At 37.1% G+C, this 72,089-nt stretch overlaps 2 protein-coding genes across 5 annotated transcripts in view; one reads left to right on the top strand and one right to left on the bottom strand.

The window, feature by feature from the left end:
- LOC113056340 (angiotensin-converting enzyme-like) overlaps nt 1-29,838 on the top strand; it is a 32,739-nt gene extending 2,901 nt beyond the window's left edge. The window contains exons 2-26 of one of the 4 annotated variants that reach the window (XM_026223070.1): nt 5,171-5,341; nt 5,423-5,510; nt 7,682-7,825; nt 7,910-8,101; nt 8,948-9,045; nt 9,127-9,299; nt 9,667-9,890; nt 9,963-10,107; nt 10,750-10,848; nt 10,959-11,081; nt 11,173-11,384; nt 12,494-12,630; nt 12,706-12,864; nt 13,128-13,215; nt 13,756-13,899; nt 14,107-14,298; nt 14,575-14,672; nt 15,108-15,280; nt 15,675-15,898; nt 15,971-16,115; nt 17,954-18,052; nt 18,141-18,263; nt 18,394-18,581; nt 23,510-23,573; nt 29,533-29,838. In XM_026223070.1, coding sequence (XP_026078855.1) covers nt 5,171-5,341; nt 5,423-5,510; nt 7,682-7,825; nt 7,910-8,101; nt 8,948-9,045; nt 9,127-9,299; nt 9,667-9,890; nt 9,963-10,107; nt 10,750-10,848; nt 10,959-11,081; nt 11,173-11,384; nt 12,494-12,630; nt 12,706-12,864; nt 13,128-13,215; nt 13,756-13,899; nt 14,107-14,298; nt 14,575-14,672; nt 15,108-15,280; nt 15,675-15,898; nt 15,971-16,115; nt 17,954-18,052; nt 18,141-18,263; nt 18,394-18,581; nt 23,510-23,573; nt 29,533-29,650 — 3,621 coding nt within the window. In that variant the 3' untranslated portion in view covers nt 29,651-29,838. Of the gene's footprint in view, nt 1-5,170; nt 5,342-5,422; nt 5,511-7,681; nt 7,826-7,909; nt 8,102-8,947; nt 9,046-9,126; nt 9,300-9,666; nt 9,891-9,962; nt 10,108-10,749; nt 10,849-10,958; nt 11,082-11,172; nt 11,385-12,493; nt 12,631-12,705; nt 12,865-13,127; nt 13,216-13,755; nt 13,900-14,106; nt 14,299-14,574; nt 14,673-15,107; nt 15,281-15,674; nt 15,899-15,970; nt 16,116-17,953; nt 18,053-18,140; nt 18,264-18,393; nt 18,582-21,369; nt 21,848-23,509; nt 23,574-29,532 lie in introns of those variants that run through there. The other 3 variants (XM_026223071.1, XM_026223072.1, XM_026223069.1) reach the window with 3 other exon arrangements.
- A 14,281-nt stretch (nt 29,839-44,119) lies between these two features.
- On the bottom strand, nt 44,120-64,194 carry LOC113056361 (integrin alpha-3-like). The gene is made up of 3 exons (XM_026223107.1): nt 63,729-64,194; nt 44,658-44,794; nt 44,120-44,327 (listed from the first exon to the last, which is right to left on the bottom strand). Exons 1-3 carry the CDS (start codon nt 63,899-63,901, stop codon nt 44,137-44,139), a joined length of 501 nt encoding a protein of 166 aa, XP_026078892.1. The 5' UTR covers nt 63,902-64,194; the 3' UTR covers nt 44,120-44,136.
- Nucleotides 64,195-72,089: the final 7,895 nt, after the last annotated feature.

The raw sequence follows: 72,089 nt of genomic DNA, 5'->3' as shown, positions 1-72,089 counted from the left end.
TTAACAAGTGCAGTTTCTGTGCTATGGTGGGGCCTGAAACTTGACAACATTAGGGTTAGAAGTAAACTATCTAACCACTAAGCCACAGCTTCCCAAAAATGTCAAAACATCACAAAACATCAAGATTATAAGTCTTCCACTGGGTTTTATTGTGTGTATCATGATCAGCAGTAGATAGTTTTAGGACTCCTGTCAAGTTTCACTAAAGGGAGGGTGCAAAAATGGTGAGATTACTGAGTAACGTTAAGCAGAAGTGTAACACTTGTGTTAAAGGATTTGAAAAATCATTCCATGTGTCATCATTTCCTTTTTCTTTCACAGCTTTTGAGACATAATTCTCAGAAGTAAAAATTAAGCAACTTCGTCTCAGACAAAATTAAATAGAATCGTTGACTTACTGCAACAGCTACAGACAAGGGGAAGTTGAGTGAAAGAGGTGATTGCAGCAGGTCTTCATTAATTAACAAAATTAATGCAATGATAATGCAAAAGATAAAGGTAGATGCACATGTTACAGCTTTGCACATAAAGACAACTGACAACTCAGTGAACAAACCGAGTGCTTTAGATACGCACACTAGAATAACGCAGCTTTAACTAATCAGAAACCACCAAGGACACACCTACTGTAAAAAAAAAAAAAAAAAAAACAGGAACTAAACCAAATGGTGACGTGACAAATGCCTATGAGTAACACTAATAATGAAGAGGGAAGGGGGAGGAAGGCCAGGGAACACATCAGAGCTACAGTAGAGACCCTCATGGAGGAGCCATTGAAAGAGCCAAAAAAAAAAAGCCCGTGGTGGAACCGAGCCAGATGGATGGAGATCTACGATGGAGCCCAAGGAATTGTTCACCATAGCAGATCACTGGAATCGGAAATCTGAAGTAGGAGACGAAGGTGGCCTGGACCAGTGTGATGTCACAGGCTCGGAGGACAGAGGACATAAGACTACAGTGACACCAAGGAGCAGCCTCACTAACCAGACAGGATTGGAAAAGAGGAGCAGCCAGAACCAGGAATTTCACCAAGACAGACAGGACCGGTGGAAGAGGAAGGGAAAACAATTAAGACGTTAAAATCACATTTGGGATTTTCTTTCCTATGGGATGTCTAGTGTTGTGCGCTTCATAGTCCAAAACTTAACTTAATCAAGTCATACAATCAGACCACATTTCCAGTTTCGGTAGTCAAATTTGTGACATTATTTATCACCCCAAAAAATAATTAAATCATAGGTTGATATGCTATATTAAAAAGTAGCAATATTGAAAAAAATCAACTTCTAGTGAATGTCAATGCTGAAGTTATCCAAATGTAAAACTAATGAAATATTAAATATTGACAACACATATAAGTTTAATAAAAAAGGTAACACTTTTTTTTTTTTGTTAATATTGGTTAACAAACTAAAAATGACCATTTTTATTCATTAACATTAACAAAGATAAAAATACAGTAATAAATGTATTCTTCATTGTGAGTTAAAGAGATAGTTCACCTAAAAACAAAAAAAATTCCATAATTTTCTCACCCTCATGTTTTTCCGAGCCTGTATGAATTTATTTCCTCTGTTCAAGAAATGTTGGTAACCAAACAGTTGATGGTAGCCATTGACTTCCATATTTATTTATTGGACTTAAATTGCTTGGTTACTGCTGGTTGGTTACCAACACTCTTCAAACTATGTTCTTTTAGGTTTGGCAAATTTTTGGGTGAACTACTTTAATGCATTAACTTACATAAATGAATGGGACATTATCGTGAAGAGTTACCAAAATATCAGCAAGTAACAGGTATTGAATAATGTGTGTCCCTATCAGATACTGGTAGAAAAAAAAGCGAATAAATCCTCAGCATGGTAAAACAAGACACTTAATAAAACTGCTTCTCCACACGCACATCTCCGTCAGACAGCTGTCTCAACAAGGTTTCACAGCTGTCTCAACACTCACTCACGGCTTTTCAAATGGGTGCTGGCTCCATCAATGGCTCAAACTCAAAAAATTCTGTAAAAGGGTTGATATAGAGCTGGGCAGAACCTGAGCAATGCTTGGTGTGTCTATTATTTCAGAAACATCAAACGAGGTGATCAAAGAGCCTCTGTTTCAGGCTTCTCTATTGGAGGTGGCGGGTGCAAGGCCAGGTTGTTTCTGTGAGGGAGACTCACACTGACTGTGAAGATGAAGCAGCGTTGTATCAAAGCTGTATCTGTCGCACTCATTCCATAGAGGCCGCGGTCACAGGACGCCGCTCATGGTTGCTGGAGCTGGTATTTTTGTTTTCGCAGTCATCATGACTGTAGGCATCTTAGTGGTGTGCATTCAACAGATGGTTGATGGAGGTTATGCTAATGTAGCAGATGTTGATGTGCCTCTCAGACACTGTTGATGACTGCAGTGATTTAGAATAGCATAACTGAAAAGCTGTTTTTGCGTGGGAATAAATTTAGATGAGTACTTTGGAATTTCCAACTTCCAAGCAGCTTGAAAAAGTGTGAGAACTTGAATTGCATTTATGATTTTATAGCATAGTTATTTATTATTGCGATACTTGCAAAGCCACTGAATAATGTTTTAGAGTGTGCAGCAGTAGAACCACATTGAAATTGGCCTAAATCAGGTGCCAAAAATCTAATATGTGCCAGATGTCTGTGAAAAAAAAAAAAACTGAAATGTATATGTAAATGTGTCCCTAGAGTCTGCATTATTCATTCAGCGAATTCCACAGTCCGCTTTACTGCCATGCCACTCATCTCCCATACATCTGACTCCGGTCGCCTTCTTTGGCAGAGTGGCCATCTGTAGCACATCATTTAATTTCTGTAATGAGTGAGACAAGTCAGTACATCAGGTCAGACAGCAGGCTGGAATCAGTCAAGGGATCTTTTAATTAGCCTCTTAAAACAATGTTCTCAGAAGACAGCCACACTTTAAAAGCAGTTTAGAACCTTCAAAAACACAATGAGGTAGAAAACGGGTATAATTTGCTCTGAAATCTCACATTCAATATGCCAATTACATAACTAGATGATTTAGGACTAGATGAGCCCCAGAGACAGATCCCAATGAAGACCTTGTCTCCTACACATCCAGCAGGACAAGACCACAGGAAACAGATGAATCCTCTGCACAATCTGACTTTGCTGCAGCCTGGAATTGAACTGCTGGTTTCGTCTGGTCAGAGGAGAACTGGCCCTCCGACTGAGCCTGGTTTCTCCCAAGGTTTTTCTCCAATCTGTCATGGAGTTTTGGTTCTTTGCCGCCGTCGTCTCTGACTTACTTAGTTGGGGTCACTTCATCTACAGCGATATCATCGACTTGATTGCACAGATACTATTTAAACTGAGCTGGATGATGACAACATTGAATTTAATGATGAACTGCCCTTAACTGAAAACTGAGTGTTTACTATTATGTTATTTTGAATTATTGGCACACTTTTTTCATATTTAATACTATTTAAAAGCGCTATATAAATAAATGTGACTTGATTTGAAAGAGGGAAGCAAAAATGTTTAGGGGGGTTTGCAGGGATGTTTCAGAGCCAAGCGCATGCTTGATTGAGTTCATCCCCTTTTTATGGTGTCAGTCACATGTCATTATGATGTTACTTTTTCATGTCAAGCCTCTGACTTATCATCACATTCTTGCCTAAACATGACAGAACAAATGGGACCTTGGAAGAAGAGGTGAAAAAACAAGAAGCTAGCTGTCTTCATCCGTGAGGAAAACAGAGCGTGGACATTCAAGTGAAGGATGAGAGCTGTCACCAGCTTGTTAATCAGTATTAGAAGCTCATCTCCAGTTAGGCCAACAAAGGCATCACCTCATGAACTAATGAGTGGAAGCGTGTGACAGGGTCAACCCATCCTGTGGTTATCATAACAGAGAAGGGATGCTGGTGTCAGACTATCCACAGCAGAACGCTGCAAAACATCAAGAAAGAGTGACACACCCAAGACTAGGATACAATAAACCTTTAGGAATAATGTACATTAAAGGTTTTAGGAATTTTAACAGAAAAACATTGCAATAATCTAAAAACCATTTCCTGTCAGGAACCAAAGAATAAACTGATGAATGGTGTGAACTCAGTTACCCAATTTCATTCCTTGTTGCTGCAAAAGCAATTCAAGCTAACATAACAAGAATGAAATAAACTCAAATCTGTTCTAGGACTGAGCAAAAGCCAGAAATTATTATTAACAGAGAATGCAGAGAAAAATAATGGGAAGGAGATATGGGAACTTGACACAATTATTAAGATTTAATCACATTAAGAGCACAAAAAATAACTGCAAGTTAAAGACTAATTAAAATATCCACGTTTTGACTTTATTTACGCTGTACTGACTAATTGTTGTATGACAAAGAACCGTGAGAGGTCTAGAGAGCATACGGCTTCTTGTGCTTTTGAATTGCTCTCACGGTACTTTGATGTCATACACCGATCTGCATGATCCATGCTGCTTCAAGTCCAACACTGATATGTACACATATTTGCATCGCTTTGACCATTCTCTGTAGATCCCACCTTCTCATGCACCAGGATTGGTCGATTACCTGGTGCGTGAGAAGGTGGGATCTACAGAGAAGTAAGAAAACAGGAAACCAAAGCCAAAACCTCAATATTTTAGGCAATATAGAAATTCTGGTCAGGACATGTCCTGGGAAAATGGCATGTTTGGTCACCCTATGTTTGAGCATTAGTTATTTGTTCTTTAGTTTGAATCAGCCTGACAATCTCTTACTTAACTGAACCAAACCGATCAAGGGTGCGTTTCCCAAAAGCAACTATGATCATAAGTTCAGTGGTCACTAATAGATTTTTAATGGAACTAACTACCATAGTTAGCTAACGATGGGAAACCCACCCCAGAGCTTACTCACTGTTAGTTAGTGTTGTTTTCAGAAATGAAGGTTTGCATTAGTATTATTACAGTTAATGAAGAAATACACAGGCTATAAAAATAAAATCTGATCAGTTTTCATTAAATAAAATGTAATTAAATCATGAAAGTTAATTCAACTGACTTCCACAAAAATCCACAATAGTTTTATGGATATAATATTATATATATATATATATATATATATTTTTTTTTTTTTTTGAGTCTGTGGATACTTTTGCATGGAATAATCAGACCTTCCTCATTGATTGCTTAAGGTTGCTGCGTCTTTGGAGAAGCAGGCTTTCAAAGAAGCATGGGGTCAAAAAGCAAAGGCTACCTTCAATGATTCTCTCATGGAGACCTTCACTAATCCAGACCTGAAGAAAATCATCAAGGATATCAATGTTCTGGGACCCGCCAATCTCCCTACCTCTGAGAGAGAGAGGGTGTGTTGACCACTGAAGCCTTGAAAGATGATCTTGACATTGCATCCAGATGTGTTTTGATCGCTCTCTTTGTTTTCTTAGTACAATACAATTCTGAGCCAGATGGAGAGCATCTACTCAACTGCAAAGGTGTGTCCCCCCTCAGAGGAATGCTGGTCTTTGGAGCCTGGTGAGAAACGCTCCCGACACTTTGTTGATGTGTGTCAGTAAGGGTCAAAATTAAGGTGAAAATACACACAAGTACGCAAAAAGTGCTTGCAATGCATTAGGATCAAGCTACAATATAAAGAATGCAAAAGTAGCAAAAAACTTTGCAGACAGATTACATTTAAAATAGAGAACATTCAAACATTGTTTACACTCTACAAAGGGTAATTCTGTAGCTTTAAAATAAATTCATTTATAGCTAAAGTTGCTGTTTAGTCCATAATCAAGACAGAAGCCTGATTGTGATGATCATATCACTTTTACACAACAGTTCATAATAAAATAAGTTAATACTAAGCAACGTATTCATTTTTGTTCATCCAACAAAATCTCTGAGAAACATACAGTTGTGAATGATTTAATCACTCGCTCATAAAAAGCCACTGAGATCACATTTGTGTTCACCAGTGTTCAGCTAATTTTTGAGGGTAAAATGCAGTAATCAAAATAAGAATTTAAGCAATCTGGAGTTTCACAAAAGCTTGAAAGATTTCCCAATGCAGATTCCGCAGGTTCACATCATCACCACTTTACAGCGTTGACCAACAGAAAGCTTCTTGGTTTGAATGTGCTTCATACATCACTAGACTATGGACAACCGACAATGAACCTTTTTTGTCTGCGAAATTAGCAATGTTGCTAATGTGAATGCATCTTCAATTATTTAAAGATTCACTCATAAAGACAGTCACTTGTCACATCTACTGGTATACAACTTTGGGTAACAATTTATTTTAAGGATAAATTATCACTGTTAACTAGCATATTACTAACATGTTGGCTTATTATTAGTACTCATAAAGCACATATGCGTCCCTGGACCACAAAACCAGTCATAAGGGTCAATTTCTCAAAATTGAGATTTCTATATCCTCTGAAAGCGGAATTTGATTCATGGTTTGTTAGCATAGGAGAATATTTGGCAGAGAAATAACTATTTGAATATCTGGAATCTGAGGATACAAAAAAAAAAAAAAAGAAAATCAATTTTAAATTTGTCCAAATTAAGATCTTGGCAATGCATATTACTAAACTAAAATTAGGATTTGATATATTTACAGTAGGAAATGTACAAAATATCTTCATGGAACATGATCTTTACTTAATATCCTAATGATTTTTGGCATAATAGAAAAATCTATAATTTTGACCCATACAATATATTTTTTTGGCTATTGCTACAAATATACCCCAGTGACTTTTGTGGTCCGGAGTCACATATTAACGCATGACCATATTTTAGATCCCTCAATCCGACCCTATACCTAAACTTAAAAATGACCTTACTAACTATTAATAAGCAGCAAATTACTGTAAGCAGTTTTATTGAGTTTGAGGCAAAAGTCATAGACTTGGACCTTCAAATAAAGTTTGACCTAACTTTATAACCTGAGAAATAATTCTTGTAAAATCCCCACTACTTGACCTCACTTGTCTTATTCTCAACATTTAACTTCTCTAAATGTTTGTTTAAATAAGCACTGCTAGGTTAATGTTTTTTTTTCCCTAACAGAACATTGCACTTGAAGTGTTCAGCTCATCTTAAAAGGCTGCTTTTATCCTAAGAGTGTATCCGTTGCACAGTTTTTGCTAATAACATCATTTATCCCTCTAAATATTCAAAATCCAAAGCTATCTGTTAACTGCTTCTTTGGGTGAAATCACATGTTAGTTCTAAGAGTGTTTCATTCATGTGGACATGACTTGCTTATAAATGCAATGGATGTGTGCTTTTTCCATCTCCAAATACACATACACCAAGAAGTGGAGAAAGTTAGCATTACATCACTTGCTCACCAATGGATCAGTGAATGGTGCCATCAGAATGAGAGTGCAAAAAGCTAATAAAAACATCACAATAAGCCACAAGTAACCCATACGTCTCCAAATTATCATCTTGTGAAGTGAAAATCTGCGTGTTTGTAATTGAACAAATCCATAATTTAGATGTTTTTAACTTCAAACCATTGCTAAAGCCGTGGCTAAAAATGCAAGCAATCCATCCATAATATTGCTCCAAATCGAAACTAAACAAAACAAACAACTATATCTTGGATGGCCTCAGGGTGAATCAATTTTATGTGAACTATTCCTTTGATTATTATGCATTCATGTTATTTATGTGTTTTTTAGAGCTCACAGAAATCATGGCTAGCTCAAGAAGCTATAAGAGGCTTCTGTATGCCTGGGAGAGTTGGCACAATGTCTCAGGGGTCCCACTCAGATCCCTCTACCCCGAGTTTGTGAAGCTCAGCAACAAGGCATCTCAGATGGATGGTGAGTGAATAACTGGATGATTGGAGAGGGGAGAAACATAAAGAACGAAAGATTCGACAAGTTCTTCTTATCTGTTCTCCTCAGGCTTTGACGATACAGGTGCATACTGGCGTTCCTTGTACGAATCTCCAACCTTTGAGAAAGACCTAGAGAATCTGTTTAAACAGATGGAACCTCTTTACCAAAACCTGCACGCCTTTGTCCGCCGAAAGCTCTACAACTACTACGGTCCTAAATACATTAACCTCAAGGGTCCCATCCCTGCCCACCTCTTGGGTAAGTCGATAGATTGTGAATGATAACCTGTTTGGCAATTATTTGTCATGTTCTGACGAAAAAAAAAGTTCAAACCACACTATAGCCTAAATCACAATTGAATGTCTGGTTTCTACAACTTACACTCAGAAGAAGAAATCTGCCTTTAAACTGAAAGATTCTATATTTTTTATGACAATTATCGATATTGACTTTTTTGATAAAATATTGATTTTGATATATATATATATATATATATATATATATATATATATATATATATATATATATATATATATATATATATATATATATATATATATATATATATACACACACACATACACGCACACACACACATAAAATAATGCATATTTGGTTACAATCGTTTATGAAAATATATAATACATTAACTAATATTAATTAAAGAGACCTCATTGTAAAGTGTTATTATTTAAAGATGTTTTTACAAATAATGTTAAAAATTATATGTATATATTTCCACCTTGGTATTAGACACAGTACATCATTAACACTTTCTTTATATCTCACAATTTTAATACTTTTTTTTTCTTCTCAGAATTCTAAGTTTACACTACATCATTTTGACTTTGAGTTTATATCTCCCAATTATTTTTCTAAGGATTTTTTTTTCTCAGAATTTCAAGTTATCAACAGGCAATTGAAAGGATACAGCACATAATTTTGCACATTATAATTATATACGTATATATATATATATATATATATATATATATATATATATATATATATATATATATATATATATACACACACACACAAACACATCATATAGAACAAGAAGGAAGTTTGGATGTTCTAATTGTGTTTGGTTTCATGTTTCAGGCAACATGTGGTCACAAAGGTGGAACAACATCTACAACATGATGATTCCTTTTCCTGACAAGCCCAATGTAGATGTGACGGACACCATGGTTGCTAAAGTAAGCTAACAGAACTAAATCTTCATGAGTGAATAATATCCCGAGGACACCAGAGATTGATAAAGTGATTTGTACCCATAGGGTTATAATGCCACTCACATGTTCCGGGTTGCCGAGGATTTCTTCACCTCTCTGGGTTTGCTCAAAATGCCTCCTGAGTTTTGGGACAAGGCCATGCTGGAGAAACCCACTGATGGAAGGGAGGTGGTCTGCCATGCCTCAGCCTGGGACTTTTACAACCGCAAAGACTTCAGGTATGTTAATCATACCCCAGTAAAGTAGATCATACCGTATTGTTGCACAGTGGCAAACTGTATTTTAGGTTATCTAATGCTTGAAGATTCCCTGAGGTATTCTATCATTCTCTTTGTGTGTGTGTGTGTGTGTGTGTGTGTGTGTGTGTGTGTTTAAGCTACTGCACTTGATTACCAAAAAACAACAGTTTAAGAGCATGCTTGAGATTGTAGTAATTAGGAAACATGCTTCATGTAAAAAAATAAATAAATGTTTTATTATTTTCAATCAAGCTATAAACTAATTGTGCATTCAGAATGTAAAAATACACAAATCACCATCAAAGAAATTCCTAAGCAATATAGCAATATGTGGGATCCCTGACAGAATCAAACAGTGCACCACTGTGACTATGAAGCAGCTTTTCACCGTGCATCACGAGATGGGCCATGTGGAGTATTACCTGCAGTTCAAAGAGCAGCCGGTCAGCTTCAGGAGAGGAGCCAACCCTGGCTTCCAAGAGGCCATAGGAGATGTGCTGTCTCTGTCTGTCTCCACACCCAAACATCTCCACACCATCGGCCTCCTGGATCCACTGACCGATGATGCTGGTAGGTGAAAGACATTCAGAATGATACTCATCATGTAAACCTAAAATAATGACATCATTTGAAATTCCATAGAGAGTGACATCAACTACCTGTTGAAGATGGCTTTAGATAAGATCGCCTTCCTTCCTTTTGGATATCTGATTGATCAGTGGCGCTGGGGTGTGTTTAGTGGACGAACACCGCCTGAACGTTATAATGCAGAATGGTGGTACCTCAGGTAGGGGACTCATGATGAAACATGGAGTCAGTAATGGATCATGCCTGTCCTTTACTTAAAAATATACTTTTAAGATTTTAAGTACACTACTAGCACACATTTAATACAATTAAGTGTACTTCTTTTTCACAACTGGTGTTTTTCACATTTTGTTTGTAACTATAATGTCAACGACTTTTGATTGTAAAAAGAAAAAAATACATGTAAAAAAAATGCTTATACAATTCAATTGTAAAAAAAAAAAACAACAACATATTTTTGTTTGCTTACTCTACATTCACTACCATTCAAAAGTTTGAGGTCCGTAAGATGTTTTACTTTTTATTTATTTATTTTCAGAAATTAATACTTTTATTCAGCAAGGATGACAGTTAAGACATTTAAAATAATAATACTGTTTCAAACAATTGCTGTACTGTTGAAATTTCTATTATTTATTCAATCCTGAAGGAAATTGTTTAACAACTTTAAAAAAAAAAAATCTCACCAAACCCATCCTTTAGTATAAACACAAGCTAAATCTCATTGCATTTTTGTGGGATTTTTTTCAAGCTATCAGCCAACTAAATTAAGGTAATTGTTCACAACTGGAAATCAACAGTACTTTCTCAAATTGAATATGAATATTTTTTGTATTATTAGTACAAAATACCAAGGCATCTGCCCACCAACCAGACGCACAGAAAAACATTTTGACGCTGGAGCAAAATATCACATTCCTGGAAACACACCGTACATCAGGTGGGCTTCTTACCATGCCCATGCTAAATAAGCAGTCAATAATCAAAACGTATGATGCACAAAGAGAAGACAAATATTTTCTCTCTTACATTATATTTAACCTCTCATAGATACTTTGTGAGCTTCATTCTGCAGTTCCAGTTCCATGAGAAATTATGTCAGGAGTCTGGACATATTGGGCCTCTGCACAAATGTGATATCTACAGATCCAAAGAGGCTGGAGCGGTTTTAGAGTATGTACTGAATATACAGAGCCACTGCATCGTCACGATGAATGGAAAGTCTGTGCATTGGGACTAAGTGTTATTTTATTCTGTTTGGAAGGAAAGTCTTGAAGGCTGGCTCTTCGAGGCCTTGGACAGAGGTGCTAAAAGAGGCTCTTGGCACTGACAAAATGGATGCCAGCCCCCTGATGAGCTATTTTAAGCCAGTTACCACCTGGCTGCAGGAACAGAACGCGAAAATGGGAGAGACGCTGGGCTGGCCTGATTTTAATTGGGTGCCACCAGTACCAGAAGGCTACCCTGAAGACATTGGTAAGAATGCGTGCAAACTATTTTTATTAGGACAGCCGGTTGTTAATTTAGTTAATTACTGTCTAATTAAATATTAATTAAACACATGTCATCATGCCTCAGACCTGCACATAAATGCACCCAGTGGAAGTGTTATTATAGAGTTTCTGTATCCATGTTTTTTAGGCTTTTGGAAACGTGTGCTTAATTGTATTGAATGTGCACTTGTAGTAAACTTGAAACCTTGAAAGTAAAAAGAGAAAAAAAAAGAGAAAAAAAAATTACTTGCACATAATATGGAATTCATGAAATAACAGGCCACTTAAGTGTTCCTAAAGAGTAACACTTTCGGTTTTTGAAAAGTGGTCTTTGTAAACTTAATAGTTTTACTTTAAAGGTGTTGTATGTAAGTCTTTGACTCTACTAAAGCATAAAAATGCCATAATATGTTTGCAGATACTTAAGAAACATGCTAAGTTAAAATAATAATGCTACAGTCGGTGCAAAGGCTTAACCAATTTTATTTCAGCACTCTGGGTTGCCAGTTGGCGGAAAACACAGCGTATTTAATTTCATTCATTATGAAGTGTGCTAGTTTCTGTTGGTGTCATCAATCTGGCAACTTGCATGTGCACCAAGTCTAAGAAACAAAATATCTCTCTAATATTTTTAATTTAGACTGCAATACCTAGTTTAACCACTCGTTTTTTGTTTTAAGTATTTCCCTAATGGTGAAATATGCTGTTTCTGTGCTACTAATTCGTTCATTTAGAATTTTGGCTTGCAGTACTGTAACTGCATCTCAAACCACTTATAGCAGTGAATGAAAAATAAACTGGGTTTAGAGAATGTATCTTGACAAAAAAATCTAAAGCTTCACCTTTGATAAGTACTTTTTTAAAGACTACTTTAGCATACATATGCATATTTTTCACAAGGGATTTTTTTTTTTTAAACCATTGCTGCAATTGATTTTTTCCCTCTTTGTTTTAAAAGTTAGTCATGATTTTGTGTTTGTCAGGCTTGATTTATTTTTTGCAATTGTACAATGCTGCTACCTTATACATTAGGCCTGCAAAGCCTTCTCGGAAATTGAGCAGATCTCATTTTCACGTTACTGAATGCCTCAGGTAAAACAACAGATGAGATGCTGGCCAAACAGTTTTTAGAGGAATACAACAGCACAGCCGAAGAGGTCTTGAACGCTTACTCTGAGGCCTCCTGGACCTACAACACTGACATCACTGAAGCCAACAAAGAGATCATGGTGAGGCTCGGCCGGCTCTCTTTTCTACAAACACCGCACAGTTTCAGAGTCTCATGCTGTAATTTTTGGCTTTAGCTGCAAAAAAACTTGGAGATGGCCAACCACACAAAGATCTATGGTCTAGAGGCCCGTAAGTTTGACACCAGCGACTTCCAGGATGAGTCGGTCAAAAGAATCCTGAACAAACTGAGTGACCTTGAGAGAGCTGTGCTTCCGGAAAAAGATCTCATTGAGGTAAGACAGACAGACGGATAGACAGACACACACACACACACACACACACACACACACACACACTCACACACACACACACACACACATACAGAGACAGACAGACAGACAGACAGACTCACATGCACGCACGCACACAGGCAGGCAGGCAGATTTGATACTGATGCACTGATATTTATTGTATTCTGAAAACAGATTACAGTTCTTTTTGTTAGATCTGAACTTGGGCTTTCTGAAAGACAATGACTTCTAATTCTTGTTCATAGTACAATAATTTGCTAGCCTCCATGGGGGCCTTGTACAGCACAGCCACAGTCTGCAAAGATGAATCAAAGTGTCAACCGCTAGATCCAGGTGAGTTCATTTTCATTCATTTTTCTATATCATTCCAGAGTTTGGCTTCTGTTTTTATTATTATTATTATTATTGTTGTTATTATTAAACAGGGATGCATTAAATTGATCAAAATATGAAAGTAAAGAAATTTATAATGTAAAAATATATATATATAAAATAAATGCTGTTCTTTTAAACTTTCTATTAATCAAGAAAAAAATGTATTACTAATATGTAATAATATTTCACAATGCTATTTTTACAGATTTTTTACTTTTAAAAACATTGAAAAATCTCACAGACTCCAAACATTTTTAACAAGTTTTTAAAGAAATTGTTTTATTAGATGTTTTATAAGTTATGCTCATGCTGCACACAAACTCACTTCAGTGAGCCTTTTTTCTGTCTTGTGTGAGTTACGTTAACTGCAACCTGTTCATTGTAGAACAGTGAAAAATGAAAGTGCTTTCAAAGTTTATTTTTCATATCACAGCCTGCCAAATTGATTACTATAACCCCCTTAAGCTGTTTTTGATGTGTTTGTGTTTTGTTTTCCAGATTTGAATAAGATCATGGCCGAGTCCAGAGATTATGACGAGCTGCTGTTCGTCTGGCAGGGTTGGCGTAACGCCTCGGGCAGAAAGCTCCGCAACAGTTACAAGAGATATGTGGAGCTTGCCAACTTAGCTGCAAAGAGCAATGGTAAGTGCGTGAAAATAAAGCACTTTTTGCATGAGGATCTCTTGCAAAACGGGACAGCTGGAGAAAGATAATATCTTTTAGTGAATTTAGTTTTCAGGCTACATTTTACAACCTTTTTCCAATTGGCAATAAACAATAATTCATATTAACAATCATTCCTGAAAGCGTTTAATGAAGCTCTAATGCTGTTTGGTTGTCCAATATTAGGTCACACGGATAATGGGGCATTCTGGCGTTCCTATTATGAGACCCCCACCTTTGAAGAGGATCTAGAGGCCTTGTGGAAAGATCTAGAGCCGCTCTACCTCAACATTCATGCGTATGTGCGCAGGGCACTGTACAAGAAATATGGACCAGAACACATCAACCTTAAAGGACCAATTCCAGCACATCTGCTCGGTGAGAACTTCCTCAGGATTTAAATTGATATTCTGCACTTGTTTGCGGCAACTCCAAAGCAATCGACAGGATTTAATGTGCTTTCAAAACCATCAAGCGTGACTGTGTGTGTGTGTACATTTTAGTAGCTACATTTGCATGTGTGGGAAACTGTGTGTACTTGTGTATGTGTATACTCAATGGTTCCACATGACTGGAGATTAAATGGCTTGGATTTCCAATCCCAGTCCACCATCTCTCACATCCAGCCTTTCTTCTCTGCTCGGTTTTTCTCAGGAAATATGTGGGCCCAAACGTGGTCTACTATCATGGATCTTGTCATTCCGTATCCTGATGCCACACAAGTGGATGCCACACCAGCCATGATTGCCAAAGTAAGATTACAACTACATTACATTTACTATACATACTACTATACATTTTTTTTAATCTATATCTATTCCCACAATCTGAACTCTTCTGAAAGCATTGGCTGTTAATATTTAGTGTCAAAGAACATGCTGTTTACACTGAGTACAAATAGTGGTAGATACTCTTTGCACCAAGTGTAAATATCAACAAAGCCACCATCCACATACAAACAATCATTGGATTATTTAAATAAAATAAAATAAAAATTGTTTGGAAATGTAAACGGCTATTTCCTAAAATAAAAGCAAAATAAATATATTGTTGAAGAATCATTTGGTAAAGTCTTTTTCTAGTAATGTGCAATGACATATGAAGGACACACATGGCACTCATTGACCAATACCTGTAAATGTCTGTAACCATGTCCTCTGATTGTGAGGTGTTCTTTGGTTCTTCAGGGTTGGGACCCCAAACGGATGTTCGAGGAATCAGACCAGTTCTTCACTTCTCTGGGTCTTTTACCCATGCCTCCTGAGTTCTGGAACAAGTCCATGCTGGAAAAGCCAACGGATGGACGTGAAGTAGTCTGTCATGCATCTGCTTGGGACTTCTACAACCACAAAGACTTCAGGTACATTAATCATATAAGTAAGATGATCCACACCACAGCAGGAGAGGTTTGAGGTTTTAGTTTAACAATGAATGCTGTGATACCACTTCCAGTAAAATCCAACAAAACATTTTGAAATAAAGTTTGTTCTGAACCTTTCCCAAAATCCATCCAAGGTGGTGGACATAAACAATGCAGATTAGTATATTTCCTTTTGAAATATAAGTGTGCTTAATTATATTAAATGTGTATTTGCAGTGTACTTAAAGTGATCAAAGTATATATTTTTTTAAACTCAATTGATGAAGGGAGGATGTTAGAACTGTAAAGACATCAGAAACCAAAACTTTCTAGCCTTTGGCTTCCCACGTGTAAACCTCACTGTTAACTTTTCCCATCCTCGTACCATCTCTAGGATCAAGCAGTGCACAGTGGTGACCATGGATGACCTCATCACAGTGCACCATGAGATGGGCCATGTTCAATACTTCCTGCAGTATAAGGATCAACATGTTTCTTTCCGCGATGGCGCCAACCCTGGATTCCATGAGGCCATTGGTGACGTCATGGCCCTGTCAGTTTCAACACCTAAACATCTTCAGAGCATTGGTCTTCTGGACAAGGTGGAGGACAATAAAGGTACAGCTCATTCATCTATAAAGAAGCACATGAAATGCTAGTTCAAACCCTAAGTATCTTACTGGTCTGTAGAAAGCACCATCAACTTCCTGATGAGTATGGCTTTGGATAAGATTGCCTTCCTTCCTTTTGGCTACCTGATGGACCAGTGGAGGTGGAAGGTATTTGATGGAAGGATCTCAAGCTCAGAGTACAACAAAGAGTGGTGGAACCTGAGGTGATTGTTCTTCTATTAATCCACACTGTTAAAGGGATAGTAGCTAGAGCTAGAGGGAAACGAGGACGGACAAAAGGTGGATAAATAAACCAAACGTAGGACTGCACACTTAATCAAATCACAATATGGACTACTGTCTGTTAATATTAAAGTGCAAAAAGACTACTATTTAAATATGAGATCAGCATGTTAGTGCAAGTGACAGCGTGTCTCTGTGAACGAGCTCTGCAGTTTCTTCTACTTTACATACTGAATCACGCGTGTCGCTTGTGGTGTTTTCAGACTCTGTCGTCTTACTACTGTATATGAGAACGTAAACACATGAACTTCATCTCAAGAGCCTATCTGAGGTTACGTTTACATGACAACGATGTAGTCAAAAACTGAAAAGTTCCTCCCTTTCATTTGTAAAATGTTTTACGCATATACGACAACGTTATCAAAACGATTTGAGTTTACACATCCATGAAAACGGCCAAAAACGCTGTATTATGTGTACCAGGCCAGTAGTTTGCATTTTGGGTGTTTACACGGCAATGATAACAGTGGCGTTTTTAAAAACTTGAACTTTGAAACCCATTTTCAAAAACTATGTGTTTTTCAGTCCCCAAAACGCTGTTGTTATGTAAAGTTTCCAGTTTTTTGGATTAAAACGTTGTCGTGTAAATGGTGCCTGAGGGTCACTTCACCAGGGTCTCACCATAAAACTATTGGCAGCGTAGTGGGCGCTTTTGAAGAACTGCTTCGTGAAACTTCGAAATCTTTGCGAATCATTTATTTCAACCCATTGGTTCGGAGTGCGTATCAAACTGCCAAAATCACATGATTTCAGTAAACGAGGCTTTGAAATGTTTTAAAATTTCATTGATTGGTATTATTTAAAAAAATGTAAATTGGATTTAATATATTATGATTTCAATAAGACGTTTGCAGTGGGTTTGTAAAAGCTGTTTTTATGCATTTTTGGACTAAGTTTTGGTTGTAGTTACACAGGCTGTTTCTCACTTCCAAGAACGCATCTTTGTGAGAATTGTGAAACACTATGATCTTGTTGCTCATCTGACCATCCAAGCACAGTAGTGGCCAATAAATACAACATATTATATTGGTTCAATGGCTCTGATGCATTCAACTGTCACAGCTTTAATTGCATGGAAGGGGGAGGGGCTATCATACTCCATATAATTCATACACTACATGGTTGAGTTCATAGTGAATTATTACATAGTATATAAAAATGTATAGTGTGTCATTTGGGATGTGGCTAATTTCTGGTTTATTTCAAAAGTCTTCTCGAAAACCTGTAAAAAAAAAGTTCAGATTTACTTCAATAAATTATAACAAATATATTAGTATTATACAGCAAAATGTAAAATGTATAATAGTAATAGTTTATTTTAAAAATATGAATATTATATTAATTTTCATCCATGTTATTCAAAAATATAAATGTATACAGAAAATAAATAAATAAATAAATAAATAAAATAAATAAATAAATTACTAATCTAAATTATTTTACAAATAATTATCAAATAATTTCTAAAATAAAGTTGTTAAACATTTCAAATATTTAATGACATCTCAGAGGCAATGCACATGTGGCTTAAATGAGAGTGAAAATAAAGGTGCATCTTAACAAAAATACTGTATAGGCCTATATGATTTTTTTACTTGTTGCTTCGATACATCATATTTTCATTTATTTGATGCTTTGATCTATATAAAGGTATTGTTGTAGTTGTTATTGTTATTTGCTTATCAGTTATATTAACATTAAAGCTGTGCAATATGTAAAGTTTGTTCCAGAGCTAAATTTGTGTACTATACTGTAACAGAATGAAGTACCAGGGATTGTGTCCACCTGTACCGCGCACTGAGGAAGACTTCGACCCTGGTGCAAAGTTCCACATCTCAGCTAATGTGCCCTACGTCAGGTAGACAACAAAAAAATCTTGCATCTATCATGTTACACAACTCAAATAAGCCTTTGGATTAACCGTTCATTTGGTCTGGCTCCAATAGGTACTTTGTGAGTTTTGTAATCCAGTTCCAGTTCCACAAAGCCCTGTGTGAAGCCGCCCGTCAGCCAGCTCCACTCCACAACTGTGACATCTACCAGTCCAAAGAAGCAGGGAAACTCCTGGGGTCAGTAAATCACTGAGAACTCAGACTGGTTCCAGTTTTTACAAGCACTAAGAGCTATAGATTAGTAAGATTTTATATATTCTCATCATTTTTGACTGCGAGTGAAAGAACTCTACTCCCTCCTCCTCAGTGATGTAATGAAGATGGGCTCCAGTAAACCCTGGCCCGAAGCCATGACTTTGATTACTGGCAAGCCAAAAATGTCAGTCCAGCCTCTGATGGAGTACTTCCAACCGCTCACCGAGTGGTTGGTGGAGGAGAACAAAAAGAATGGTGACGTCCTGGGATGGCCAGAGTACGATTGGAGGCCTTACAAAAGTAAGCTTGGAGTTCATAAATTGACATTTAAATGTTAGTTTACCGCTCAATTTTATGTTTTATTGTAAAACAAAAGTGCTTCAGCTGGGAAACTGTGGTGGATTTCAGTTAAAAATAATCGAAAAAGAGTAAAATTTAAATGTTAGTTAGCCAATACCAGCTCCAACTCAAATTTAAACCACTGGTTTTGGGTGATTCTTAAAAGAGAAACTTTTAAAGGTCCCGTTCTTCGTGATCCCATGTTTTAAACTTTAGCTAGTGTGTAATGTTGTTGTTAGAGTATAAATAATATCTGTACAATTCTAAAGCTCAAAGTTCAATGCCAAGCGAGATATTTTATTTAACAGAATTTGCCTACAAAAAACGACCAGTTTGGACTACATCCCTCTAATTCCTGCAGTAATGACATCACTAAAACAGTTTTTTGACTAATCTCCGCCCACATGAATTCACAAAAAGGGGGCGTGGTCTTGTTGCGCTCCGACGGAGAAGAGGAAGAGTTGCGTTTGTGTTTGTCGCCATGTCGTTGAAAACGCTGTTATTTTCATCTCGGAGTCCAATCATCTTTGTTTGGGCTTCCCAGGGACGCTGTACTTGGAGATTATGGTTACAATTTATGTTTAACTCGGTTCCCGAAAATTATAATTCACATGTAAAACTATGTGCAGCACATTTTGCTGAGAACAGCTTGCTGAAGACAAGGCGTTGATTATGGACCATTACCGGTAAGTGTATTTTATTTTTTAAGTTGGTGCGTTTAACAGTTTTCTGTAACTTATTCCACAAAGGGCAATACTGTTTAGCTTTGTTAACTAGATGTTAGGGCTGTGCAAAAAAACCACTGGCACAATCAGAACTCGTTACGTATTTCTGAAGGAGGGACTTTATAGAACAAGGAAGTCATCAGCAGTGTTGCCAGACGAACGAAAATTACATAGACAGTAAAAGAAATGGACACAGCGACCCCATTGGAACTCTATTGAGAAAAGTGAAGCCCGTTTTTAGCTATTTTTAGCACTTCCGTTTCTGACGCGCAGACTCAACTCAAACGAAGCATGACTACGTCAGCAACCTGTCTGACAGATGTAAATCTTCTAGTAGCTGTGCGTGCAAACTGCCATTGTCAATCTTTTAGAGATGGCGAGCTTGAGCGGAGAGTTCTTTGGCGTGAGTGAGCAGGAGTAAGTATTCTGATTAATTATTTTGTATAGTATTTTAAAATGTAACGGAAGTACGCCATATTAAGTTAATTGCCTGCGAGCTTCTCCTCCTGTCTGTACGGTAATGCGACAGAGAGTCGAGTGGTTATGACACAATCGTTAGCCTATTTTTACAAAAACTGTTTCTACGGGGCCATAATGGAACATAGAAGGTAATGGAGCCCTTTATACATTGTCGTGTATCTTTAGAAATAAATAATGGACAAATGGAGTCTTTAAACGCCTCAGATGTAAAGTTATTCACTGTCAAAGTGATGCCAAAATGAATGGGAGTCAATGGGATGCTAACGCAAGTGAAGTTCTGCTACAAGATGGCGGCACCCGGCCGACTTCAACTTCCGGTCGACTTCCTTTCCGCCTGGATAATTATCGTATTTGTATGATAATTTATACCTCTGTATGATGTACGATCAATAATGAAAAAATCCTGTAATGTACGATAATTTCAGAATTTTATGAAAATTTAAATGATGGTAGTTGCAGTCATAGGGCTTCTTTACTCATATAAGAAATCGGCTCATTACAGACACCCTAAATGTGTTTGTGTGCAGCTGAGGGTGTGTTAAGAATGCAGGAGAGTGCCCTGCTTTAAAGCCAACGAGCACTAGTTGCGGTCCATGAGAGCAAGAACCCCTTCAACGTCTGGCAACACGCAGGATTCCGATGACAGCGCCTCAGATGTGGAGTTAACTGTCAGACAGTCACTGAAAATAATGGGATAGTATTTTGTCTCACTGCTTCCGTCCAACAATACGCCTTGTTATGTATTGTGGTAATTTGCAGGTTGTGTCAAAATGTTGTTGGTTAGAATAGATAAATAACTCTTTTGACTCGTGTACGATAATTTTCTTCCAAATACGATAATTTTGAACTTCTGGTACGATACTTGGACATTTTCAATCTGGCAACACTGGTCATGAGCCCGTTTTTATGACAGTGAAAACAGCGGTATACAGATTTGTGAATTGTGTGAAAAAATACTGTGGTTTTTTTTCTATTTTCTATTTTCTATTGCAAACTGTAAACACCATCAAAGTTTCAAAAAAGCGCGAAAACGGGACCTTTAACACTTTTAACAACAACAACAAAAGTTCTATTTTCAAGGATGGAATATTTTTTTCATATTTTTTATTGCATGTGTGCTTTTAAATCTATATTTTTGGAGTGCTGAAAGGTGAAATTTGCCAGAATTTCTACATTTTTTTTATTTATACTTTTTTATAACCATTTTTTTTTTTATTAACTTGGTATTGTATATGAACAATTTGAACCATATTGCTGTCACACCAATGATTTTATAATATGATATAATGCAATATAATATTAGATACAGTTCATAAAACGTATAATTTTTATTAGGTTTAGATTGTTATGATAGAAATGACAAGTTAAAAGTTTTTAAAATCATTTGAGGTTTAATTTTGTTTTATGACCTTGTCGCTAACTAATTTGGCAAGTTAATTCAACTTTTTTCTTCAAAAAGTACACAATGTCATTACCATCAATTTGAAGAAATCCACAACATAGCAGTTTCTTCAGCACTAATAAAATGCTCCTGCTTGTTTCAGTCACTTCGGTGATGGAAGAGAAGCCGAAAGCAGTCCGTTTCCTGGGTCTGAGTGTGGACGAGGCAGGCGCTGTGGCGGGACAGTGGATTCTCCTGCTTCTGAGCATCTTCTTCCTCCTTGGCATCATCTATTTAGCCTACAGATACAGGAAGACTAAACGCTTACAGGACAAATCAATGTCTCAGATAGAGCTCAAGTAAAATCCTTTAAATAGGAATACATTCCATTCTTTCCATGCAGTCATTACTTTTTGACAGAATCCACCTTTTTGAATGTAACGTGTATTTATTTTTTGTGGTCAAATTTGTTTGACTATGCAATGAGAGGTGACTTGTAATTTATTTGTAAAAAAAAAAAAAAAAGTTTTTTAAATGTTTGACTGCTGTTCAATTATTTGTATAGTCTTAACTGTGAGCATTTGTATTGGTAAACCTTTATAGAATATAAAGAATTATACAGACGCCATGGCTTTGCTTTATTTCTGAGTGCAGAAACATTTAATAAAAATTTGCATTTAGTAAAAAAAAAAATATACATTTTAATATCAGTACAATATATATATATATATATATATATATATATATATATATATATATATATATATATATATAAAACCTTACAGATCATGTTTTTTGTGGACATACAGTATATTTTCTCAACTATATACCCAGGTCTGAGGTGTACAAACATTCATTTATGTTGATGTTTAGTAATTTAGTATCCAACTCTAGTCTCCAACAATTCACTCTAATCCACCACTCGATTATATTACATTACACTTAAATATGAACTCATTACTCATCCACCATTTAAGAATCTCATACCATGTTCAAGTTCAACACTGAATTTGTTTTTTGTATTCTCATCACTGAAAGTAGGCTGATATTAGCCAAACTGAGCAACCCTTATGACTTGGCAGTACATGTACATCTTTAATAGAAATTCAAATTTGTTCAAGCATAAAATCACCATTCTTTACATGTATGATAAATTGCACAAAGACAGCAGTTTCCCGTAGCTGTTCCAAGGGTCAATATATACTTTTGAGAAAAGACAAAGACATTCTTAACAGTAAAACAAAAATAAAGACATTAAATGAAAATCTGAACTAAAGAGTGACTCTTACAAACTGACAACAAATCTCAGTCATGTTACAATACAAAATCAAACGAAACAAAATGAATTGCTCAAACAAAAAAAGTGAAGTTTGGGGAGGGCTATATATTTTATTGACCAGTTACACATCATCTTTGATTTTTGCTCATACAATATGTTTATTTTTATTTTTTGCAGTAATTAGAATGTCACTGTGCTTGTTATAAAAATTGCTTCACGATGAAAATTTATTTGCTAAATTGAGCTTTTATTCAAATATTTTATTTAGATTTTTTTTTTTTCAATTTGAAATGACCCAACTTCTAGAGATTCACCCAACTAATGCTGACAGGAACGTGGTCATTTGGGCAAACAGTTTACACACTTAAAAACTGTAGTCTTCCTCCATGGGAGGGAGTAGCTGAAAAAAATAAGTAAAAAAATAAGCATCTAATGAAAATGCAACCAGAACTTGGAAATCAAGTCTATTTCCACAGTGCTGTTTAATCAGAACTGGTCTCAGATCAGATCAGTATGAGTAAAATGGCCCAAGGCTTTGGCAGGTAAACTATTATAGTGATAAAAAAAAATTTATTTGAATGGAAAGTAATTTAAATGCTAAAATGCTATTAAACACTAGAAACTGCAATATATTTACATATTCATGAAAACTAGGAAAATATATCAGTTGCTCTTTACTAAGTCGAGGATGTCCCAGACAATACTCTGGTTTTGTTGAAAGTGGTTTAATGGTCTACAATCACGATATTGCACACAGACCAACAAATATTTCAGAACGTTCTCACTGCATGAGTGTCCAGTGTCTGTTGACTTGAGGTGGGGTTAATAAAAGACATCCTCCAATCATCACGCTCCTCTGGCTCTGGACGGAGAGAGGTGAAGTGGTCAGGAGTAATATTCCTGCATTTCTGTCCAGTTGGTGACCCAGAGTCGCTTGCTCAGTTCTTGCTCAGGCTGAAAGGCCAAGTTATAGCGCTCCTCTTTGCGTACTCTCACACCGTGGTACTTTGGCATTCTCTTGTAGTAAACGGCCCGTTTGAAGAAACCACACTGTTTGAGACGGACAGAGAATCAAAGAAACCTTTCAGGTAAGACTGACGGATATGCTTTGCAATGAAACTTTATAAGTCAAAAACACAAATTTATATGTTATCATTTATTAACCGTGAAGACAACCCTATATTATTTCTTCTTTCGCGTTTTGTGAAACAAGATGTTTTCCATATGAAAGTGGACATATGACTTGTGCACTATATTTCAAGTCTACTGAAGCCATTTTATAAATTTTGCAGCTACATTTTGTGTTCTTTGTTCAAACTTATTGCGTTATGATTGGTCATGTGATGGACAAGAAACGTTGTCTGCCATCTAATTTTATGACACTTCTAGTGATTGTTGGAGTTTGCTGTACTAATCTAAATCCACTTTTCCTGAAAAACAGCAGCATGAAAATTGTGCATCTCATTTTGTGTTTGACAGAAGAATAAATATGACAAGAGGGTAAGTTAAGTGATGACAGAATGTACATTTTTGGGTAAATTAGTTTTGGAAGGAATATCTCACCAAAAATTTAAAATTGGCTAAAATGTACTCAGGCCATCCAAGATGTAGATGAGTTTTTTCTTCATGGGAACAGAAATATAGCATTACAGTACATTACTTACTTACCAATGGATCCTCTGCAGTGAATGGGTGCCGTCACAATGAAACAAATTACGTTTTTAACATCAAACAGTTGTTAATAATCTATAATAAACCTCTAGTGAAAAAGTCCATCCCCTGTTATCCTCTCACATCAAAATATAATAATATATAAAACATATTGAGTTTGGCTTCTAAACGAGGCTTGATCTGTGCATATTTCTCTCCTGATTCAGATAAATTGCCTTTTCACTGCATAAAGCAATTTTAAAAAAATAAAGGATTCATATTTTAGCCGCTTTGACATAAAAAATGTCTTACTAGATTTGTTTCTTGCAAACACACAGCTTTTTACTTCACAAGACATTAATTGATAAACTGAAGTAGTGTGGATTATTTTGACGGCACCCATTTACTGGAGAGGATCTATTAGTTAACACGTAATGCTAAATTTCCAAAAATTTCATTAGTGGAAAAAAGTGCTGGTTGAGCTTAATCTGGGGATATTTGGGGTTAGTGTTCAAGACAGACAGAATGAGAAAGGAAGAGATTGTTATTTGACTCTGACAGTGAAGGGATTATGCCAGAAAACAGGCTTGCGAAGTGAAAAAGTCAGAAAAAGCGTACTGTAACTAGACAGATCTCAAGGGTCTGCTTTACCGAAGGGCCCTAACGTTGCTGCAAAGCGGCTCGAGGCCCCCGCAGGCTCAGAATTCCTCCGTCAGCCTCTCTGTCTCAGAGGGCTGGATCTTTATTTCTGCTTTCTGGGATTTGGCCTCATACATCTCCCTCCTGCTGGCCCGTTGGAAGAAACCGCACTGTGGAGGAGGGGCGGAGCCCAAGGCGGGACATTAATTACTGATTTAAATAACAAGAGCCAGTGACATTTCACATCAAGGGTGCACTTGGTAAAACTGAATTTCATGGACTGCAAGCATGTGCTTTAAAATCTGTCTTGTCATTTGCATTAATGAACCATACCTGGTTAAGTTATAGTTTATAAATAAATGTTTTAGAAAAAAAGTCCCTAAAAGTGGGAGAAATGACCAAAATCTAATTTCATGCTATGAGTAGATTTATGTAATGGTACTATTTGGGGACAGACCCCAAATTTGGGGACAGACTGATTATTTTTTAATTTTCTATTCAGTCAGGACGTGTTAAATTAATCAAAAGTGGCATCATTTCAACATAACTGCTTTTCCTTTGAACATTGCATTCATCAAATAATCCTAAAATCATTTTTTTGGAGCAACATATCAGCATATTAGAATGATTTCTGAATGATCATATGATACGGAAGACTGGAGTAATGATGCTGAAAATTGAGTTTTGGCATCACAGGAATACATTTCATTTTAAAATATATATTTTTATACTGAAAATAGTTACTTAAAACTAACAGTAGTTGACAAAATTACAGTTTTTACAGTATTTTTGATCAAATAAATGCAGCAATGGTAAACAGAAGAGACTGATTTAAAAAAAAAAAAAATTATATACATATATATATATATATATATATATATATATATTTAAATAATGTGATTATTCTAATTTTTTTATATACACAAAAAAAAATAATAATTGGCAAAGCTTAATCCCACATTACACTTGACTTAAAAAAGAAAAACAGTATTTATAAAATATTGACTATAAAATAGCTGATGTATACACACACGACACATTTTTTGCTGAAATTTAGCAAATTTTGATTTGATCTTGGATGGAATGTTGAGCAAATATAAAAGCACAGATACCTTCCACATGATGAGACTGATGATGCCTAATAAGAGAATCCCTGCAACCGCGGAAACAATGATGATCCAGAGAGGAACTTCATACGGCGTCTCCTCTCCCAGCATGGGGTCAATGTTTACTGCAAACTACAGACATTTCAATTAGATGAGCTTTCAGCAATGCATTAGCAGTTACACCTAGAATATTTATAAGGATTGGATGATCCGAACTTTCACATTCTCTCATCGTTTATTCACCTTCATGTCATTTTAAAAATAAAAAATATTCAAAATTAATTGTGACCACATGCTTTCAAGCTCTGAATGGAACACAAAAACACCATAAAAGTAGTCGAGATGTCTTTTGCACTGTATTGCAAGCATCTGAAGTCATTTAATCATTTTTATTTTGTGAGGAACATTCCAATTTATGTAATTATTTACCAAATAATCCCATTGGCTTTTGGATATCTAGCACAGAAATTATTCAAATAATATAAAGCATTAAATAATGACTTATATTTTGCACTGTATTTTAAATAAAGATATCAAAACTGTTTCAGAAGTCGTCATTTTTTATTTATGTAGGACTTGAAAATAACCATTAATGTTGTTATTAAATCCGTTTCAACTGTAAAACCGCTCTGTACAAGACAACAGTCATTACAGCTGAATTTTGTTCAGGGTTGAATCGCTAGTGACAGATTTGATGTTGCAAAATGGATCAATTATGAAACAAATTTGTTTCACAGAAGCTCTACAGAAGACAATAATGTCATAGTTCAGCTCAATTTAATTCAACGTTGATTCAATTTGGTTCAGCAACACTGATGATATTGCTAATTTGATCAATAATGAAACAATCTGATTCACAGCATCTCTACACAGAACAAAAGTGTTATCGTTCAGCTCAGTTTAGTTCACTGTTGATTCAATTTAATTCAGTAACTATATCAATATTGCAAAGTTCAGCAATTATGAAACAACTTCCAATTCAGCTGTGAAGCAGATAATTGTTTCATTATCCAGCTCAAGTTTCGTTCTATTTTGATAGTGTCAGAGCAAAGCGATAATATTTTTCTATATAATATTAGTCTTTTAAGCCCCAGTCCATTTGACTCGTGCACTAAATTACAAGATATATTTCCGAAAACTTACAATTCAGTGCGTTAAAGAGACTACTTCAGACTACTTTTTTTTCAGTTCATGATGAGGTTGAGCAAATAAATCAATATTAGGTGAACTTTAATGCGAACAGCTCTGACCTCTCTGGTCTGGTTGTCCATTCCGATGGCCGGTTTATCAGTCAGCAGTCTCAGCGTGGCCTGGCCCTTCACCTCCACTCGCAGGGCGTTGGAGTAATCCTGCCACAAAACCACAGAGATGTAAAGAGTCATTTAGTGAGCACCATTTAGTGAGTACTTCACAAACATCTACTAATACAAACCTCCAGCAAGGTGCTGTTCCACACGCGTGACCTGACTCTGATCTCCGCCTGAGTCGACATGTTGTGAAGCGGGCAGGAGAAGGTCACACAGCGAGCCGTCTGCTTTGAACACTCCTGAACAGAGACAAAAGCCATTCGGATGATGAAAAAACTGGTGGGACACCACGAAGATCATTCCTCAGAGAGCGAACATCTGCCTCACCAGAAAATGGGGCACTTTACGAGGTGCCAGGACGGTGACGGCCTTGGGATATCCTGAATCCACCGCTCTTTTAGACCGTTTGGTACCTCGATCTGACAGCTGGAAAGAGACGATGTAGGACAACAATTGAATGGGGTGAATTAAATCAGAAATGAGTTCCTGTGGGCTGCTGTATTTCCTCAGACTCACTGTGAGGTTGAGAGGGTTGATAACCTTCCCCGGTGGGACACAGCGTGACTCTGACGCTCCTTTGATCACGATCTCTGTGAGATACAGCAGCCATTTCCCATTGGCTACCTCAAATGGCCATTCAAAGTCAATCATCAGAGTTCCCAAATCTCCCAGAGGTTCTCCCTGCATGTGCACCTGGAAAGTGGAAACAAAGACCATTTTTAATGTTTTGACACTTTAAAATGTTTAAAGGGAGCTTAGAAGAATTGAACATTCGGTCATTATTTATTACACACTTACATGAAACACAAACTCCAGTGGACTGCCCACATCACCGGTGCTGTTCATGGCAGATTCACCAATCACACTGCCACTGAACGTCGCGTCAATCACTTGTTTTTCTCTGAACATGAAATTAAATCACAGAATCAAAAAGATTTTTATCAGCAGGACTGTTTGAGTATGAGGGACATTCAAATGTAAAATGTTTTGCTTCAAATTCGCATTTGATGCACTTTTGTGTTTTAACATGCACAGATGAATCATTTATTCATTGTGAATGTTCGCATTTTTTCCTAATTTTAAAAACATATTAAAGCACATACAGGGAGAAGGAAGTGAGGAGCGTGTTCTTCACGTTGAGTGTGACAGGAACAGGATCCAGATCCTTCTGCTCACTGATACTGAAGACAAACACAATACAACTCAGCTTTAAAGAAAAGGCCCGCAGAAATGCTTTAGTTCAACACTGTGCACTGAGGGGAAACTATACTATATTAACAAGAAACCATTTTAGTCCAGACTTACGTGGAGAGCTGAAGCTGCGATTCAATCTGCTTTGTGTAAAGTGTTACACCAGAAGTCTCAAAGATGATTATCAAGGAGGTCTGTGGAGATCAGCAGTGAGAGAAAATTAGCAAGACATATCAGCTGTACAGTCTGATTAGCTGAGCACTATCCTCAGAAAGTCAAATATTGGACACGTTCTCAATAAGAAAACAGACAGCTACTGTACCTTCTGATTGCTTTTAAATGGGTTTCCCAGATCACATATCACAGTCTCGCCTGCGCTGCACTCAATACCTAAACCAGTCTGTAATAAAGACAAACCAAGAAAGGTGAGAACAGCATTGAGAACACTGAAATGATCGAATTAACAAAAATTACTAGAAAGAGTCTCTAATAGGAAGTCTGTTTCATTTTTGGAAAGTTTGGTGATATATACTATACTATACTATACTATACTATACTATACTATACTATACTATACTATAATATAATATAATATAATATAATATAATATAATATAATATAATATAATATAATATAGATTAATTTTGGTAAAATAATATTGATTATTTAAACTAATCCTTTATATAGTTCTTTTTTTTTTCATGTGCTACTTCCATTTATTGGTAAGTTGCATTAATGAACAGCAATCTGTGCATTACACCATCAATATAATATAATAGGTCAATTAATAATATTTAGCAATAATGACTGACTTACTGTACATTACACTATGAATATGTAATATAATAGGGTTATTAACCTCAGTTAACACATTAGTTAACATGAACTAACAATGAAAAATTCTTCTAAAGTATTAATTAATCATAGTTAATGTTAATTTCAATTTAATGTTAATTTCACTTTTTAAATCAAAACTTGTTTCTGTTAAATTATATAGCAAAATTTAGTACAAAACAAATGCTCAAATCAATGGGAAAATCACACAGGAAGTACAGGAGAATTGTATTGCTCATATGCTGCTCTTTCATAGCTCAACCAAGAACAATTGTTTATTTGAGATATTATAAAGCTCTTCTTTGTGTTTCCTTCCTGAGGGATGTAGCCTGTGGAGGTGAGATGAAGAGTGAAAGAGCGCCTCTGTGTGGACTCACCAGAAGACGCACTCCTGAGTATTTGAGAGAGGGAGGAATGGTGATGCTCAGCGTGGCCTGATGGGCGTCCTCGGCCTCCTGCCTGCCTCCATCAGGCATGTTAGTAACATTCACCATCAACACCAGCTTCTTAATGTTACTGCTGAACTCCATAGTCTGACTGGGAACAAACCAGCACATCCCATAATTCTCACATGTATTTAAACAGTAGTATTTGAAGAAGACAGTAGCTTGTAAAAATAAAATTGAAATAAATATATTACAACAATGTTTTTATATAATTAATTTGGATTTGATTCCAGGTGCTGTTTTCATATACGTCTTATCTCTCTGTGGTGTGTTTCTTTTATCACATAATTTCACAGAATGATTGAAGTACAAAATAAAATTACATATTTTTAATATAATATAATATAATATAATATAATATAATATAATATAATATAATATAAATGGTCAATCTGAGACAATATGGTAAGTGGTCAATAATTAACATAACAATATATTATAAAATGTAATAATTTAGTTTCTTTTTAAATAAAATAAAAGTTTTTCAGTTTTTAGACTTCATTTATTAAAACAATTTTAACCAAATAAAAAGTGGCCACAATATAATAAACACTTTATTATTACCAGTACTATTCTACTCTGATCATTATTTTACATGACATATGTTACATGAATCATTAGATTTATGAAAAAGTCACCCAAAACTAAATGATGAGAACTGAATTCACTCAAAAGACTGTGAATGTGAATAAATGCTGTTTGTGTACACATTTTCTTCCATCCACATTCACTTGTTTTCATGCAGCATACTCACCTGGGGAAGGGAATGTTATTCTCATCAGCAAATATGGCCTCGAGCTGCAGGTTACTGCTACACGTGTTGTCAACACCACACTCCTTATGAAAGTTAATCTGAGGACAAACACACCAAAGCACTCTCAAGACTCACATCAGCAGAAACGTTCATGCAGAGGTTTCCTTTCAGATGAGACTGGTTTGTACCTCAGTTTTGTTGGTCAGGATCTGCTGGCCGCTCAGCACAGGGAAAGCGTCCAGACTCTGCAGTGTTTGCTGTGCTGCTGCTTTCTGCTCGTTCAGAGACACGTTGAGAGTGAACACTATGGGCTGAAGTTTGTCCCTCACAGGAGTCTAGTGAGGGGGGAGAGAGAAAACAACCCTGTTGCTCCTTTGCATTCTCTAAAGACAGATTCCTGGATCAGAATGGCATTCTTATCCTATGCTTATTTTCTACATGCATTAAAGAAGTTATTATTTAAGCATTATATATGTTGGCAATCATGTTCATTTAAAACTGATATAATATAATATAATACAAACCTGATTCCAAAAAAGTTGGGACACTTTACAAATTGTGAATAAAAACAGAATGCAATGATGTGGAAGTTTCAAATTTCAATATTTTATTCAGAATACAACATAGATGACATATCAAATGTTTAAACTGAGAAAATGTATAATTTTAAGGGAAAAATAAGTTGATTTTAAATTTCATGGCATCAACACATCTGATAAAAGTTGGGACAGGACCATGTTTACCACTGTGTGGCATCCCCTCTTCTTTTTATAACAGTCTGCAAACGTCTGGGGACTGAGGAGACGAGTTGTTCAAGTTTAGGAATAGTAATGTTGTTTCATTCTTATCTAATACAGGCTTCTAGTTGCTCAACTGTCTTACGTCTTCTTTGTCGCATCTTCTTCTTTATGATGTGCCAAATGTTTTCTGTGGGTGAGAGATCTGGACTGCAGGCTGGCCATTTCAGTACCCAGATCCTTCTTCTACACAGCCATGATGTTGTAATTGATGCAGTATGTGGTCAGGCATTGTCATGTTGGAAAATGCAAGGTCAATATGAGCCAATATTTGGCATGACATTTCAAAATGTCTCACTTTCAACATTTGATATGTTATCTATATTCTATTGTGAACAAAATATACATTTTTTATATTTTATTAGTAGTAGTATTATTAATATATTTATGTACACATTTATTCATTTAGTCATTAATTTACTCATGCTTAAATACATATAAATTATATATACACTTTTTATATGTGTGTGTGTGTGTGAGAGAGAGAGAGAGAGAGAGAGAGAGTGCTTGTGTGTGTACTTGGTAGGGCCAAATGTCCTCACTTATATAGTCAAATAACATGCCAACCACTAGTAAGGACATCTTACTGATTCTCACTTGATAAATAGACCAAAACATGTTTTCATTTGAAGCTAGTGTTAGCACGTGTTTTTGTGAGGGGCTGATTTCAGGGTAGGGTTGGGTGATAACTGATATAAAACCAGTGAAAGTCTATGCATATCCTCACTAATATAGTGAAACAAATGAGCGTGGTCTCTCACATGAACAGAAAGTTCCAGCTCTTGACATGTGGGAGCGGAGAAAGACAGCAGGCCTGTAAATGTGCTTTGCTTGTTGTCCAGGAAACGAACTCGGGCGCCACGGCGATTGGGGTCAGCATCTACTGTGTACTTCACAGCTGATGCAGAGAGAAACAAACACACGGTTAATCCAATAAAACACAGACCAAACACTACTGAAGCTGGTGCTCCACTTACTGATGTCTTTCTTGAAGGCTGTGTTTCCAGTGCTGAGACTGTAGCTGAAACACACCTTCACTTTTATGCTATAAAAAAAAAATCACATAATGAATTCTTTCTACAGCACAAGTATAATATGATAAGTTTGTGACTAAATTATACTGAAAATCATTTCCAGGTTACATATGTAACAATGGTTTTAAAAAGGGAACGAAACACTGCGTCGGAAAATGCGTATGGTATTCCCTTTAGCGTGACCACGCTCTGAATCACATGTGTAATCAATCCAATGGAAGGGCGAGACATCATAGGTGGGTGAAGTAGTGACCAGGAATATATAAAAGCATGTGAGGTGGAACCGGCATCAGCTTTAAGAAATGAAGTAAGTGCTCGCAGAGATGCTGTAAGTATGGACCTGAGACACAGTGTCTCATTCCCTTCAGGGAACTATGGTTACATACGTAACCTGGAGATGTTAACCAATAGCAATAGTACTGGCATCCACTATCCACCGACCGAGGGTCTGCTTCGTAGCAGGAATACCCCTCTTAGGAAGAGCATAGCAAACCAGCAGTTGGTCAGCCCTTCTCCTCAGCGCAGCTCTCTGGATGTATGTGTCCAGTGCTTGCTTTGGACACATGCAGATAAGCTTCTTCTGGTCAGGCTCCCTGAAGGGAGGAGGACAGAAGGCCTGTAGCATGATAGGCTGTGGTGTTACAGAGAGGAACTTAGGGACATACCCCACAGGCCGTGGGCAAGGTGGCCACTCATGACTGCTTCCCAGCGAGTGGGGAATGCATCCTTTATTAGCGTTAAACAGCGACAAGGAGCCCCCAGCACCGGGCAAGAACCAATGCTATCTCCACATGGTCAAGGCATTTAGGCATCACCGCGTGACCTTGATCATGCAAAGCAGGCTTCCCCTTGGGCCACCCTCCATCCTTCCTTGGAACGGTGAAGTACCGGCTGTAGTACTCGGACTCTGCTGCATGAGGTGGGACCACCACGATGGCTTTCTTCCTCAAACGAGTAACTACTTCTGTTCCATGACCAGAGCCTGTTCGGGACCCACCATAGAGGGGTTAACCCCATTAAACTGAGGACGACAAGAACTGGATTCTATAGCCTGATTCTACAGTGTGCAGGAGACACGCAGTCTGCAAATCTCTCGAGACTGACCTCTAGTGTAATTGAAACAGCTAGCTCTGTGCCCTGAAGTGGCACACCGGCAGGGGACAGCCGAACCAGCTGCTCTAGAGACATCTGTGGAGGCGGCGAGACTCTTAGTACCGCTACGCCCAGCAGCCGCTGCGGACTACCTCAACCTCCTCACAGGAAGAGAGGTAAACACGTGCTCTCACGTGAGAAACATTTATCCCAAGAGCCCCTGTATATCCAACTTCTCATAGTCAGCATAAATACTTCATTTTATTCCTCAGAATTAAATTCAATCAAAACTAGTAAACACAGTTTGGTGTGGTAAGATTCACATCAAATATCCAAAATTATGTAATAATCATAAACATTATCAATCTCCTCTGAGAAAAATAGCTGCAGTAGCGAGCTCTCACTCAGAGGGGGAAGAAACCGCTGACTCAAGACTTGACTGTTGCTCCCAAGCAGACAACACACAAACTGTGTACCTGTATGTCCCCACCCAAAATATAGCACGGGCAGGGAGGAACACACAGCCTGAATGCTGCCTGCTCGCCCAAATGCTTCTTTTTACTGAAGCTTTGACGTAATGGTGCTTATAAGTGGACAAACAACACTAAATAAGACTCACAAACAGATAGTGACTGACACACACACAGAGTGCTTGCTGAATGACAGAAAGCTGTTTCCGGTTCCACCTCTCATGCTTTTATAGCTTCCTGGTCACTACGTGACCCGCCAATGATGTCTAGCATTGGACTGATTACACATGTGATTCCGAGCGAGGTCACACAGAAGGCATTTCCATAGCCTTTTCTGATGCAGCTCGAGTTCCTGAAGGAGAACAAATGCCTAAAATATTTGTTAGAATAAAAACATGTCCTCTTACCAGGAGTTAACACACTGGTTTGGAATCACAATCTTTGGCTCTACTGTGAAGTTTTGGGAGAGGTGGATGACCGGACGAGCCCTGAAAAAACACCCATCACACATCACAGGTTTTGAGGTTGCAGAACAGATAGATTGGTTTAAATGGCTATGACCAGCAGGGGGCCCTACAAGCATGCAGGGACCACATATTTGTTAGGTGTTCAGGTTGGTTACACAAAGTACATGTCTGCTGTTTACTAGCTGTTATTAATATAAATCATCCATTAAAAATCAATCAATCAAATAGAACATATATAAAAAGCAATATGCACTGCACATACATTTATTATAGTAAAAGCGTCTGCAAAATGACTAAATGTAAATTTAGTAAGGCAGTTATGTTTATGTATGGGGTTGGATTAAGGGATCTAAAATATGCTCATGCACAATAATACATTAATATGCACTTTATAAGTACTAATAAACAGCCAATATGCCAGTAATATGCATGCTAGTTAATAGTAATAACTAATATAGTAATTCATTTTAATTATTATTATTATTATCAATTTATTTTTCATGCATAAATCTAAATTATATAAAATAAAATGTATAACAAATAAATGTTATAATAGCAATAGTTATAGTAATAATATGTTTATTTTATTGATTTATTAGCGAATACAAATAAATAGAAATTAAATTATGCAACAATAATAAATAAAATGTTTAATAATAATAATTAATAATGTCATAATGATGTATAATAATAATAATGTAATAATAATAATGTAATTTTGTAGGGACATATATATATATATATATATATATATATATATATATATATATATATATATATATATATATATATATATATATATTCACTGTGAGTCCAAACCTTTGATCAGAAGTGTATATGTGTATATAAAATATATTTATGTGGTTTCAGTGTTTGGAAAAAGAATAGTTGAAAATCCCTCTGAATAATATGAGCATCTATAAATGGCAAACACTGCTGAAAGACTGAACCTCAAGAGAGCGATGCGGTCATCCATGGAGCCCACCAAAATATCAGGATAATCATTTCCATCCATATCCATTCCTCCACTGAGAGAGTAGCCGAACGTCTGAAAGCCACTAGGACCTAATGATTTCCCCTCGATCACCTGAGAGATAGTCACATTACCCGTTCAACATAGAGTAAATCACCCTCCTCTTATTCTCAAGGTCCAGATATGTCTAATATGGCTGATTTATGTATGATCACTCAATTATCAATGACATGCAACAGTAGGTAATTGTAGAAAGACTGAAGCCAAAAAATCTCATATATATATTTCCAAAAGTGTTCTATAAAAATCCCAAGATACTTGCTTTACCTGGCTGGGTTCCTTAGTTATTCCATTTTTACTTCCCATCCATATAAAGACTTTACCAGAGTCTTGGAACGGAGCACCAACAGCTAAATCTGAATGAAGAAACCAAGACACAAACCCCAGAGCAACATCATGACCCTCCATGGCCTTCAGATGGCAGCATTATAACATCAATTACATCATACACTACAGTTCAAAAGCTGCATTTATTTCATTAAAACTACAGTAAAAACAGTAATATTCTGAAATATTATTACAATTTAAAATAACTGTTATCTATTTTAATATATTTTATAATGTAATTTATTCCTGTGATCAAAGCTGAATTTTCAGGATCATTCCTCCAGTCTTCAGTGTCACATGATCGTCAGAAATCATTCTGATATGCTGATTTACTGCTCAGGAAACATTTATTATTCTCATACATGTTGAAAACAGTTGTACTGTTTCATATTTTTGTGAAAACCATGATTTATGATTTTTGTAGTAGCTTCACTGCATGATTTATTTATTAAACCATGATTTTTTTTTCAGTATTCTTTGATAAATAGAAAGTTAAAATATTAAAAGAAATATTTTATAAGATTATATATATGGTTACTGAAACCTAAGATCTAAATAAAAAATTCTAAAAATCTTATTTACTCTTTTGAATAGCAGTTATATATATTTACATTTATATATATTTGTGCATATTTTTATATTTATTTTAAAGTACAATAATATGTTATACTTTTTTTACGTTGCATTTAAACAATTGCATATTTATAACAGTGAGTCTGTAGTCCGCGTTACCTTGAAATCCATCCTGATTGACGTCCCCCACCGCAGCAACAGCAAATCCAAACCCTGAGCCTTTTTTACCCTTCAGAACCGAGCTGGCTCTTTCCTGGAAGGATCCGTTCTCGTTCATGAAGATGTAAACAGCTCCTCCCTCCTCCTTGTTGCGATCAAAGTAGAATGGAGCTCCAACGATCAGGTCGTTCCAGCTATAACAACACGCATCCACACAAATGACATGTTATGTCTAAATTATGAAAGACTATTTTCATAGAAGTCTTTCACAGCTTTAGTAAAGTATGAGGAAGCTGCCATATAAAAGCATTCAGCCATGTATCTGTTGACATGCTTGAGTATGAAGCTCAAGAGGATCTTTACAAGGGCACATGGGGAAAGTTAAACATTCTTTGGTCTACTTCCTTTGTATTGACTTTCAAACTCAATGAAGCATTATACAGATCAGTCTCTGTGATGATAATGGATTATTAGACATGAAAACAGCGATGCTGACAAGTTTCACCAGTAGTGAATTCCTGCTACAAAGCTGTGTGACTAATATGACTATTATTTTTGTGCAGTGATTTATTGGACCCCACTGACTTTTACTGCACAACTTTGTGTTCTACTAAGATATTGCATCAAACACTTTTAACAGATTAGCCAGTCATAGCATAGATAATACAATGATTAAGTTACACAGTGACCTACTCGTCATTGTTTAGGTCGGTCACCGCCAAGCAGCCGCCGAAGTACGACCCTATTTGTTCCCCTGGGATGGTCATCACAGGGTTAAGAACCAAACCTTGTTTTTCTGCCAGGATCACGGAGCCTTTGAAATTGTCTCTGGGAGCCCCCGTCACCACAGTGTACTGAGAGTGATCCAGCAGTTTAATGTCCTCCAGCACAGAGTAACCTGAAGAAAGAGATGTGGATTCTTAAACCTGTGACCAGCAGTGAAGCTACTACAAAATGCATTCAGTCAAATATATTGAGAAAAAAGAAAAAACTAGCCATTCAATTTTATTTTATTTTATTTTACTTTACTTTACTTTACTTTACTTTACTTTACTTTACTTTACTTTACTTTACTTTACTTTACTTTACTTTACTTTATTTTATTTTACTTTACTTTACTTTACTTTACTTTACTTTACTTTACTTTACAGGATAGTATTTATATCCGGTTCCAAAACATTTAGTTAGAGTGACAACATTAAACAGCATTTATATATACAAAAAAATATATTTATATTTAAAAAAGCATATACTAAAACAAATACTTAAACAAATTTAAAAAGGTATATACATATACTAAAGCATTTAAAAGCAAATAAAAACATATTTAATATACCAGTGTTTGATCAAATTATTATCAAACAATCAGTAAATCACCAAATAAATACTGCACATATTAACAATAAAAACAGTCAAATTTACTTTAAAAATACTGATAAAATTATTGTAAGATTCCAGATTAACTAACACTGAATCTAAAACATATAAATCTATTATATAAAATGAAACAAATGTATTAAAAAATACATTTATAAATAAATAATAAATAAAATTATATTTAGATTATCAGTCAATTAACACTGAACTTAATGCATTAATAATTTTTTGCTAAGATTATTGTGTAGTACTATTTGCTATACAGAAAAGAATGACATAAAATGCTATGAATAAAAAATTTGTTTGATTTTGATAAAAAAAAACTACAAATAAATGATAAATTAGAACTAAATAACAAAACTATTTCTCTCTCTCTCTCTCTCGCTCTCTCTATACATTTACATAAATATAGATACATTTGTAACGAACACTAAATTCTTAAATTAATATGAATAATAATAATTAATATTTATTATTATTATTATCATTAATAAATGATTAAATTAAATTAATTGGTTATTACTAACTTAATTAATTAATAACACTAAACAATTACATTAAAACAAAAACATAAATTAATGCATGAAATGACAGTTTTGGTAAGATAATTATATAAGTGAATATTTTTGATCTCCCTCATGACGATGTTTCATATGTTATTCTCTACTCACTGGAAAAAGCAGGTCGTTATTTAGGAAACAGCTGAGCGACTGAAACATGTAAGAAGAGCTTTTTTATTTGTATTATTATTATTACTCCCCAACACTGTCAACGTGATTCAAAACCAATAATAAAGTACTGTACATACCTATGTAGATGTTGAGTCTGTCCTCTCCTAGCTTACCGAAGCTTATTTCATTAGCATCTCCGGCAAAATCAAAGCTGGGGTCTCTCTCTTTCATATGGACAGTTCCTATATGAGCACAAGAATCCCTTTTAACTATATGACCCTGAAGGATGATCTTTATATGTGATAATAGAGAGCTGACACACCAGATATTCCTGGTTTTCCTGTACTTACCCTGCCACACAAAGCTGCCAGGGGTCCCAAAGTACACGTCATTCTCCGTCATGCCCCCTGAGATGCCCATGTTACACATGCCCTCCAGGTTCTGGTCATAGTTGAAGTCGCACAGCTCGTACGTGTCAGACTGCCAGTAATCAGACGGGTCGTAGGTCAGGTCGTTGCCTCGCACATAACATTTGCCCACCATACGCTGCTGCTCTTCGGCCCCCAGCAGTTTCTTTACGTAGCGATGACCACATGCCTGCCAACATGAAAGAAGAGATAAACAGAAGTCTTTAATGACTCGATGATTTTAAAAGAAGTATCTTCTGCTCACCAAGGCTGCATTTATTTGATCAAAAACACAGCAATATTGTGAAATATTATTTAAAATAAATGTTTTCTATTCGAATATTGTAAAAGGTAATTTTTTCCTGTGATTCAAACTAAATTTTCAGCATCGTTACTCCAGTCTTCTGTTTCACATGATCCTTCAGAAATCATTCTAATATGCTGATTTGCTGCTTAATTCTTATCTTATTATTACTGAATAGCAATTTTTAATAATTATCTCTGCTGAAAGCAGTTTTAGCTGATTAATACTTTTGTGAAAACCATGCAACACTGTTTTTTGATTAAAAGAATGTTCCCAAATAAAAGTACTAATTAAAACAAACAAACAAACTAAAAAATCCTATGATGCAAATTTTTTTATCCGGGTCAGACGGTGGGTGGTATTTCAGAATGCAAATTTATTCAGAGAATATAGAAAGTGAGAATACAAATCATCACTTTTTTAAGTATCATAACCAGCTTCAAATATAGAAAATGCTAATCCAACATTAAAATAGTTTTAAAAGCAATCCATATATGATAGATTGTGTCCATCTAAAATTCGTAAAATTATTATAATACTCAAAAGTACTCAAACTGTTAATGATAAAAGTATATAAGAATACTTAGTATATCAAAACTCAAAGTATCAAAATTCAAAGTATCCAAAAGTCAAAGTATCTGAGTTGAATAAACCTGTAAAATTTCAAAGTATTCAACTGAGCCCGAAATAAAGGATAAAGAAAAGATGAGAAACTGAAGTTCAGTTAGATAGATAGACTGAGACGGGAGGGTGTCTGCATCTCTTTATATATTCTTTCTTATAATTAAAGCTGAAGTCATGTATCTGGTCTATACAAAAATATCCAAATATGTCTTGCGGAGGGTTTCACTTCCACATTTGGGATGGTCAGAAATCCTCTAAGGCTACGTGAGCAGATTGTTCTTGAAGCATTGTGCTGCTGAGCACGTATCAGATCAACACGAGGTAGAAGTCAGAATTTCAATGCACCATCCTATTTACCTCAAACTTTTGCATGGTAATCTATTATGATTCCCACAAAAAAATATCAAAGCAGCAAAACGGTTTTCAACATTTATAATAATAAGAAATTATTCTTGAGCATCAAATCAGCATAAGAAAATGATTTCCGAAGGATCTTTTAACACTGAACACAGAAGTAATGATGCAGAAATATCACAGGAATAAATAGCATTTTAAAATATATTCAAACAGAACACAGTTATTTAGAATTGCAATCATATTTCACAATATTCTAACATGTTTAACTGTATTTTTCATTCAAATATATTCAGCCTTGGTGATCATAAGAGACTTCTTTCAAAAATATAAAAATATCTTAATTACTACAAACTGTAGAAGTACACAACAAGTCATGAACATTGTCCCAGCCCACGTAACGAAAGGGGGCCCACTAAGGTAATGAACCTTATTCCTGAAAACAACTTCAAGCTTATTATCAACATACAACACCTTAAACAGCTAATCAAGATTAGCTGATCATTAAAGGCAGCAGTGTAAAAGCAGAGTTTGAAATACAGTACACTGAGAGAACAGTGGCCTGAGTGCACCTGTCTCTCTTACTGAGTCCAAAGGAGGGATCCATTAAATTGTGTCTGTCCAATTTTAAGTGATGGTCTTGCCTTTGCAAATAAACAGTCTATTATAAAAAAAGAAATCTAAGATGCATCTGATCTCACCAGCACATGTCCTCCATTCCTCTGACTGGCCACGGTCACTCCCAGCCACATGCCCTCCACCGTCTCTGCTGCCTGCGCTAGATGAGAAACAAACCATCAGACAAGGATTTTATTCCACAGTCTGCCCACAAAGAGGATTTCCCTATATGTAAATCTGAAACATGATGATAAAAAGCTAACTAGTAGGCTAAGCAAAGAAAAGTCCATGGTTTTACAGATTTACTAAAATGGTGTAAACCAGAAAGAAATGCTCTGCGTCTGCTCAAAGTAACCTTAAGGCTGCGCAGACCAAGACGCTTCCTGTGCTGAGTGTATCATGTTAATTCTGAAGCAAATACCTGCCTCCAACATGAGCCAATCATGCTGACCTGAGAGAGGAGGGAGAAAGGCAGGCTAGAAATGTGAAAAGATGAAAGTCTTTTGAATAGCATGGAGTGAGACATCATTCAGACAGGTGAGTTTCAATGGTTGCTGTGTTGAGGCTTTGTAAGGGAAATGTTATTATTATACAGTAGGTATTATTTGCTTAATCGTACTCAAGTACGCTAAGTATTCAAAGGACAGTCTGCCTCTTGTCTTATTAAAATAGAAAATTGTTTTAACTTTAACTTATTTCTAAAACAGGAGCAGGTAATTTGGGGAAATTATATATGCCCTGATATATGCACATACACACACATGATCTAATCTGTGAACTGAATGCCCTAAACATGCCTTAGTCCTTTGATCTACAGTAACTGTCAGACTTTGTTTCGTGTTTTGTGTGTGTTTTGCTCTATGTGACCAAGTTTTGCCCTCGTGTTGATTGCTAATTTGATTCCCTCGTTATCTCGTTATCTTGTCTCGGTCACGTATGGTAACCCTCGTTCCCTGAAGGAGGGAACGGAGATGCCGCGTCGGTGATCGACGCAAAATGGGATATCGCTTTGATAGACCAATCTACTTAGAGTGTAAACTAAATGAGCCAATGCACATTGGCATGCAATCATTGCATCCAGCTGCCGCTGATCACTGCGTGAGTATAAGAAGGCAGCAGGTGCAATGCATAAGAGGTTTTCACTGAGGAGCCGAGCCGGAAACCCGTCAGCTCATTATACTGTGTTTAAAAGCCCCAGTCCTTTCAGTTAATGTTTGGCAATTCTACTTGTTGATGTTTTCCACTACGTGTTTTCCTGATTCCCTTGATTCCATTAAAGTCTCCTGTGATGATGTACTCCTGTCCTCCTTGCTCTGTGCTCCGTCACAGTAGCCCGTGACAGAAGAACCGACCAAAACAAAAAGTGAGCGGCATCTTTTCCTCGTGTTTGTTTTTACGCCTTTTTAAGTAGTTTTTTGTTTTCCCTAGTTTCCCACCCCCGCCGCTATGGAAGTTAAGTCGCTAAGTTTGCCGCCCTAGCTCGCCTGGGTCTCCTTTTTGTTGAGTATTCCTGGGAGCTCTGTAGGCTCGCCGAGGCTCCGGCCCTAGATAACTCCACCCTCAACTTCTGGCACGGGGCCAACTACCATCACCCAGTGGATCTCTCCGACACTATGGGACTAGGCTGGAGGGAATGAATCCTCCAGTGTCTGGAGACCATCTGGCCCCAAGCCAGAACCAACCTGCCCTTCCCGAGTAAAGTCAGCCAGCTGTTTCCAAATCAAGTAGTAGTAGTAGCCCTTTATTGTCACTAGTCACAAGTACCAGTGAAATTAGCCATCAACCTGTCCATACCTACAAAACATACTTACAAGGGGGTAGACAGGACAGGAAGACAGGGAATTGAGGAAGAAATACAGCATAAAATTAGGGAAGTGAGGAGAAAAAACAACAACACCCATACTATGCTCCTTTTGGGAGTACAGTATGGGAACATGAAAAACACATCATTAACAAAAGCACATAATCACCAAAAACACACGACTCTGAAACTGGGGACGGAAATGGGGGGGGGGGGGTGCATATCTGTATATGTGTGTGTGTGTGTGTGTGTGTATGTTAGAGTGTGTGTGTTTTTATAGGCCTGGAGAGTTGCGATTAATCTAGGTGCTTCAGTCCTCAGATTGTGATACGATCAGAGCAAGTTGCCATGGAGACAGCCTTGTTCAGGTCCCAGACAGAGTCAACATCAGCAGGTGTCTGTGGAAGAGGGGAGGAACACAAGAGTGTCTCACTGCAGAGCTCTTCCAGGGTTGTTGTTGTTCCAGCAGCAGCCTTGGCCGAGACCAGTGCTGGTAGGGGGAAGCCAAAAGAAGATAATATAGCGATTGTTTGGTCTTGGGGCGAGTAGCCGCATTCCAATTTCACGGCTACTCTCTTTGTCCATTTCTGGGCTCCGACCGATCCAATTGCTTTTTCCAAAGCCGCGAGCTTCTCCATCATGTTATCCATGTTGTGTTTCATCTCCATGTTGTTATCCATATTGCAGTTAATAGTCTCAATCTCCATGCTGACCGCTCTGCCCACTGCTTCGATCATGACGGGCAGCTTTGTAAGCCTTTGACAGCTGTCACCGTTTTCTGAATTCTTCGATAAACCAGGGCAATACCTACTCCAATCAGCAAAAGACCTGTTATCATGGTTCCGAATAGGTTGATATAAAGTCCTCCATGTAAAGAGCCACCAGACCCCACGCATCCATCATGTAGCCAGCTGTGAACGGTCAGTCAGGTTACCCCAAACCCAAGCTTCTTATCGAGAAGATGGTGTCAATTGCTTTGAGAGACCAGTTATCAAATCCATGATTTTTTAGTTGGAGAGTAGTGCAGAGAGATTCTTTCAGAGTATATGAGTCAAGAGGAGCAAAGCAGGGAAGGTAAGGGAGAGGAGGGTGAGAGAAAACGCAACCGCCCTCGTTGAGAGCCAGAAAGAAAGGCTGCCGGCTGCTCCAATGTCAAGCCCGCCGGTGGAGACTCCCACAGGCCCGACGGCCGTTCAGCACTCTAGCCCACCAGCCACTTCTATGGCAAGCCCGCCGGTCGCTCCAGTATCGGTTCCAGACCCAGAGCTCGCTCCAGTGTTGGCTCCAGCCCCAAAACTCACTCCAGTACCAGCTCCTCCAAAGCGCCTTGCTGTGCCTCCTCCTCCAGAGTGCATTCCAATGCACCTCGTGAACATTTCCCTGACCCCCAGTTAAGCCCAGGGAGGACTCCTGATTCCCCCTTTAGCCTAGGGAGGGCTCCTGATGAACCATTTAACACTTGGGAGGGCTCCTGATTCCCTGTTTAGCCTAGGGAGGACTTCTGACCCCCAGTTAAGCCCCGTAAGTCACCCCCCCCCCCCACAATTTTTACATTTTTTTGGTGGGGGGGGGGGGGTAGTAAGGCTCCAGCCATAGTTTCTCCTTCATGTTGATTGTTAATTTGATTCCAGGTGTCTCCTAAGTCCCTCATTATCCTGTGTATAAAAGCCACAGTCCTTTGAGTTAATGTTTGTCGTCTCTACTTGTTGATGTTTTCCACTACGTGTCTTCCTGATTCCCTGGATTCCATTAAAGTCTCCTGTGATGTACTCCTGTCCTCCTTGTTCCTCGCTACGTGTTTGGAACACTGTGAATGAGATTAAGCTTCTAAAGAATGTAACATAAGTGAACCATCTACACTACCATTCAAAAGTTTGGAGTCATTCATTTTTTTTTTTTAAGAAAATTACTTTTTCAGTAAGGAAACATTAAAAAACATAACATTATAAAATGTATAATGCTACAAAAGATTTTGTTTAACATATATGTGGTTCTTTCTGTTCATCGAAGAATCCTTAAAAACAATTATCATCGTTTCCATTTTAGAAATGATAAATGTTTCTTTAACAGCATTTTTTATTATTATTTATTTTCCTGCTTTAATCATAGATTTCTGATAAGTTATAAGAATACCTACGTGGACTGATGAGGTCCATCCTCCTGCAGTCATCCTGCTCGATACTGATGGGACAGTAATACACGGCTCCTGTTTCATTAATGTTGAATTTGCTGAGTTGGGGCTGGGCTTTTTCTTGGGGCGCTCCGACTAAGAGGCTACAGAAGAACAGCAAACATTTAATGAAAAACGCAAATTAATAAAATTTAAATTTTTCAGAATACAATTAATCCATTTTATAAATGTATATTATATTGTGAACAATTCAACAGTGCATATGTTTCATTTAAACTAAAATTGACCAGGACTTCTCCAATCACTTAAGTCTGTTTATTCCACCTCTAGAAACTTCTGTCCGCATCACTTTTTACCAGAATATGCACAAAAAATTATGTGGTCAGCATGGTCTCACAATTGTGTGTGTAATTGTGTCACAATTTCCTCATTTTATCTGGTTGTAGAATAAATAAATTGTGAGTGATGAAAACAAAGAAACTGCACGAGTTCAAAATCTCAAGTGATTCTTAAGAAAAAGTAGTCTGTACAACCACTTTTAACTGATAAAATCTAGCACTCAATGCACTATGCATTAAAAAAATGAACATAGAGAGTAAATTCATAAATGTGTGGTTTTATTAAATAAGCCCAGACCTGAAATGAAAGGTGCAGAAAAGATGGTTTATCCTTTTATTTCCTCTCCTTCCCACATATTATTAAACATTAGAATAAGTTGAGGGTAATGCAATAAAATAAAGTGGCGGAAATGTCCTGTAACCAAACACCTGCCACATTGGCATTCGATCTAATAACATACTAACTAGAACTGTACCTGTTTTGGTCCCATTAATGTATAGAAAAAAGCAAATGACACATTTATATGTAACTGAAGGCCTAAGCCTAAGGCTCTTTCTCATGACTAAGGGCTTCAGAGTTATGTGCTGCTTCGGCCTTCACAGGCTGGTGGCGTCACAGAAGGGAGATTTGTATGAGGTTGCTAGGTGGCAAGTAAGTGGCAAATGTACATATTAAACAGTGAAAACATGTACTTGTGCTAGAACAGAAAAATCTTGCTGATTGCTCTGATAGGCAAAAGAAAGAGGAACTGAAAAAGTTAAAGAAACTTAACTCAGGATGCTTTTTGAATGAAAATTAGTCTAGCAGCTATCACCATGATGACATGTTTTTGAAAATTCAGTATTAAACTTCAATTATACATAAAAATAATTATACAATTAAAATTAAAAACTTTGTCTTGCGTGCAATTTAAATGTTAAATAATTTTTTATTTAATTATTATATCTAAAAATAAAGAACAATTGAATTTAAAGATTTGGACATTTGGACGTACTATACCTGATAAAAATATAAAATAATTTATATTGAATCAAATCGAGACCAGAATTTAATAAAGAGCCTGTAAAGCAGCCATAAAAAAAAGAAAACTAACAAGAATAATTGGGAAGAAACAAAGAAAACTAATGTGCTACTGTGCATTTTACAAACATTAAAAGACTTAAAGGGACAATAAGTAACTTTTTAGGTATTTTATTATCTAAAATCAATATTTTTATTCATAAATATGCCCTCAATGGTGTACAGATACCTATGCCAATGTTTAAACTAATCCTTGTAAATGAAGAATTTATTATCTTTATATACATGGGACGGGTAGGTCGACGGAGGCTTCCATGTAGTTCCGCCATCTTGCAAAACTATAATAGCAGAGAGGGACAAAAAGTACTAAGCCAACGCGTTTCCACAGCGCGTTTTCGGTCAGAGCCAGAAACGCAGGTGCAGAGCAGTGAGAGGCGCTTGAAACTGCACCGGCAAGTTTAAAAGTCTGGATTGCATTCTTATTATGGACCATACATATGCCGCGCCACAGGAGAAGAAAACATAGTCACCAAAACAGTCAAAAATAGAACGTAAAAGGAAACGTGACCGTAGATTACAGAAAACAAGAGTTAATGTCAGGGAAGCTTTTTCTAGGTGGAAAGAGCTAATGCTGGATAAAGATTTCAAAAGAGACGCTGAAGTGGCCAGTTTTCTTCTCGACAGGTAAGTCAGTGTTACAATCTATATTATAATTTTTTTTTTATATCTAACAATGCATATAATTCAGAAAATATAACGAATAAATTAGACATAACTACTAATTACAATATTTCATGTTTTCCACAGTCAGTAATTCATACTGTAACATTCGTTTGTTTATGGTCATGTTGCAGTTTGTTTGAAATAACACACTTGTTCACCTGAAGGAAAACTCGACGAAGTGCTATTAGAAGACATCCTGTCAAAGCTTTTTGGTACATATCGCCTACCGTAGATGCAACGCGCATTTGAAAAAGCGAGGCGCTGGAGAGCAAAATTAGTTTGAATGCAAAATACAATTTCACCACTAGATGGGAGTAATTCCTACTTAGTGTCCCTTTAAGGTCCAAAAACATTAATATACTTAAGCAAAAACCGGTAATTATAAAGATAATTAAAACAATAACCAGTGGTGTATAAAGTACTTGAAAGTCATACTCAAGTAAAAGTACAGATATCTTACCAAAAAATGACTTTGGTAGTTTAGAATATTACTTGAGTCAAAGTCTTAAAGTATGTGATATTTATTGTACTTAAGTACAATAAATCTTTTAAAATCTTAAATGTACTTAATTATTGAAAGTAAATACAAGTAAATGCAAAATGGAAAAGCAGCATATTATATATATATATATATATATATACACACACACACACACACACACACACACACACACATATATATATATATATATATATATATATATATATATGCACACACACACACACATCGTGTCTTTCATTCTAACATAAGAAAACATTTCTGAAATCTGCATCTGAAATAGCATGTATTTACACAGTTTATGTATCTCAGAAGGGACATGGATTCATTTAAACTGCAGATACAGTTGTATGAAAAGGCCTAATGTTTTGTTTTTAACTTACAATGATGAATACTGACATCTGAAATAATTTATTGATAGTCGAAATGTGAAATTAAAACTGCCTGTAGGTGACAGCAAGTGACTGTCAATGAGTTAGTCATTGAGATTCAACCGATTCATTCAAACGACTGATTCATTCAGAAACAAAGCATTCCACTGTGTTAATAAGTGAATCATGGAATCATTTATTCAACCGATTCATTTCAAAAAGCTGATTCATTCAATAAGTAAACACCGCCTATTTCTCAAAGATGCAAAGCAGTGCAGTGAACTTTGTTTGGAACTATTTTCGTTGGCAAAATTGAACAAAATCAAGCAATATAATGTTTAAAAAAAGTTACTTACTGCTTTATTGAACTTGCATAACATTATTATTAAATGTGTTCATGCATCTGCAGAAAACAGTACTCTTTGTGTGATCTATATTAAGTTAACTATAAAAAGCATACAGAATCACTTTTGCCTTCTACAATTTACAATGCCTGGAATATTGAGTTTTAATAAATGAATGTGCTATGGTGCCCACTTGATAATGTCAGGTTGCATATCATTACAACAACACTTACCATATTATCACAGATGATGCTGTATATTGCACACCCCTGACTGGACTTGGGTGGGAAATGAAATCATCTGCGGTTGTGTGCGGAGCGCACTTGTTTGCACATGAGCAAAGGTGTTTTTATGAGTCTAACTTGCAAATGCCAGAACACTGATTTGTCAAACCTGCTTTCCTGCAGTATGTGGTGTTCAAAATATTTTGTACTAAGTAATGAATATACTTATGGCAAATGTATTGGAATAAAATGATACATTTTAATTAGGAATTGTAGTGGAGTAAAAGTAAAAGTTGGCTGAAATATGAAAACTCAGTAGGCTACAGATACTCCGAAAACTTTAACAAAGTATTTTTACTTAGTTGCATTACACCACCGACAATAACTATATTAGCATTCACACCAACTGATGAAAACCTTCTGTCATTCAGCGCTTTGGTTTTCATTGCCTGCACTGCTATTGGATCGAAGTCAAACCCCGACAGTTAAGTGTTATTCCCCATACCCCAGCGTAACACTAGGGATACCAAACAATATAATATTTTTGCAGGTTTCCTGAACACTCCCAGTATATCTAGCTCATCAACTGAAACTCTTCAAAAGCCACAGAAGGTGTTACAGAAGCATAAAAGCACATATTGCACACATCACATGATGTTATTTTACATTTTGCCTGTTCTCAGTTACCAAGAAATAGGAAAGAACAAACTTGCTGTCCTCCAGGATTCCTACTTTTACTGACAATAAAGCACTCGACAAAACATGTCATTCAAAATCTTTATGATTTTAGTTTTTTGGGTTTCAAAAAAATTGACCTTATTGACTTTAATTTTATGGACAAAAGAAGATATATTTTGCAGAATATCTTCTTTCATGTTCCCCAGAACAACGAAAGTCATGAGGCTGTATGAATGATGACAGAATGCTAATTTTGGTTGAGCTATCCTTTTAAAGGAATTGTGCAATGTAACATCAGTGGAAACTCTTGCCATCAACCACAGCAATTTGTGGGAAAATGAAACATAAAACATGACCTCAGTTTGTCCCAGTAATGCTGTGAGGAATTAGGACATGTCATGCTATGCTAATCTAAAATCAGGCGTGTTTAGTGAACTGTTAAACTGACATTAAGAACAGCCAACACGGTGACAAGCTTTAGCTTCACAATATACTGTAGTGTGATTTACAGGCCCAATGCAAACCATCTACATGGCTCCAGATCACTGTTTCCCCCACAGATACTCTCTCTTTAACCTGTACAGAATGCAGATGTGCTATTTACGCCATTACGGAGATATGACTGAGCTTTTTGGGGGGGGGGGGGTAAATGCGTTTTGAATTTTTTTTTAATATAATTCTGTATTTTCAGTATTTTCGATTTTTGCATATGTTTTTACATTTCACTCATTGAACAAATATATTACATAATATAATAATATAACATATCTATAATAATATATTTAATATTATTTATATATTACAATATATAACATATTATTCAATATTGCCTGAAAGACATCAACAGCCCTAATGGACGACAAATATGAAGTTATTTTTGATTCAAAACAACTGAACACCTGTGGCAGTGCGATTTGTAGTTGTAGAGAAAAGCCACACATGTGTATCAGTAAATTTGAAGTCACAGAGAGAAATGTTTTAAGAGTTGCAAACCTCTAGACTTTTTTTTCTCTCCCACAAACACAACACAACAGTTACACCTTCTCAAATTCTTCATTACAGGTGCACAAATCCTATTCTACAAATCACACATTTAGAAACTCGTACGCTCACATTTTTGAAACAATTACTGCAGTGAATGTGGTGCAAAACGCATTTACACACCCGCATCAAGAAATGTGAAGTCGTGGAGAAATGTTGAACATCCGTAAATCAATACGTGAATTCATCAAATGAGAGTTGCACACTTGTAGAATGTTTTCTCAGAAATGTCTTGTATATTTTTCTAACACAAACACAAAGTACATAACTACATCTGCTTGAATCTGCTGCGATGAATCTCAAACACAGTTTTTCGCTGTGAAGTGACAAGTTTCGCGCTTTCCCTTTTGCACCGAGATATTTGGTTCAAAAATGATTTGTGCATCTGTAGAGGTAGTGGGCGGGACTGTTTAGAGATTAGAGAATTTCAGCCAATCAGAAGAGCTACTTTGGCTCGTTGCTGAGCATAGACTCATGGTGTCATATTCACATTGTTTTTAATGTCAAATAGTTTATCCATAATGTTAGACCATTGCAATAAAATAATAGTTTTGTGCTTAATAAAGAAAAGGCACTTTTGATTTTGTTGTAAAAAAATTAAAAATAAACATGCTAAATGATGCTTGGCTTATTTGGGCTGTGATAAATCTTTCTCTGGTAGTCCATCATCTGTGCTCTTGCTGTTGTGAAAGATGTGTCCATCTTGGAGGCTGAATTGAAATTCCTGTGGTACTGGTAAGGTACTGTTAGGATCCTTTAAAGGAAAAAATGTTGAAACATAACATCCTGCCATAATATATAAATAACCATTGTTTATACCACTATGCAACTTTTGCTTTTTTATTTATTTTTATCAGTGAGTGGGATCACTTTGACAGCAGGATAAAGAAACAATTAAAGAAGAGTGGCAAACCATTGGAGAGTCATCTACAGGAGTCATGCTGTTAAGAAATAACCAAGTCATGGTGTTAATAAATAATTTTTTTTGAACAACAATGTTGTCTCTTTCTTTTAAATGACCCTTGGAACTTTAAAAAAGGGTTAAATTGTGTTTGTCTTCATAAAATGCTATGTAGGACATGTTCTGTTGCTCTATGACAAGCAATTGTGAATTGTACAGCAAATATTTCATTTAGGATCCATGATTACACAGTACTGTATGTCAATTGGCCTGAATATGGTTAATATCTAAATATAACTTAATATAAATTCACAACATCATATATCAGTCATTCTCCTGTATATAAAAACAGTTTATAAATAAATATTAATAATACAGTTTACAGTAGGTCATAGGTCTGCAGCCTCCCCCTACTGGACGCATGAGGAACAACAGGGGCGTAAAACTGCTTGGGGCGTATATCTACCGGCTACAGTTCCCAAGCCTTCACCTACTCAGCAACGAGCCAAAGTAGCTCTTCTGATTGGCTGAAATTCTCTAATCTCTAAACAGTCCCGCCCACTACCTCTACAGATGCACAAATCACTTTTGAACCAAAAATCTCGGTGCAAAAGGGAAAGCGCGAAACTTGTCACTTGAAAGCGAAAAACAGTGTTTGAGATTCATCGCAGCAGATTCAAGCAGATGTAGTTATGTACTTTGTGTTTGTGTTAGAAAAATATACAAGACATTTCTGAGAAAACATTCTACAAGTGTGCAACTCTCATTTGATGAATTCACGTATTGATTTGCGGATGTTCAACATTTCTCCACGACTGCACATTTCTTGATGCGGGTGTGTAAATGCGTTTTGCACCACATTCACTGCAGCAATTGTTTCAAAAATGTGAGCGTACAAGTTTCTAAATGTGTGATTTGTAGAATAGGATTTGTGCACCTGTAATGAAGAATTTGAGAAGGTGTAACTGTTGTGTTGTGTTGTGTTTGTGGGAGAGAAAAAAAAGTCTAGAGGTTTGCAACTCTTAAAACATTTCTCTCTGTGACTTCAAATTTACTGATACACATGTGTGGCTTTTCTCTACAACTACAAATCGCACTGCCACAGGTGTTCAGTTGTTTTGAATCAAAAATAACTTCATAGACAAATCGACTGGAACAACAATACTTCAGACAAGACTAAATAGCACAATCACACCAGGGCTTCTTCTCCACTCCTCTCTGATGTCGATTCTTTTCTATAAATAGATTGTTCAGTGGATTAGATTATTGGTGATTGGATTATTCAGTGAAGTTCCCTGCTGACCACATTCTCATTTCAGTACAAATACTGTAAACAGGCTAACACAACCTCTCAGATGGCATATTAAATTTGACAATACAAGCCAGGAACAACGTCTTTAATCTATTTAGCTCTTTGTAAATGGTATAATTACTACACTGAGCAGGAAGGTTACAAGCTGATTATGAAACATCTATCAACACTACTGCCATTCAACTGTTCAATAATTTAGAAAAAGTTTAAATAGTAAATATTGTGTTGATATATATATATACATGTAGTTCTTTAATGAACTGGTCAAAATGATCCCATCCCAATGTTGATACCTGTTGCAACATCTCCATCACTTGAGAGCAGCTATTGTGTTTCTCAGGTGTGTGTCTATAATTACAGGCACATCTGTCAATGGCATCTCCAGCAGGCAAACATCCTGTCAGAGTGGCACCAGCCACAATTAGTACAAGAAACATTGCAACAGAGAAATGAAGAGAAGGGAAGAGAAGAGAAGAGAAGAGAAGAGAAGAGAAGAGAAGAGAAGAGAAGAGAAGAGAAGAGAAGAGAAGAGAAGAGAAGAGAAGAGAAGAGAAGAGAAGAGAGGTTTAACACAACTTTATTGATTACAATTTTCCTTCAATATATCATTACTAATACATGCTTACAATAGAGCTGAAACTAACGATTATTTTTTCTGTCGACTAATCTAACGATTATTTTTCCGATTAGTCATCTACTCTAACGATTATTTTTATTACAATAAATAATTAATCAAATGTTCTTTCTTTCTAATATAGCCCCTTTAACTTCATTATTATATACTTGAATCCATGTATACTGTTTTATCCCTTTATTCCTATTTCTCCATACATCATTTAAATCATGCTCTTGAATCACTTTAGACAGCACTACACCTGATTGAAAATGTGGTTCTTCACTATTCCTATCAAAATTAAAATTTTCAGTGCAATTCCAGTCTCCCGCCATCACTATGCAAACACTTTTATTATTTTGAGATATAACTTTTTATCTTCAAAAATAACTCAATCCGCTCTGACCCAACATTTGGTGCATAAACATTGATTAATAAAAATGTTATTCTTTCAACCTCTACATGGAAAAATAACACCCTTCCAAGCTACTACTTCTTCAATTTAGAAAATTCCAACAGCTAAAAACTTTGAAAACAGAATAGCAACTCCAGCACTTGTACTAGAACCATGACTGAGTGCATATTTTCCCTCCCACCATAAACCCCAATCTATCTCATTAGACCTATCAGAAAAAGTCACCTGTAACATAGCAATATCTTTTTTCCTAATTTTCATAAATTCTGATAGTATAGGTCTTTTATTTTGATATCTTTTTTGGAAACAGACCGGATTTTGATCTTATTTTGATAATTTATATTAAAAGAGCCTATTCTATTTTTTTTCATTCAGTTCATCCAACCCAACAGTACGCTGTAATTTAACCACAGATTTCACAAATTTCTCAGTATCTGAAAAAAAGTCGCTAATTTCTACTGCTCTTCCAAATGTCTCATCCAAAAAAATTATTTATCTCTTGTAGAGAATAAAAATTACCCTCTTCGATTTGAGAACATGATTCAGAAAAACCTGACATTTGTGAGAATGTATCCTCATCCCTAATATCTGCCTTATTTTCATTGTCTAGTAGACCTTATACAGTACATTCCATTTTCTGATTAAACATTCCAACTTCGCTAGTGCTTGCAGTCTCAAGACTCAAAAAATTCTCATCCATATCATTTTGTACAACTATAGACTGACTTTCATCTTGTCCTGCATTTTCCTGAACCACAATTCCTTCAATATCACTCTCATGTACTTCAGCTACAGCCTGTTCATATACCGTTTCCGTTCGTTCTATTTGACTATTGTCTCCAGTCGGCTCATTTACATCAGAACTTCTACAACCCAGTGATATGATTTTTAACAGGCTTGTGATTCTTCCAAACCTAACGAGTTCTCTCTCAATAACGTCATCTGGAATAAATGGCGGCACATTCCAAATAATCACCTTAGACATTATATTAGCCAAAGGGAGGATTGGACAGAAGCCTCCATTAATCACAACGCCACCCTGTTACGATCGGAAACCAGAGAAACGCAGGAGACGAGAGATCCAAACGCAGTGTGGGTTTATTTGGGTAATCCAACTCAGAATCCAACATGCAGGGGGCAAAACTAAAAATCCATCCATCCAAACAAACAAACAAATAAACAGGAAAAGGAATAGGAACAGGAATAGGTACAGGAATGGGAACAGGAACAGGAATAGAACCTAGAAACTCGGAATGCTAGGAAACTGGGTGACGGAAGGAAAGGACTCCATGAAAACAAATGGCAACAGACCGGATTATATAGGCAGGGTAATGACTATCAAGGGAAGACACCTGAGTGCAATTAACAGGAGTGCAATTACTGTGATGAAGGGACAAGGCTTTGTGGGAATTGTAGTGCCTGCGGTGAGGTGCCTATGGGGAAATGAGACTACTAGTGGACACCCAGGAAAACAGAGATCAGACAGCGTGACATTACCTCCTTCTCCACGGAGCAGCTACCAGATGCTCCACCCGAACCCAAGAAGAGACCAAGGAACACAGAGACCAGGAGGGTCCATGCGGTCAAGACAGACGGCCACCAAGGCGGTGCAGAAGACCACCACATCCGTGGGGTCGAGACAGAATCCCACCAGGGCGGCGCAGAAAACCACCACATCCGTGCGGTCGAGACAGAATCCGACCAGGGCGGCGCAGAAGACCACCACATCCGTGCAGTCGAGACAGAAGCCCACTAGGGCGGCGCAGAAGACCACCACATCTGTGCGGTCGAGACAGAAGCCCACCAGGGCGGCGCAGAAACCATCACATCCGTGCGGTCGAGAAAGAACCCCACCCGGGTGGTGCATAAGACCACCACAGTGGGATTGATGACACAGGAGAGCAATTCTGGTTAGGCAAGTCTGAAGCAGAGAACATGAACAAGTTAAGGCTGGCCTCCGTGGCCACAACAGGATCAGTCGAGCGCTCAGAGAGTTCGGCTGAGACGTGACGAGGCTCTGGAAGTTTCGCAGAAACGAGGAGAGGCTCTGGTAGTTCAGCCGAGACCAAGAGAGGCTCTAGTAGTTCAGCAGAGACGTGGGGAGGCTCTGGTAGTGCAGCCGAGACCAAGAGAGGCTCTAGTAGTTCAGCAGAGACGTGGGGAGGCTCTGGTAGTGCAGCAGAGACACGAAGAGGCTCTGGTAGTTCAGCAGAGACACGGGGAGGCTCTGGTAGTTCTGCAGAGACGTGGAGAGACTCTGGTAATTCCGTGGTGTTTAGACTGGATTCAGGAAGATCAATGGTGACTTGACTCTGCTCATGAAGAATATTGGTGACTTGACTCTGCTCATGAAGAGCATTGGTGACCTGACTCTGCTCATTAAGATCATTGGTGACTTGCATTTGTTCATGAACATCAATGGTGACTTGCCTTTGCCCATGAAGAACACTGGTGACTGGACTTTGCCCGTGAGGATCATTGGTGACTTGCCCTTGCCCATGAAGATCAACGGTGAGGTGCGTTTGTCCATGAATATCAATGGTTACTTGCCATTGCCCATGAAGAACACCGGTGACTTGACTTGACTCTGGAGTGTCAACGGTGACTAGCCCTGACTCTGGAGTGTCAACGGTGACTTGACCAGACTCTGGAGGGTCAACGGTGACTTGACCCGACTCTGGAAGGTCAAACGGGAACTTGACTCGACTCTGGAAGGTTAAAGGGAACCTGACTCGACTCTGGAGGGTCAACGGGAACCTGACTCGACTCTGGAGGGTCAACTGTGGCAGAGGCGCTGGACAAGCAGCCATCTTGTGCCATGACTCTGGACCGGCGGCCATCTTGTGCCATGACTCTGGACCGGCGGCCATCTTGCGCTGTGATGCTGGACTGGCGACCACCTTGTGCTTTGGCGCTGGGCTGGTGGCCATCTTGTGCAGTGGCGCTGGGCTGGCGGTCCTCCTGTTTGTAGACCCCGGTCTAGAATCGGCCATCACATCAGGAGAGACAGGTGTGGCTGGGGTATTCCACGGAGACGGATGTTGTAAATAGAATACAAACTCCCAGAAATTATAAACGTCTAACTGCTCCATTTCATTACGAGGAACTGGGTCATCCAGCCCGGTGTTGAAAGTGTCCTTTAGGGCCACATCATTATATCCCATACCCTCAGCTAGGGTCCAGAACATTTGTGCCACTGCTAATAGCACACTTTCCACCGTAACTCCCTGTTCCGGCACACACCTGACACCATGGCGGAGTGAAGGAGATGGCGCACGCTCACCTGTGAGCGACGTCATTCTCACACTCGCCAATTAATTAACGACACAAACCAAAAACTAACTTAACAAAATAAGAATATTTTTTGAAAAGTAGAAAAAATAAAGAAAAACAAGTCAAGATTTTTTTTGTTTGTTTTTTAAGCGGATAGTTAAAACTGAAACATTCTTCCCCACCACACCCTCCACCACTCTCCTACATCTCGCGAGAAGAGAAGAGAAGAGAAGAGAAGAGAAGAGAAGAGAAGAGAAGAGAAGAGAAGAGAAGAGAAGAGAAGAGAAGAGAAGAGACTCCAATGAACACACCTCCAATAGACAATTATAATATCCTGAAAAAAACCTCAAGACGTGCAGCGGAAGATGGAAGATGTACGCATCACGCATGTGCCCCTGAGAAATGTAGGAGCAAAGGAAACAAAGTTTCCTTACTTTAGCAAAGGTTAACCAGTCTTATTTCGAAATCCTCAGATGTTTTTTCTTCATAAATTGTGCTTCTAATTTGTGTCCAGCATTTTGTTCTCTCTCTGCGCTTGTCACTAACCACACAGCACTGACGAACTACGACATCCATCTGGAAATCTTCCGGTTCCCCACAGTAACCAAAAGTAAGAAAGAAAGTGTTTATTACATTTGAAATCTGTATATTTATCCTACAAAAACACATGTATTCGTTACAGGTGGCCTTTATTCACCCACCGGAGCTGTGTGAGGACTGTTTTATTACAGATGTGTGCACTTTATTTCACGTCTTCGTAAGTGTTGACAAAAATCTCCCACTTACCCCCATTGAAAGGCTTGGAAGAACAAGGACAATTTTTAATACAGCATCGATTGGATTATTCTGAATGAAGAAAGCCACATACACCTAGGATGCTACGGGGGTGAGCAGATGATGGACGAATTTTCATTCCCGGGTGAACTAACACTTTAAGTATAGTATACTGCCGCTTACCGTCGCTGTGATTTAGCCATGTAAGACATGTTTCTGCATCAACATCTTTTGATGATCCTAGATCAACATTATTTTCCAAAAATATAGACTTAACCCAATCCCTACCTCTAAACCTAACCCTAACCATAATTTATTCCTAAAATCAGTGGGAAATGATAGCTGATTAACAAGGCTGTAGAAGCACCTGACTGTAAGCCTAAAACAGATATTTCTTAAAAATGTATATCTCCATTCTGATTGGTTGACTTAAATGTTGCTTCTGGATCAACATCCTTGTTCAACATGTTGAACTTGGTGAAATCCCGCTCGCCAGCTGCTAACATCTTAATAAACCATAACAGGCCTTGAATCATTTCATTCTAATCAAATGTGGAACAAAACAGCCACATGGTTCATGATGCATTTGTGTTCTGCTCAGGGGAGACTCTGGGGTCTTCTAATTTATATTCTATTCTCCTCTATAGCCCCTTTCACACTGCACGTCGGACCCGGCATATTGCCGGAACATTGCCGGGTCGCCTTCTGTGTGAAAGCAACCATGTCCCGGGATTGATTTCGGGATTTAACCCGGGTCGGGGACCTAGTAACATTGCCAGGTTCAACCCTGGATGAGCGCTGTGTGAACAAAAGCCAGGTGTAATGCTGTGTTGAAGTGATGACGCGCGTTATCGCGCGACTCTTTTACCGGCTGTTTTGAAGGAAGATCTGTAAAGAAGCAGAGATCAGTTAGTTCGTCACTTTCCGCGCTGACGCAGAGATCGTTCGCTTGCTTCAGTGAAAGTATAACGTGCCTAATGTTTTCGACTCGTACATTACATGTCATGCCCTGATGTCACGTGTCGTTACGGGATCTTTACGGGTTGTGTGTGAAAGCATGCACATATCCCGGGTCATCACTGGCAGTGTGAAAGTGCACAATCTAGCGACCTGGGAACAATTGCCGGAACACTTTACCCGTGTATTTGCTGGAATGGCAGTGTGAAAGGGGCTTATGTGTTGAAAGGTGGGCCTTATTGTAATACGTTTCCTGAGAGCTTTGAGTAATGATGAGCAAAAAAACAGCAGTCGTATCCAGTTCCCTAGGTGATCATTTTCATTTATGCATGAGACAGCTTCACTCCTTCTCATCTGGTATAATCTGCTCAGAGCGGTGAGGACTCCATGATGTTCCCATCAGGGGTCTTTTGATGGCCAGATACACTAAAGCTCAGCTTAAGATGATCTGTAAAACAGACTTTAGCCCCAAACATTGTAAACCACTAATGCTGTTAGAATAATTACTGCTACAAAATCATCCAGAACACCCTAGCAAACATTTAGCAACACCCTAGCAACAATATAAACAATATAAGAACATGATGACAAATTCTAAATAGACAAGAACAACTCCAGAATCAGAATGTTTATAACACTTTCTTAGAACAAAAGAAGCTCTGAGAAGACTGCATCATTCTGAATAAGATGAAAAAAACCTTCAGTCAAAATGAAACTACCTGTTCTCAACAAGAATGAAAATTATATCAGTAATACAATAATAATGACTGTAATGATAATTATTTTTACATCAACACCAACATACTATAATGTTATGTGTATTCATAGCTCAATGCTAGTTGTTCTTGCAGTGTGTGCTATTAAGCTAAACAGATTTTGTTTGGCTTTCAATGTTTTTATTGTTGATAAGGAGGTAAAAAATAATTCTGAAAGTTATTATTATTATTTTTTTGTGTCATTATTATTTAAACCTAAATACTATTTATAACCAGTGTTGGGCAGTAACGCATACTGTAATTTGATTACTTTTTTAGTAATGAGGTAATCTAACGCGTCATAATATTCAAAATAGTAATTAGAGTATAGTTACAAGCTGAGGTCTCTATATGTTACTGCCACATTACATTGCTGCCAAAATGCAGTGTCCTGACACTTAATAGTTCACACAAAAATGACAACTCTATATTTTGTATTCAGTATATAAGTAGATATCCATAAAAAAATCACTTTTAGAAAAAAATGTCATACTGGTTTGGAATGATGTGAGGTTAAGCAATTGATAATTTTTTGACAAACTAGCTTTAAAATGAGTTTCTTAATGCTTTTTCATTTTGCTGGCGATGAATCGAATGTCTCTACATTCAGATTGTATTGTAATGGAGACACAGGCTCATCAGTCAATAAGTCAGCACAAAATCCTACAGGGTATCATCATGGTACACAGCTGGAGCTTTCAAAGAATCACACCTGAAGCAAACAGAAGAACGCCTGGGATGAAAACCGAAAAGGCTGCAGGGTTGCCAAATCTCATGCATTCATGCCATGCACTGAAGTGAAGTGAACAGCTCATTCTCTGAGTATTCACTCATAAACAATGCTTTCCATACGCATTTTCTCATTTAAACACAGTGACACAAAATTAATCTTGTAAACATTTGCACTAGAGGTCATTAATTATTTTTTTATCTCATCGTACATAAACAATCAGAAAAAGGGAGGTATGCCAGCGAGAATTGTGGGAGCTCAGAAGGAAAACAACTGAAAAAGATTTTGAATTATTTATGGAGCAAGAGTGATGTTTTATAAGAGGGAGCTGAAATGTTCATGGAATGTTTAAACTCTCATTAACGGATGTATTTTGAGAGAAAATATGATGCCTATCAAATAATAATAATAAAAAAACATTGCCAGAACAACAGTTCTCAGACAGAAGAGGTCTGGCCCAGCAACACATTTTCCTTCATTTAATTAAATGTGTGATTCACAGGAATCAGACCCATTGATCTGTTCTTACTTTCCATCAAAAAACAAAAGCACAGCATTTAATAAGCTCTTTCTCTCTGAGGCACAAAATGCATGTCTGGCTGTCTGTCTGTCTGTCTAGTTTGCAGGCCTCTAATAGCACCGTAATCATCCTCTCTTAGAGAGGCAGCAGGTTACCAAGAAACTCTGCCTCTGTTTAAGTCCTGTCTCACCCTGCAACCATGGCAGGTCCACTCCAGCAGGGCAGGATGAGGAATTCCCAGCATTCCAAAGGGTCAGAGGACTGGAAGAACCAATCAAAGAGCCGAACACAACGCCACCAGCTCCTGCACAGGAAGAGAAGATAAAGCAGCACTGGGCACTTCATGCTGAACGAGCTGTTTAAAGAAGAATATTTGTTTTGTGCTTTGAAAGGCTGCCATCTCCAAAAAGGGATCAAGTCGGGATATGAAGAGTTTTACTCTGCAAGGGTTAAAATTGGCTTGACATTGAATCTGACCCCTTTTACTTTCTTAAAGCATAATCTTGGTCTTATTGTGCATTATTCATTGGTGCAGTGCAGTGCAGTTTAATTGAAGTATAATACATTTCTATGTGACTCTGCAACCTCTTTCCTCCAGCACCTATCAGAGATTACTTCTCATCATCCACTCATTAATAATGGATAAAATCAAGTAAAATACATCAGATTACAAAAGCAAAAAGAGTTTCAACAGCTTTTCCAGTTCAAGTTCTTTTTTGCTCAAATTTCCTTCCTGTAACAGTTATGAGATGGTTCTCTATAACTCAAAAGAATCAGAGAAGGGGAACCAGTGTTATTTTAGTACCACTGATATACATTGATATGTTTTTCTAATTTGTATTCTTTTTTATTCTTCTTTTTTTTTTTTCAAGTAATACATTTTTGGTTTAACAATTTTTTACTTTGTAATGTTTTTAGTTTCAGTTAGCGATAAGTTAATAATTATATGTTTTATGAGTATTTAAATATATGTTATTTGTCCATTTTTTATTTGTTTTACCCATTTTGGTAACACTTTAGAATAGGTAACACCTATTCATTGCTTATTAGCATGCATATTACTAGAATATTAGCCATTTATTAGTGCTAATTAAGAACATATTAATGCCTTATTCTATTTGACCTTATTCTACATCCCTAATCTTACCCAATACCTAAACCTAACAACTACCTTACTAACTATTAATGAGCAGCAAATTAAGAATTTATTGAAAGAAATGTCGTAGTTAATAGTTAACAAGTGTTACCTATTCTAAAGTGTTACCATCATTTTTTTTCATCAAAGTTTTTTTTTTTTCAAGTAACACTTTTTTGTTTGTTTCTTTTTCATGGTTTTATTTTTAGTTAATGAGACATTTTATTCCCTAAAAAGGCCTAAAAGGCTCGTCCTTCTCTTCCCTTCTCTCTTCCAAACTAATACTTCTCCATTTACACTAAAAGCAATAAAGCAGTGTTAATGCATGCTGTAAGTGTGTGATTCCCTGCACTTCTGCATTATTTAAATGTTCACACTCCTCATGCTCGACTAAAACCAGATCTAATTGTGGTCTCTGTGGTAAAAAAAAGTGCAGACCTTTAGTTTTTGGTTGACAAATGCAGAAAAGCATTGAAAACATACAGCAGAAATGCATTTCTCTCTTTTCACTGAAAAAGCTTCAGTTTGTTCCAGCACATTCCATCTCTCAGGACATACGGAGGGAAGGGAGGGTTCTACTCTTTATAAATAATTAAATTAAATATTATTATTTATCATTTTTAATATGTATAATATTTATTTCAATATTATTATATAATAAATGTATTATCATATAATGACATACCTGTACAAAAAAATCTGTGAAGCATCTTACAGAGGCTGAAGCTCTTAATTAGCAGGAAATCACAAAGACGAAAAGAGCAATTTGGGGGAACTCCCTTCCATCCCACAACAGAGGCATAGCTGAAAGCTTCACAAAATACATCACTGACAATGATATATGGCATATTCAATCAATTTTCTCACTAAAGGGAGGTGCTGATCCACATTTGTGCTGCTACGTTTGGCACTACACACTTTGAGAGTTGAGAGTTCTCCTTTTGAAAGCAGCTGCTGAGAGGTTAAGAGGTTTATCAGGAGCATACACAAGTCTACAGGCAGCAGCAGGTTATACCGGCACAGGATATGAGGGCATGACAAAGCTCTGTCATACAAAACCTGCAGATAACTTTGAAGATATCTACTTTAAAGCATGAAAACAGAACTGTACTACTAATAACAGGAGATATTTTATAACAACTGTAAAAGCCTAAAGAAAGGATTACGTTTATATCCGATTGTTTCCTGTCTTTGAAATGAAAGCACTGCCCACATTCAGCTATAAATCCATGTCCGGAGGTGTAGGCCTAGTTTTCTTTGTCATAGCCAGAGGCTAAAGTAAATCAGTCTAATGCAGGTTCATCTGGACGTATCTCTCATTTCTCATAACAAAGAGAAAGATAATGCAGTGTTCTCAAAGCAGCAGTATTCTACTGTGCTGCCTTCTTCAGCTACATGCTTTGAACACAATCCTATTGTTTTGACTGTTCCTGGCATCAGTTGGCGTGTTAACACCCGTCCTATTTCACCAGATTTGTATTGAAATGACCTCAGAGGGTAACTAGAAGTCTGTAGAAATTGTAAACAGATACAGATCATAAAAACACCTTACACACCCTTTACTGTATAATAGAATGGTGCCAATTTCAGTCATGCTAAATAAAGTATGGAACAACTTAAAAGCAAATATATATTAAAAAAATATATGGTTTTACAGTGATGGCATCAGATGTCAGGATTGTGACATATACTGTAGCATAGAGCAGAATTAATTTTATATATGAACAACATGACATTGGGGGCAATGTTTTACCATGATATAAAATAACAGTAGTAAAAAATGGTATTGTTAGTGTTCTTATAGCACATTCAGTATAAGAAAACTTCAGTTATAATATAAAGCAGGACAACACAAAAATATGTCGTCTGCGCAGTTTGTCAAAGTTGAGGACGCTTACAATGAAAACAGGTTACGTTTGTCAGTACCATTGAGATTCGTTTCAATGAACCGATTCACTGAATATTCAATACGATTGATTTTAAAGGTTGCAGCGCTGGTGTACTGGTTGCATGTTGGTCTATGGTTTGCGCCAGGTAATGCCAAAGCAGGCAATCGTTCAGCTACCAATAATATTTAGTAATATAATACTCCAGAATTTTTTTGTCTAGATATTATATTAGTTTTACTCTAATCATAGTTACTAGGCTACAAACGCTTTTCAAACCAGCTGAATCATTCAACAGAATCGATTCAAATAAATGATTCGCGAACCGCACATTACTACAGCGCTGCAGGTGCGAAAGAGAGCTTTAGTCGATGTAGATAATTAAAAGTGGATATTAATTCATGTGAACGAATCCATCCAAGGAACATAAAAAGTTAAAGATTTGTGCTATCGAATAGCTTACTTGTTGTAGTCTGTGTTGGACCAGGGCGGAAAGACAGAAAAAAAAAAAAATATACACTTTCGACTTATGTAAAATCATGTCGGGCAACTGAGATAGGTACTTACAAGTTATTATTTGTCTTTTCGGTCTGTTTGTGCAATGCAACAGAAAATCCAAATAAACTGCCCTTGGTTTTTCCTTCTTTGATGACCGGGAACTGCACGTCAATGTTAAATCCAGAGTTCGTTTGAATCGCGTAAATTACAAACACGCACAACTGCAGACACTTTCCTGCCATCTTTAATATTGGCCCTCTCTCTCCCTCTCTCTCTATCACTTGCACAACCAAAGCCAATGAGTCTGGATTGGTCAGTCACACGCCATAGAAAAGCCTCGTCTCTCACTCTCTGGCTCGGAGCTGTAAGGTGTTTGTCGCTGTTCTCTGTTCCCCGCCTCCACACACCCTCAGCGAATTCCAACCTGCCCCGTGTCCGCCACACTTCACCAGCCCCGCTTCCCAAACAGAGAGGACTGGATAATATATCCCACAAGTCTGATAAGAGAGAGAGAGAGAGTTTAAAATGCGCTTCCTCTTAAAATTCCCTCCTCTCTCTCTCCCTCTCTCTCTCTCACACACACACACGCTCACACACACACCCCCACACACACACTGTTAAACATAAACCTTCACTTGTTGTTATGCTGCACAAAAGATTTCACTCTCAAGGTTTTGTTATTAAAATTTTAACACATTGGTGCGAAAGAATCCCGAGAAAACAAGTCCAGGTCACATTTCACAACCAATTCAACAAAATATAATTTTAATGACTTAGTTTCCATGACTGTTCATATAATATGTGACCCTGGACCACAAAACCAGTTATAAGGGTCAATTTTGAAATTGAGATTTATACATTATCGGAAAGCCGAATAAATAATATTTCCATTTATGTATGTTTTGTTATGATAGGACGATATTTGGCAGAAATACAACTATTAGAATATCTGGAATCTGAGGGTGTAAAAAAAAAAAATCAAAATATTGAGAAAATTGCATTTAAAATTGTCCAAATTAAGTCCTTAGCATTGCATATTACTAATGATAATACATTTTTAATATATTTATGGTAGGGAATGTACAAAATATCTTCATGGAACATGATCTTTACTTAATATCCTATTGTTTTTTGACATAAAAGAAAAAGCGATAATTTTGGGGTCACATGGCAATGATTTTAATTTGTTTTTAATTTTTCCAGTAATGTTATTTGTTTTCTACACTGATGTAATCAGAATCAGATTAATTGTCAATAGAATACCACAATGGAATGGTCCTAATTAGGTTTTATTTTCAAGCAAAACTGTATTTTCAAGTAAACAAATGATTCAAGTGATTGACAAATCAGACACCACTACAGCGTTGCAGGTGTGTAAGAGGTAATAATAAAAATGTAGACATAAAAAAATAATAATAATATATATATATATATATATTTATTTATGTATTTTTTTTACCCACTTGCTAATTGGAACAAACTTATTAAAAATGTATCCATTGCCCCCTAAACTCTTCACAGATTGTTGTAAAATCTCTTAAGATTATCTCATTAAATATCAGTCTAAATCAGTGTTTGTTGGGAATCAAGACTCTTTACTCCCTCAGATGAGCTAATTGGAGCAGAACTGCTATTACACAAGATTCCTGATAAGAGCAATACTCAAAACAGATCACCAACAAACGACTGACCCCAGGTCAACACAGCATGAATCGACTGAATGTAGACCAGGGAAGGAAGTGCACTGAAATGAATCAGCGACCACACATAAGCTTGTTCCAACATTCAAATAACATTACCAGAGATTTATCTTAGTTTTATGATTCATTTTGCCTGTCTGTGCATTTGGTCAAGGCTTGATTCCACTTGTTTCATGGAGCCTTAATGCCACCCTCCCACGCTTGCCTTGTCATGCCTTGGAGTTTCTCCTCCCTTTTTCCACGAGAGGTGGGGGATGGAGGTGTGGATGGTAAATGCACCCACTGAACTAAAATAATAGTTTTGTAGATGGAAGATTGCAGGAAAATGATAGACTGCCCCAGCTTATGTAAGAGGGAGGAAGACTCCAGCTCATGGGAAAACACAGAAGCAGATATGAGTCTCCAAGCAGATCCGCATCTATATATATATATATAAAAAAAAAAGGCTTGGAAATGTGTGTGTGTGTGTTTTGCTACTGAATTACAATTTATATTATTCCCTATAAATGTGCTTTTTTGGAACTTTCCAGATTTTCCCCAAGGCTTAAACTGTATGCCCATGAAAATCATTAGACTATTTTTAGGGGGATAAAATGAAAACACTAAATATTTTTGGGCAAAATGGAAATGGCAAAGGCAGATACTTTCCAGCTCCAGAAAATATGTTTGAGGTAAAGATTTCCATATCCAACAGGTTTCAAAACCAGATTTAAATATAATTAAAATATTTACAATATTATTAAACATTAATAAATTAGTGGTACTTAGTGACAAACATTATTGCTCATGCATTTGTTCTACAGACATAAATCATACCCAAATTTGCATGACCTGTGAGAGATATGCTATACTTTTCAAAGCAGTTGGACTTACAGTTTCTGACTGGCAAATGATAAAATAAGCAACAAAACCCGACACGATCTCACAGGAAAACACCTATTTTAAGAAGTGCTGATTTCATATTGTACAATGTGAACTGCACATAAACTAAAAAGCACATATTAATGTCTTATTCTGCATGACCGTATGTTAGATCCTTTAATCCTACTCCATACTTATACTTAACTACTACTAACTATTAATAAGCAGCAAATTAGGAGTTTATTGAGGCAAAAATCAGTTCATAGTTTATTAATAGCAAACAAATTAGATTGTAGTACTCATCAAATTAGAAACCAATTTGCCACAATATCAAATATTTATGAATAGCTGTAAAAATTGTTGTAAATATCCAACAGACTGAACATGAGCTATATCTAGAGACGTGAATATCCTAGAGAGTTGTCAGACACTACAGCAAAACCCTAGAAACCACCCAGAACACCTTAACAATGCCTTGGCAGCCACCTTATCATTTTGGTGCCATGATTACATTTTCCTTAGACAAACACATCTTGTTTAAATGACTGCTTTTCTCCAGTTGGGATTTCCCCCCATACTGGATTCTCTGAATTTGCATTTCCAGTGTCTTTGTCAGTAAGACCTTGTAAAATGTTTTCTACACCCACTCCAGCTCCTCAGCTCCTCAGCACACCTGAGGCAACCACACATATATATCTCTATCCATTCAGGATCAGTCAGGATCTGTTCTCTCTATGGACACATTATGCTCTTGTTCATGAAGAGAACATTTTTACATATGCATGAAGGGAACGCTGAGCTGGATCTGTGAGTGTGAATATTTCACAGCAAATGAGACATAGCCACACAAATGACTTTTGAATCAATTGTGGGAAGAGATAAAAAGAGGGATATTAATAACGTTTTAGTAATGGATTTGTGGTCAGTTTCTATAGATCTGTCTCCTGCATTTATTCAGTGTACATTAAGAGTGTTGAGACAATACACATGTCAGTTGTATTTGTTTCCCAGGCCGAGACCCTGAGTAAGCCAACACCATGGGAAACAAAGCCCCCAGTGCCCTGAAGTTCACCACAGAAAAAAATTAGTCCAACCACAGTGCATACTCGCATGTAATGAGTAATAAACCCTAAAGCCTTATTTCTTATTTAAGGTCTCTTTTAACGCAAAAACTTGTTCTATGCAAATGGCTAGTTCTTTTTTGCCAATAAATTAACAAATAAATCTTACCCCATTATATATCCGCAAAAGGAACTCAAAAGTATATATATATTTTATAATTTCACACATTTAAATGTGACAAAACATCACCATAAAGTCCTGTTTACTCCAAGACAAATGCTCAATTGCAAATTTAGAGCGATAAACTTTTTTTTTTTTTTTTTTTTTTACGAATGAATAATTTCGAATCATCGTTTATATATCTTTTCAGAATTAATTTTACATCGCACTTGTAACGACTGGGTGAAGGAGTGGTAGGAAGCAAGTGCTAGATTAATGTAATTTAATGAAGACAATGATACTGATACACAAATGAGGCTGGGAGGAATGCACAGTCCAGGATGGTGGCGATGAGTGACGAATCCCGAAGGCGGAGGTGAGTTGGCAGGAGGAGAAGGTGACACAGGAACTGCGGGGAAGCGAGCCGAAGGTAATTGGTGTTGCTTGGTGGTGGGTTGCGTAGACATCCAACGCAGAAACACACAAGAAAGCAAAACATAGGTCACAAACATGAAACAATGCTCTCACAATAGCAAGACACTAGACAAGCCAATATATAGGGATGAGTAATGAGTGACAGCTGTTGCTGATGATGATTAACGGAGACGCCCCCAAACTAATCAGTGCTGTCGCGTAACTCACAGACTTCACCCACAACGTGCAAAACCCAAAGATCACGGTTCACCAACCGTGACAGCACTGCAAAAAATGCTGGTCAACCATTAGGATTTGCTCTGTTAATCACTGTAACAAAGTTCATAGATCAGGAAGGAGTAGGCGGGAACGATCGAATATTTAAACCAAACTTTAATAATAAAATAAACATAACACGTTTCCCAAAACCATATTTGCTAACTAAGTTAGCAACTTTGTTGGTTGCAATGCAATTTCCCATTGCAACCAACTAAGTTGCTAACAGGTTAGCAACTATGGTTTTGGGAAATGCACCCCTGACTGAGAAAAGGCCCTGAGGATTGCCAGAGAATTCCTTCCATCGTGTCTCTCTCTTATTTCACCAGTTCAGGCACTTAAGATAAATGAACATTACGGGGTTAGAAATCTGATCTCTGATCAGTCTTGTTCTTCAATGGCATAGTCCTGTTGACTCTTGAACCCCACGACCTCTGTCTGTTTCTTCGGGTCTTTAAGGGTTATCAGTTATAAATCCATTTCAGACTTTGTCAGATGGCTTAAACAGGGCAAACACTGTCCAAACAAAAGAGTATGAATACTGACAAAAGTATGCGAGACGGAGCAATTATTCATTGCCACAATAAATATTTGAGCTAATAATATGTAATGTCTAGTAAAAGAAAGACAGATTGTGGTTTCCACCAAACAAGAGAATAGCAAACATTGTCTGGATCAGTGGAAGAGCAAATAACCTGACTGATAAAAGACATCTACCTGACTTCCACACAGAGAGGTAAACCAAAGATGAAGTGCTGGAGAGACTATAAACCAGTACTGTGCAGATTCACTGAGCAAGTCTGCAGTGCATAACACTTTCAGGATCACTCAGCAGCTCCACTCCTGTCTGCTCCTAGATGACAAGGCCTGTTGTTGTCATGGAGACCTTGGTTGCTATGTGCGCAATGCTCTCTAAATGTGTGTCAGGGGAGGACGACACTGAGTTCTAAGTCCCGCCCAGTTTTGCAGCTCTAATGTGACCTTTACTGCTGCACCCTTCTGTATCAGAGAAACTGTATGGCAACGTCTGGATATATATAGTTTTTGTGGCCTAAATTATTTAAATTAAGATTGTTTCTAAGAAGTGGTGACTGTTAAAAGTTTAAACGTGATATTAAATTTAATAAGTACAATAAATTATAGACAAGGACTTCTGACTGAGCAATATTAATCTCTGGAAAAAAAAGAAATATTCCATCTTCTGACAAAAGGCTCTCACATAGACAATAGACAATCTGGAAATACTGTTAACCACTATTTCCTTTCTGTTTTGTGTGTGTGTAAACAACAAAACAAACAAACAAACAAACAAAAAACCCAAGCTGATCATTCTCCAACTGCAATTTATTCTGATTAAATTCTCATACTTTTGATTACCTTAATTTAATCTAAAAAATATTGCCTCAGTAAATTGTAACAAAATATTTTTTCAGTGCACATATTTCAAACAAACATTAAACAAATGTAACAACAATGAAACATTTAAATGCAGCATTTGGGGATTTCTTTTTTTAAATAAAAATAAGTAATTAGTAAGCTCAATAGCTAAGAATGCTTTTTCCTTGATTATTTTAGTAGTAGTAGTATTTTTTATTTATGTATGTATTTGCTGTTAAACAAAAATTTCATTTGAAAATACAAAACATTGTTGAAAACATTATTTACAATTAAATTGATAAATTTACAAGCATCAAGTGAAAAACAACATATAGATTCAAACTATTGCACATTATTTTATGAACAATTATGTTGTACATGTTTTTTTTTTTTTTGAATATCTAAATTGTCTTAAGTAGACATTTAAAATGTCACCATATTTTGAAAATGATCTATGAATGCAATTCAACTTGTACAATTGCTTTATAATTATAATTCTGACTTTCCACATTTACAGCTGACGCTTTTATCCAAAGCGACTTACAATCGCTATATATGTGTCAGATGTTGCATGCCTCTGGAGCAACTAGAGGTTAAGAGTCTTGCTCAGGGACACATTGGTGTTTCAAAGTGGATTCGAACCTGGGTCTCTCACACCAAAGGCATGTGTCTTATCCACTGCGCCAACACAACCTTTCTGACCTGTCTTTTTTTACGTCTAGCTGGTGCAACCGGCCCCTGAAAGACAGTGGAGACCAGGAGACCAGATGATTCTTCTGGACAATCTGACTTTGCTGCAGCCTGGAATTGAACTGCTGGTTTCGTCTGGTCAGAGGAGAACTGGCCCCCCAACGGAGCCTGGTTTCTCCCAAGGTTTTTTTCTCCATTCTCTCACTGATGGAGTTTCGGTTCCTTGCCGCTGTCGCCTCTGGCTTGCTTAGTTGGGGTCACTTACAGCGATATCGTTGACTTGATTGCAAATTAATGCACAGACACTATTTAAACTGAACAGAGATGACATCACTGAATTCAATAATTTTGCATTATTGACACACTGTTTTCCTAATGAATGTTGTTCAGTTGCTTTGACACAATGTATTCTGTTTAAAGCGCTATATAAATAAAGGTGACTTGACTTGACTTTAGCAGCCTCTCATTATGCCCCTATTGTGGGCCAGTTGGTGGGCATAGAGAGTGTGGTTGAACGCTTCTTAATGGGGACCAGGAGGTTGAATCCGCCTTGTTCCCTAACCATCACTTCATGGGATCTGCCCACATTTGAGCCGCTGCAGTCTACCAACATTCGGTCACTGCCAGTGTAGACTGCTGTGCTTCTGACACTAGCATCAGCAAAGCGAAACGGAGCCCTGCGGGCGCTCTCCATTAGCCTTGTCTGCCTGGAATTCAGGCCTATCTAAGGTAGTCCTGAAACCAAGGTATTGTTACATAGCAAAGGTGATTTTCACTCCATTCAGAGCACAGGTCATTACTAGGGGTGTAACGGTACGAAAAAATCATGGTTCGGTGCTTACCTCGGTTTTAAAGTCACGGTTCGGTTAATTTTCGGTACAGTAAGGGAAAGAAATGCAAACATTAAACTGCAGGTTGTTTATTACTATAAACTTTTTTTTACAATTTGTTTACACTTTTTTCAAATACTTTTTAATAAAATATATATAAAATAAAAAAAGAATAAGAAATAAAATACTGCTGCAAAGTTCTCCACTAAATAAAATACTCTCAGTCTCAAACCAATATCATATAATAAAATATAATGACAAATATAAATAACTATGATTACAGTGCAGCATTCCCAAACCCAGCTTGTAGGCCTGCTCATATTTAAAAAAAAATATATCACTTTTCCAGCATTAACAGTTTCAGTTTTTAGACCTGCTCAGATTTCGTTATAGCGTTGGACCGATCGGAATTAAGAGCAAAGGTCTGTTTAAATGCTGACGGGAGCTGCGTTTGAATAACAATCGTTTTTTTCCTAGTTGTAATCATGTTCAAACCCACGTGATGCCTTTTGAAAAACTTAATATGTTCGTTTGGAAACACGAAAATGTACCTACGTTCGGCATACAAAATATTGCATTCGGTCATTCGGTACACACGTGCACCAAACCGAAAGCCCCGTACCAAAACGGTCCTGTACGAATACACGTATCGTTACACCCCTAGTCATTACACTCTCTGCACTTCATCCCTCTGAAAAGGACAAAGCCCTGTCAGAGCTTTGAGAATTTATATTGAGCGTTCCGCCCCTCATCGAAAAACTCTTTGTCAGCTTCAGTGACCGCACCAAAGGGCATCCGGTCATGATGAAAAGACTCTTTAGATGGATAGTTGATGCCATCTCGCTAGGTGGCCCATTCTACCAGAGGCATCACCTCGTCTAGGGCATGGTCCAGCGAGGGGTCCATTGTGGATATTTGTGGATATTTGAGCCCTGCCTTGCCATCCACATTTGCAATGTTTTACAACAAGGAGGTCAGGCCAGGATCCTCTCCGCTTGAAGAGACACACACTGTGTGAAACACAAACAGATCTGACCGAGAGGCCTTGACCATATTGCTCA

This window comes from Carassius auratus, chromosome 37 (assembly GCF_003368295.1).
Source record: "Carassius auratus strain Wakin chromosome 37, ASM336829v1, whole genome shotgun sequence".
Lineage (NCBI taxonomy): Eukaryota > Metazoa > Chordata > Actinopteri > Cypriniformes > Cyprinidae > Carassius > Carassius auratus.
Note: the sequence above shows the minus strand (reverse complement) of the source record. Positions and strands in the feature narration are given on the sequence as shown.

What these genes read in the sequence shown, in the direction of transcription:
- LOC113056361 (XM_026223107.1), bottom strand. Translation starts at nt 63,901, where the DNA reads ATGGCAGGAAAGTGTCTGCAGTTGTGCGTGTTTGTAATTTACGCGATT. An exon ending in GAAAAGACAAATAATAACTT is followed by an intron (nt 44,795 to 63,728) that starts GTAAGTACCTAT and finishes GTTCTTCTGTAG; the next exon opens with CCTCTTAGTCGGAGCGCCCC. An exon ending in GATGGACCTCATCAGTCCAC is followed by an intron (nt 44,328 to 44,657) that starts GTAGGTATTCTT and finishes TCTCATTCACAG; the next exon opens with TGTTCCAAACACGTAGCGAG.